This window comes from Phyllobates terribilis, unplaced genomic scaffold (genome assembly GCF_046119375.1).
Source record: "Phyllobates terribilis strain yellow unplaced genomic scaffold, ASM4611937v1 Scaffold_5__5_contigs__length_657084704, whole genome shotgun sequence".
Taxonomy (NCBI): Eukaryota; Metazoa; Chordata; class Amphibia; order Anura; family Dendrobatidae; genus Phyllobates; species Phyllobates terribilis.
This window is the reverse complement of record NW_027362765.1, coordinates 167,547,101-167,619,189: the sequence shown is the minus strand read 5'-3', so window position 1 is coordinate 167,619,189 and position 72,089 is coordinate 167,547,101. Positions and strand designations below refer to the sequence as shown.

Sequence of the window (72,089 nt, the reverse complement as noted above, 5' to 3'; positions counted from 1 at the left end):
GGTGTGGCTGATTCAAGATGCACAATAAGGAGGCACTTGAAGAAAAATGGGCTGCATGGTCGAGTCGCCAGAAGAAAGCCATTACTGCACAAATGCCACGAAGTATCTCGCCTACAATAAACCAAACAGCACAGAGACAAGCCTCAAAACTTCTGAAACAAGGTAATTTGGAGTGATGAGACCAAAATTGAACTTTTTGGCCACAACCATAAATGTTACATTTGGAGAGAGGTCAACAAGGCCTATGATGAAAGGAACACCATTCCTACAGTAAAGCATGGAGGTGAAACGCTGATGTTTTGGGGATTTGTGACCTACAAAGGCACAGGAAACTTGGTAAAAGTTGAAGGAAAAATGAATGCAACACATTATCAGCAAATACTGGAGGCAAATTTGCACTCATCAGCCCGGAAGCTGCGCATGGGACGTACTTGGACGTTCAAATATGACAACTATCCAAAACACAAGGCCAAGTCGACATGTCATTGGCTACAGCAGAACAAAGTGAAGGTTCTGGAGTGGCCATCTCAGTCTCCTGACCTCAATATCATTGAACCACTCTGGGGAGATCTCAAGTTCGCAGTTCATGCTAGACAGCCCAGGAATTTACAGGAACTGGAGGCTTTTTGCCAAGAAGAATGGGCAGCTTTACCATCTGAGAAAATAAAGAACCTCATCCACAACTACCACAAAAGACTTCAAGCTGTCATTGATGTTAGAGGGGGCAATACATGGTATTAAGAATTTGGGTATGTGAACTTTTGATCAGGGTCATTTGGATGTTTTTGGTTGTCATTAAGATTTAAAAAGAGAAAACACAGTAATTTGACAATAAATGGCTTCATCCAACCAATAACCGTGAGTGGAGAAAAAGTATTTTTGTTATCATTCATATTCTCTGAAACAAGGCCAAGAAAGGAAAAATTCTGCCGGGGTATGTAAACTTTTGAGCACAACTGTACACAGGAGCAGTTCACCAAACGTTCTTGTGCCCTCTATTAGCAGATGTCAGGCTCCTCTTGCGACGGCTTATCATTAGAGAGAACAAGAGGATCAACCATTGGAATTCCAACATGCCGGATCCTTCCCTTTCCTCACATAAAGTATGGAAAGAAAGTCGAAAGGCCCCCCATACACATCAGATTGTTGGCTGCACCTGTCGACTTTAGCCTTGCGTGCACGGAAGCCTTAGTGTAACCTGTAAAATAGATATTACAGTGTGCACAGAAATAATGAACCTCTGTGCAGCAACTGTGATCTCGTCATGTCTGTAATGAGACAGCTAGAACGGAGATGCTGTATGGAGTTTCATTATTTCTTGTCAAACAGTTACACAAGTTAACAGACCCAATTCATGAAGAACAGAATTTTGTATGCCAGTCTTAAAGGGGATATTCGGAACTTTATGAAAAACAAAAAATGTACATAAGCACTAACAACGGGGTTGTTGCTACCTACCTGCCTGTTGTGCTCGGCGCCGTTCTTCTCTGGCACAGAACGGTCACAGACCGCTTGTGCCGGGGTTTCAGCTGCCTCTGCTGACGCGAGTGGATGTGACGCCTGACTCATTCTGATTGACAGCCTTCTCCTCCAGTTAATCAGCGTGAGTCCAGCTGTCAATCAGAATGATGTTGACAGTCCAGCTCTGTCAACACACTGGAGCGGAAAAGAAGACTCCGCTCTGTCGATGTGACGTCAGCAGAGGCAGCTGAATCCCCGACAGGAACGGTCTGTGACCGGTCTGTGCCGGGGAACAACGGCACCATACACAACAGGCAGGTAAGTAGCAATTTCCTGCCTGTTAGTGCTTAGGTCCATTTTTTTGTTTTTCATAAAGTCCCGGATATCCCCTTTAATGAAGGGTGAGGGGGAGAAAGCTGTGCCACATTGTGATTTTTTTTTAATTAGGGTAATAAAGTTCGTTTTTTTTATTATTGCTTTTTGTAATATAAAAAAAATGACACATAGCTCTGATTGTTCAGTTTTGATAGAATTCAAATTTTCCTGCATGTCCACAAGTCTCAGCCAGTGACGGAGCAGCCGACAGAATCATAATTAACATCACAAAAGTGGCATAAATTACTGCAGAAATGTTCTCCAGTGACCCCGGACACTTCTGTAATAGTTTATATAAATTATGTAATTACTATTCAAAGAATACAAACCACCTGTAATCTCATTTATTCCGGGGCCTCGTTATCCCCCTCACTGCAGTAACTCCATTCTAGCCGCTTCTGTAATGAGCTGCCTAGATCGGAGTTGATTTTTTGAGGACCTCATTTTAGCAACTCCACTCTAGACGGCTCATTAGTGAGGTAAATAGAATGGAGTTGCTGGAGCGAGGTGGTCCTAAAAAAAAAAATCAACTCCGAACTAAGGCCTCTTTCACATGTCCAGATATTTCCGGTACTGGAAAAAACAGTACCAGAGATATTCGTGTCCGTGTGTATGATACTTGCGGCAACCGTGTGCCACATCAGAAGCACACATACCGGCGCCTGGGAATCAGCAGTACAGTTAGCGCTGTTCCCAAGCGCCGGGTGCTAAATGCTGTCCTCATCATTGTCCCCTGCCGGCGCTGCGATCAGCACCAGCAGAGTACCATGATGAGAGTAGTAGTATTCCGCTCCTGCTGTCTCCAACTGTAAAAATAAGAATAAAATAAAAAAATCCTTATAGTCACCTGTCCTAAGTGTCCCCCACTGTTATCCATGCGACCGATCACGCCGAGGGGCCGGGGAGAATGACTCCTGCAGCGAGCTAGCCCCGAAGCTGTGCTGAGTCCAGTGAGTGACAAGACACAGCTTGTTGAGCGCAGTTCTGGGGCCCGCTCGCTGCATGAGTCATTCTCCCTGGCTATTCGGTGTGAGCGATCAGGTGGATTACAGCGGGGGACACTTAAGACAGCCGAGTATAAGGATTTTTTCAATTTTATTCTTATTTTTTCAGTTGGAAACTGCGGGAGCAGACACTACTCTCATCACTGTCCCTGCTGGTGCTGATCGCAGCGCCGGCAGGGGACTATGATGAGGGCAGCGTTCAGCACTCGGCGCTTGGGAACAGCGCTAACTGTACTTCTGATTCCCAGGTGCCGGCATGTGTCACACGGATGACACACAGATGTCATCCATATGTCATCAGTGTGGGATGTTTTGCGGCCTGTGCAGCGTGTAAAAAACGGACATGTCAACGGTCCGTGGAAACACACTGACATGTGCGCAGACCCATGGATTTGAATGGGTCTGCGTGTGTCAGTGTCTCCGGTACGTGTGGAAACTGTCACCACACATACACGAGATACTGACGTGTGAAAGAGCCCTAAGATTGGGTGGAGATTTGGGAGGGTGGTGACAGTGACGGAGCGCAGTCGACCGAATCATCATAATTTACATCACAAAAGTGGCGTAAATTACAGCAGAAATGTTCTCCAGTGACCCCGGACATTCCTATATATGTATATATTTATTTATATTAGCAGCAGTGTTCTCCAGTGACCCCAGACATTCCTGTATATGTATATATTTATTTATATTACCAGAAGTGTTCTCCAGTGACCCCAGACATTCCTGTATATGTTGTTACGGATCCGGGTGGTGGAACCTCTGTGCTGCGGTGCAAGGAGGGACCAGAGGGGCGTAACTAGGCATCAACTCGGACTGACCGAGGTCGCACGGCGGCTCAATTGACTCCGTGAACCAGGGAAGGACCGAGCAGAGGGACCAGGTGCTACTCTGGGCCAGTCCTTGTATGAGAGCAGGTGACTCCCACGGGTCAGAAGGCAGGGACTGACCGGTACAGTAGATGAGCACGGCAGGCAGGCTGACGGGTGATCCGGGTAGACGGACTGGCAGACACCACAGGTAACTGGCAGGAGCCTCCAGGTAGGCTGGCTGGTAGGCACGGCAGGTAACTGGTATGTTCTCCGGGTAGGCAGGCAAGCCTGGCCCATAGACAGACTGGCGGGTTTGGACCGTAAGCAGACCGTCGGGCTGGAGAGTGTACTTGGCTGGCGGAGACAGGTAGTCAGGCTGGCAGACTGGACAGGTAGTCAGGCTGGCGGACTGGACAGGTAGTCAGGCTGGCGGACTGGACAGGTAGTCAGGCTGGCTGGCTGGACAGGTAGTCAGGCTGGCGGACTGGACTGGTAGTCAGGCTGGCGGACTGGACTCCTTAGGATGGCGCGCGGCCCCTTTAAGAGGGAAGGAGCGCACACCTTAAGCGCAGTGCCCGGGAAGCTGCGCGTGCCGGCAGCAGCGGGAGAGCCGGAAGACACCGGGCCAGGAGCGCGGCGGTAAGAGGGACAGCATCTCTGCCTGTCAAGTGGCAGAGACGCCGATGCTACAGTACCCCCCTTTTACGCCCCCTCTTCTTTAGGCCTGAATTTTTATTTTTTTTATTTTTATTTTTAAGAAGAAGCGGGGCGTGGATGTTATCCCTGGGTTCCCAAGTTCTCTCCTCTGGGCCAAACCCCTTCCAATCCACCAGAAAAAAAAGTTTTTTCCTTTTACCCTCTTGGTGGCCAGAATGTTCTCTACCTCATAGACGTCCTCAGTGGAGACCGGAGCTGGGGAGGTACCTGGATTGTCGGAAAAAGAATTAAGAACAACCGGTTTGAGGAGAGATACGTGGAAGGAGTTGGGAATCTGTAAGGTGGCCGTGAGTTTTAACTTGTAGGCCACTGGATTGATTTGCTTGAGGACTTCAAATGGACAGATGAACAGTGGACCCAACTTATAGGAGGGTATTTTGAGACGAACATGTTTGGAGGAGAGCCAAACCTTGTCTCCCGGACGGAATTGAGGTGGGTCCAGATGTCTCTTGTTGGCATGTCTTTTCATCCGCTCGGAGGATTGAAGAAGTGCGGATCTAGTGTCCTCCCAAATGGTGGAAAATTCGCTGACCAAAGACTCCGCGGCAGGATTGTCCACTGAAGCGGAGCTGGGAAACGAAATCCAGGGATGTTGACCGTAGACCACAAAGAACGGGGACTTGGAAGAAGATTTGCTCTCATGGTTGTTAAAGGAGAACTCAGCCCATGGTAGGAGCTCTACCCAATCGGTATGGTGAGCGTTGACGAAGTGCCGGAGGAAGCTGGTAAGGATCTGGTTGATACTTTCCACTTGGCCATTGGACTGAGGATGATAAGCAGAGGAGAAATCCAGGGAGACATCCAGCAGCTTACACGTAGCTCTCCAGAAGTGCGAAGTGAACTGGACCCCTCGATCAGACACAATGTGGAGGGGTAGGCCGTGGAGACGAAAGATGTGATGGATGAAGTCCTTAGCCAGCACAGATGCGGACGGGAGACCAGGCAGAGGGATAAAGTGGGCCATTTTAGAAAAGCTGTCAGTGACCACCCAAATGACAGTACAACCGGCAGAGACAGGGAGATCAGTAATAAAGTCCACAGCAATGTGTTGCCACGGGGCAGCAGGTACGGGAAGAGGCAGGAGACGGCTGGCTGGAAGATGTCTGGGAACCTTGTTGCGGGCACAAGATGAACAGGCCATGACGAAGTCTACAACATCCTTGCGCAGGGAAGGCCACTAGTAATGCCGGGTAATGAGCAGGAAGGTCTTCCTCTGGCCAGCATGGCCGGCTAGTTTAGATGAATGACCCCAGTGAAGAACCTTCTTACGATCCGGAACCGCTACAAACGTCTTACCGGGTGGGAGACGAGACAGGTCCAAGGGAGCCACATTCATCACTTTGGAGGGATCGATGATATGCATAGGCTCCTCCTCTTGATCGGAAGACAGGAAGGATCGGGACAAAGCGTCGGCTTTAACGTTCTTGTCCGCAGGGCGATAATGTAGGGTAAAGTTGAAACGGGCGAAGAACAAAGACCACCGGGCCTGACGCGGATTGAGTCTTTGGGCATCTTGTAGATATGCCAGGTTTTTGTGGTCAGTGTAGATGACCAACAGATGCAGAGCCCCCTCTAGCAGGTAACGCCACTCCTCCAGCGCCAATTTGATGGCTAGCAGTTCTCTGTCTCCTATGGAATAGTTGTGCTCGGACGAGGAGAAAAGCTTGGAGAAGAAGCCGCAGGTTACCATTCTCCCAGACAGAGTTTTCTGGGTGAGCACCGCTCTGGCTCCGGAAGAGGAAGCATCAACCTCCAGAAAGAACTGTTTGTTGCAATCCGGACGGTGCAGCACCGGGGCAGAAGAGAAGGCTTGTTTTAAGGAGAGGAAGGCCTCCTCTGCTTCGGACGTCCATTCCTTAGGATTTGCTCCCTTACGGGTGAGCGAGGAGATGGGTGCAGTCCAGGAAGAGAAATGTGGGATGAAGAGGCGGTAATAGTTAGTGAAGCCCAGGAATCGCTGAATCGCCTTCAACCTCTCCGGTCGGGGCCACTTTAAGACGGCAGAGACCTTCTCGGGGTCCATCCGTAAACCAGTCTTAGAGATAATATAGCCCAGGAATGGAAGAGAGGTCTGCTCGAAGAGGCATTTCTCGAATTTTGCGTATAAGTGATTCAGCCTGAGCCTAAGCAGGACCTGACGAACATCCCTCCGGTGTGTGGTTAGATCCGGAGAGAAGACCAAGATGTCGTCCAGGTACACCACCAAGCATGAATATAAGAGGTCACGGAAGATGTCATTAACTAGTTCTTGGAAGACGGCTGGAGCATTAGAGAGACCGAAGGGCATCACACGGTATTCATAGTGGCCGTCCCGGGTATTGAATGCCGTCTTTCACTCGTCTCCTTGGCGGATCCGGACCAAGTTATATGCCCCACGAAGATTGAGCTTGGTGAAGATCTTCGCGCCTTTAAGGCGGTCGAACAGCTCTGAGATGAGCGTCAGGGGGTATTTATTTTTGATAGTAATCTGGTTGAGTCCCCTATAATCGATACAGGGGCGAAGTAAACCATCTTTCTTTTTTACGAAGAAGAATCCAGCTCCAGCCGGGGAGGTAGATTTCTGGATGAATCCCCTAGCCAGATTTTCTTCGATGTACTCCGACATGGCCCGGGTTTCGGCCAGCGACAAGGGGTAGATACGCCCACGGCGTGGAGTTGCAGCGGGTACCAGGTCGATAGGGCAATCATATGGCCTATGAGGTGGCAGTGTCTCTGCTTCCTTCTTGTTGAAGACATCTGCATAGGACCAGTAAGGTGCCAGTAGACCAGGTAAATTAGCCAGAGTAGACGGAGGTCGAGCCGGGCGAACCGGAACCAGGCAGGTCTCATGGCAATCCTGCCCCCAACGGAGCACCTCACCGGATCGCCAATTCAGAACGGGTTCATATCTCTAGCCAGAGTAGACCTAGCAAAAGGGAGTGAGAGAGTCCGGATAGCACATGGAAGGAGATCCTCTCGGAGTGCAGCATTCCCACCTGAAGGGTTACAGGCTCTGTGACGAGCAAGATGGTCACCGGAAGGAGTCTTCCATCCACGGAAGCGACTGCCAATGGTTCAGCCAGAGGTTTGGTAGGAATCCGATACTTCTCTACAAGGGACTGAGAAATGAGATTCCCTTCAGCTCCGGAATCCAGGTGGGCGGTTTCAAAGAAGCGGTTCTCTCCACAGGAAATAGAAACGGATAAAGTCAAGACCTCTCCGAGCGGTCCTAGACACTGGAGATTCCCGGCTTCTGATTAAACACCTGAACAAGGAATGTATAAGCGGGGCCCAATTACAAAACTAGACAACCAACAGGAGATTAGACCCCTAAAATATAACTTTTATTCGAATATGCTAAAAAGGACTCAATAGTCACCACAACAACAAACACAAAAACAAGACAAAATGCCAGGGAGCAGGGATAAGTCACACATCAGTCAGGAAGGATTACGGGCTCTATCTGTCCCTATTTTGTCCCTAAAATCTCTCCCTTCCTGACAGCGGAGGTTGGCACCCTAATTTTTGCTCCGTGGCGCCCCCGCTCAACGTCGGTGTCCCTAATATCCTTGGTAAATATCTATCTTTATATTTAAAAAACCACAATCGTGAATAAAAGATAGAGAAAAGTGAACGTACAGATTAAGAAGCCGACAATTCATCATAGATATGCATTTAAGGAGACCCAAGTCTGTATATTGCGACAATAATAATAGCCCTGGGAATTTTTAGAAGGTAAGATTTGTCTCAAGATGGCTGGTTTATTACATTCATGCACAAACCAGCATATACTAAATAACCAAAGCTAATAAAGCTGGTTCTGTTATATATGAGACTAATCCCCAGAAGTAATGCCCACAGACCGGTATCACATGTGCATCCTGCTCTACGTCGTTCTAAGTTGTCAGAGCCAGAATGTGATAGAGACTGTAACACATACAAGCAAAACAAATGACCAATTCTAAATGCATTAAAACAATCTCAATATCATTTAGTAAGGAATAGCATTTATCATTGGTAATGCATTATGTCACATCTCATAGATATCAAAGAAATAACACATATCATTGGTCTGGAGAGAAGGAATGATTGCCTCTCCAGTTCCCCTGATGAACCCTGGAGAGTACCAGGGAGAAACGCATTGGGACGAGATATGAGGGATCATCAATGATAAGTGTTGCTCCCTATCTATTTATATGATATCAGACTGTTTTTGCATTTGGGACATGATATGAGGGACTATCTATGATAAGTGCTAAGTCCCTGTATTTTCTGAGATAGGATATTAGGAATCACCAATGATATGTGTTATTTCTTTGATATCTATGAGATGTGACATAATGCATTACCAATGATAAATGCTATTCCTTACTAAATGATATTGAGATTGTTTTAATGCATTTAGAATTGGTCATTTGTTTTGCTTGTATGTGTTACAGTCTCTATCACATTCTGGCTCTGAAAACATAGAACGACATAGAGCAGGATGCATGTGTGATACCGGTCTGTGGGCATTACTTCTGGGGATTAGTCTCATATATAACATAACCTGCTTTATTAGCTTTGGTTATTTAGTATATGCTGGTTTGTGCATGAATGTAATAAACCAGCCATCTTGAGACAAATCTTACCTTCTAAAAATTCCCAGGGCTATTATTATTGTCGCAATATACAGACTTGGGTCTCCTTAAATGCATATCTATGATGAATTGTCGGCTTCTTAATCTGTACGTTCACTTTTCTCTATCTTTTATTCACGATTGTGGTTTTTTAAATATAAAGATAGATATTTACCAGGGATATTAGGGACACCGACGTTGAGCGGGGGCGCCACGGAGCAAAAATTAGGGTGCCAACCTCCGCTGTCAGGAAGGGAGAGATTTTAGGGACAAAATAGGGACAGATAGAGCCCGTAATCCTTCCTGACTGATGTGTGACTTATCCCTGTTCCCTGGCATTTTGTCTTGTTTTTGTGTTTGTTGTTGTGGTGACTATTGAGTCCTTTTTAGCATATTCGAATAAAAGTTATATTTTAGGGGTCTAATCTCCTGTTGGTTGTCTAGATTCCCGGCTTCACCGGACAGGAACGGATCAGATGCTCCTTACTACCACAGTAGAAACTGCTCCCCTCGGCTCGGCGTGTTTCTTGGCGAGACTTGACCATCTTGGTCTGGTCGATCTGCATGGGTTCGGGTGAGCGCGCCCGGGAATTGCTGGTTGGGAGGCAGGTTTTAGGAAAACAGGAGCAAGACGAGGAAATCTTCTCTCCCGAGTAGTCTCCTTAGCTCGCTCCAGGAAACAGATGTCAATCCGGGTAGCTAGTGAAACCAGGTCATCCACGGTGGTAGGAATGTCCCGGCCGGCTAGCTCGTCTTTGATCCGTCCAGAAAGACCCTCCCAGAAGGTGGACACCAGGGCCTCGTTGTTCCAGACAAGCTCAGAAGCGAGGGTACGGAACTGTACGGCATGCTGGCCCACGGTGAGACTCCCTTGGCGGAGACGGAGCAATGAGGAGGCAGTAAAAGTCCTTCGTCCGGGCTCATCGAAGACCTTCCGGAAAGGCAGTGAGGAAAGCTGGAAGATCGGACACCAGGGGATCCACTCTCTCCCATAGAGGGTTTAGCCATGCCAATGATTCCCCGGTGAGGTGAGACATGATGAACGCCACCTTGGCCCGGTCGGAGGGAAACTGATGTGCCAGTAGTTCAAAGTGCAGCGTGCACTGGTTCAGAAAATCCCGACATAAGACGGGGTCGCCCCCAAAAGGAGGGGGCGCAGAGAGCCGGGGTCCAGAGCTGGATGCCGTGGCACTGGTAGACAGAGGCGCCGCCGGAGCGGGTGTCGGTCGGCTCGAGGTGGACACAGGTGGGACGAACAGCGTGTCCAGATGAGAGTTGACCTCAGGTAGGTCAGGATGGTTTCCTGTTGGGATCTCTGACGAGACACCTCCTGGTGCAGGTCAGCAAGCGAAGGAGCCTGGGGGCCACCGGGTTCCATTTCCTCTGCAAACTGTTACGCATCAGGGTGGTGGAACCTCTGTGCTGCGGTGCAAGGAGGGACCAGAGGGGCGTAACTAGGTATCAACTCGGACTGACCAAGGTCGCACGGCGGCTCAATCGACTCCGTGAACCAGGGAAGGACCGAGCAGAGGGACCAGGTGCTACTCTGGGCCAGTCCTTGTATGAGAGCAGGTGACTCCCACGGGTCAGAAGGCAGGGACTGACCGGTACAGTAGATGAGCACGGCAGGCAGACTGACGGGTGATCCGGGTAGACGGACTGGCAGACACCATGGGTAACTGGCAGTAGCCTCCATGTAGGCTGGCTGGTAGGCACGGCAGGTAACTGGTACGTTCTCCGGGTAGGCAGGCAAGCCTGGCCCATAGACAGACTGGCGGGTTTGGACCGTAGGCAGACCGTTGGGCTGGAGAGTGTACTTGGCTGTTGGGCTGGAGAGTGTACTTGGCTGGCGGACTGGACTGGTAGTCAGGCTGGCGGACTGGACTGGTAGTCAGGCTGGCGGACTGGACTGGTAGTCAGGCTGGCGGACTGGACTGGTAGTCAGGCTGGCAGCGGGACCTAAGGGCTGGAGCAGAGTTAGAACACAGAGCTACAACCTTGCACGGGCACCTCCATTTTGGAAGATGTGCCTTTTATATGAGAAGTCCTCCGGCCATTGGCCGGGGACTCCTTAGGAAGGCGCGCGTGGCCCCTTTAAGAGGGAGGGAGCGCGCGCGCACCCTAAACACAGTGCCCGGGAAGCTGCACGTGCCGGCAGCAGCAGGAGAGCCGGAAGAAGCCGGGCCAGGAGCGCGGCGGTAAGGGGGACGGCGTCTCTGCCTGTCAGGGGGCAGAGACGCCGATGCTACATATGTATATATTTATTTCTATTAGCAGCAGTGTTCTCCAGTGACCCCAGACATTCCTGTATATGTATATATTTATTTCTATTAGCAGCAGTGTTCCTCAGGGACCCCAGACATTCCTGTATATGTATATATTTATTTCTATTAGCAGCAGTGTTCCTCAGGGACCCCAGACATTCCTGTATATGTCCATCATACGTCACAGCACTACTTAAAGTCACTCCACCTTGCACATAACACACCTACCCCCTTATAGGCAACACTAAGGAGTATATTGGAGTTTAGACACAAATGAAATTTTAAAATTCTCATATACTTTATTAAGTCATAATTAAAAAACAATCACAACAGTTAAAATTTAAGCAGGAAAATCATCTATCAGCACACAGGGTTATACATGTGGGTCTCAGGTAACGGCTGTATTTAATATTGTAACCTAATCACAAATTAATGCAAATTATCCATTGATTTTATAGTTTTCCTCACCAATCTAAGGTGTCCGTTATCAAAAAATGACACTATCAGTGATATGAACAAAAGCACAATTATGTGCTCTTAAAGTGACCATACAAGCAGCAAAAATTCATAGTCAAGTTGATGTCCACATTAATTAAAGGAGGTAGGATTGAAAAGTGACGGTGCTAGCAGCGTAGATTGCACATAATTAAGTACCGACCTAGAAAGTATGAACCAATTTATAGAATTTTTATGATGACAGTGCTGACAGCACCCAAATGTGGTCAACTGCAAACCCAAATAATGTCCAGTATAAAATTATTGCATGGCACACAATTGGTAATGACTACATACTGGTTCACACCAAGTGTCAGCAGTATAATTAGGTTAATATCACAGTAGTCAGAAAAGGTCGGAAAAAAGGTGACAGTGCTAGCAGCAATAAAATAAATTAATACCAGCTCAAAAGATAGAAAATCAAACTATGAACTGTTAAAGTGTCAGTGCTAGCAGCAACAAAATATGGTTAAATTGATGCCCAAGTAACGCCCAATAGTGGGTTATTACATAACACATAGGCCCTAACTGAGTGCTGGTACACACAAATGTCAATCCTAAAACAGACCTAAGATTTAAATAGAGACAGTGGGAAAAAACTACTTACAGCCAAATAGCCTGAGACAGAGTAGCCCACGATCGCAGGTGCTTTTTTCTTTTCCCCCCTCTTTTTTTGATTTCTGTCTTGCCAGTTAATTAATTTAATTCTTTTTATCAATTTTTTCCACTATCTTTCTATTGTCCCCGGTTTGCGAGCTCTCCGCTACCTGATTTTGTATGCCTTGCTTGGTAGGTGCGCGTGCGCAGCCGACGGGACCTGCTGACTTCCGCTTTGGCGCACATGGGTGGGCCAAGCGGTCCACGCTTGCGTTCCAAGCGCCGGAAGCGGAAGTCTCTGGTTTGCGATGCAGGCTGCCGGACGGCGATCACGCGCCCATAATACTAAGCAACGCGGTGATACTAGGATCTGATTGGACAAGGGTACTATTTAGGGTGCAGGCTTACTGAGCATAGTTAACGCCCCTTGGAAGAAGCGTGGCGAAACGGCGCCGTCGGGGTGCAGCACCTGCGATCGTGGGCTACTCTGTCTCAGGCTATTTGGCTGTAAGTAGTTTTTTCCCACTGTCTCTATTTAAATCTTAGGTCTGTTTTAGGATTGACATTTGTGTGTACCAGCACTCAGTTAGGGCCTATGTGTTATGTAATAACCCACTATTGGGCGTTACTTGGGCATCAATTTAACTATATTTTGTTGCTGCTAGCACTGACACTTTAACAGTTCATAGTTTGATTTTCTATCTTTTGAGCTGGTATTAATTTATTTTATTGCTGCTAGCACTGTCACCTTTTTTCCGACCTTTTCTGACTACTGTGATATTAACCTAATTATACTGCTGACACTTGGTGTGAACCAGTATGTAGTCATTACCAATTGTGTGCCATGCAATAATTTTATACTGGACATTATTTGGGTTTGCAGTTGACCACATTTGGGTGCTGTCAGCACTGTCATCATAAAAATTCTATAAATTGGTTCATACTTTCTAGGTCGGTACTTAATTATGTGCAATCTACGCTGCTAGCACCGTCACTTTTCAATCCTACCTCCTTTAATTAATGTGGACATCAACTTGACTATGAATTTTTGCTGCTTGTATGGTCACTTTAAGAGCACATAATTGTGCTTTTGTTCATATCACTGATAGTGTCATTTTTTGATAACGGACACCTTAGATTGGTGAGGAAAACTATAAAATCAATGGATAATTTGCATTAATTTGTGATTAGGTTACAATATTAAATACAGCCGTTACCTGAGACCCACATGTATAACCCTGTGTGCTGATAGATGATTTTCCTGCTTAAATTTTAACTGTTGTGATTGTTTTTTAATTATGACTTAATAAAGTATATGAGAATTTTAAAATTTCATTTGTGTCTAAACTCCAATATACTCCTTAGTGTTGCCTATAAGGGGGTAGGTGTGTTATTCCTGTATATGTATATATTTATTTCTATTAGCAGCAGTGTTCTCCAGTGACCCCAGACATTCCTGTATATCTATATATCTATAATATAAGGCGGGATGCGTCTCTCTGTCTGAAGCCTCGATAGACTACGCATGCGTGACGAACCTGCATAGTCTGGACCCCCCACAGAGGCACGCATCCCCATTCTAAACGAGGATGTGGATTGTGGCGCCGGAGATCGCAGTATGCGTAAGCACTGAACGCATACCGCGATCTCCGGCACCATAACAACTTACCTATCCGGGAGGTCAGTTGCCACGGCGTCTCTTCAGGCAGAAGGCAGGGATCCACCGTCGGTACTGGCGCATGCGGTGTGTCTTCAACAAGATGGCGCTGGAAAGCGCGGACTGAGCAGGCGCTGATCTGGAGTCACAGTTCTCCCCCGCCCTCTCATGACATGACTTGACCGTTGGTACCGGCGCATGCGCATAGCGCGCTTCCGGCGCCGTTTTATTGAAGACACATTGCAAGTGTGTCTTCAACAGACACATTGAAGACACACTTGCCGTGTGTCTTCAATAAGATGGCGCCGGAAAGCGCGGTCTGCGCAGGCGCTGATCCGGCATCAGTGCTCTCCCCCGCCCTCTCCTGACATCACTAATAATTTACATATGTAACGTACCCCCACACTTCGCCGCCATTTTAAAGACAGAAGATTTCTGCGTCACACAGCGCCTCCAGTCTCTAGCTTAAAAAAAAACAACATTTTGTAGTGTATATAGATATATCTATCTATCTATCTATACTATATAGAATAGCTATCAGAGTACTCCAACACAGTCAGCGGAGCAATGCCGCACAAAATACGTCAGCGGAGCAATGCCGCACAAAATACGTCAGCGGAGCAATCCAGCCACTTTCTACTGAGAATATATATGGCAGCAGCACATGACAGGATGGGGGCACCACATGACAAGATGGGGGCGCAGGATGGGAGCACCACAGGACAGGATGGGAGCACTACATATCAGGATGGGGGCGCAGGATGGGAGCACTACATACCAGGATGGGGGCGCAGGATGGGAGCAGCACATGACAGGATGGGGGCGCAGGATGGGAGCAGCACATGACAGGATGGGGGCGCAGGATGGGAGCAGCACATGACAGGATGGGGGCGCAGGATGGGAGCAGCACATGCACATGACAAGATGGGGTAAGCACATACCAGGATGGGAGCAGCACATGACAGAATGGGGGCGCAGGATGGGAGTAGCACATGACAGAATGGGGGCGCAGGATGGGAGCAGCACATGACAGGAGCACCACATGACAGGATGGGGGCGCAGGATGGGAGCACCACATGACAGGATGGGGGCCATATACCAATATAAATGCTCGCCACCCGGGCGTAGAATGGGTGGTTCAATAGCTAGTTTATTTATATTAGCAGCAGTGTTCCCCAGTGACCCCAGACATTCCTGTATATATACTGTATATTACCAGCAGTGTTCTCCAGTGACCCCGGACATTTCTGTATATATATATATATATATATATATATATATATATATATATATATATATATATACAGAAATGTCCGGGGTCACTGGAGAACACTGCTGGTAATATATATATATATACAGAAATGTCCGGGGTCACTGGAGAACACTGCTGGTAATATATATATATATACAGAAATGTCCGGGGTCACTGGAGAACACTGCTGGTAATATATATATATATATATACAGAAATGTCCGGGGTCACTGGAGAACACTGCTGGTAATATATATATACAGGAATGTCCGGTGTCACTGGAGAACACTGCTGGTAATATATATATATATATATATATATATATATATATATATATATACAGAAATGTCCGGGGTCACTGGAGAACACTGCTGGTAATATATATATATATAAATGTCCGGGGTCACTGGAGAACACTGCTGGTAATATATATATATAGAAATGTCCGGGGTCACTGGAGAACACTGCTGGTAATATATATATACAGAAATGTCCGGAGTCACTGGAGAACACTGCTGGTAATATATATATACAGAAATGTCCGGGGTCACTGGAGAACACTGCTGGTAATATATATATACAGAAATGTCCGGGGTCACTGGAGAACACTGCTGGTAATATATATGACGCGCCCCTGGGCCTGTGTCGCGCTGCGTTGCGCACGCGGGAGCTTACCCGGAGCCGGATCTGTTTAGGGTTGTAGTCTCGTGGCGGTGACCCGGTCCGTGCCCAGGGAGTCAAACTGGACGGCAGTCTGTTAGCGGTAGAAAATGGTTGATGACTACGCCACCCGTTGAATGCAGCCAGGGGGCTGCTGCTGCAGGGCAGACCGCTGAGGCCGGTGGAAGGATGGTGCAGCGTGATAGTATAACCCCCAACGGGAGGGGTATGGCCTCAGGGCAGCCGACGTGGATGATGGGGGTAGCAGGAACCACTCAGAGACGGTATGGTAGCGTTCAGGGTCTTTACTGGTAACAACGATAGACCCTCCCGGAGTACTTGCTAGCGAACGGGGCCTGGTCAGTCCTTGAGCAGATGGGATCTCCCCTGGCCAGGAGTAGTTGTAGGCCTCCCAAGCTGACTGTACTCTTCTGGCTACCTTGCTAGAAGCTGATGTAAGTAGCCCACGTCCCTGAGTGTACCGTGTGGTGCTCACCCGTATGGCCGGTGACTCGGGGCCTTCTAATGGCTTCCGCTCCACGATGGCGGTGCTGGTCCCACGCGTGTGACCGGGCCTTCGGGCTTCTGGGCCAGGGGACCTGAAATCCCCTGCCTGACGGATTCTGCTGCTGGGTAGAAGTTAGTCCCCACAGCCTCGGACTCCGGGTCCGGTAAAGAATCTTCTTAGTCAGGGCGAGCTCTTTAGCTGCCAGCCCCTGACTCCTTGTGACTCTGCTGCTTCCTATGCTGCTCTTGTCTCTACTCTTCCTGGACTCCAGGCTCAGGCCCCTGGACAGGGCCTGCCTGTGGAGCAGAGCCCATAGAGCAGCTCTGCTCCCTGTCTTCTCCTCTCAGAACTCCCTACCCTGCCTCAGCCCCAGGTTTATATAGGGGAAGTCCTTCCCCTCCCAAGACTGGGCAGGAGGTGTGGCATGCACAGGATCCCTGACCAAAGGACCTCCCACCTGCTCTCAGACGTAATATCTCTATCACTGTGGCAACCAGACCCCTGGGGTGTCACATTCCCCCCTAGTGAAATTTAGTACTCCGGGACTAAACATATTTTTGTAACATAACAAAGTATAAACAATAACATTACAATAAGGAAACGCATAAAGCTGGTCACGGCGTGTCCGTAACCGGGTGCAGTCTTTGAAGAAAGCAAGGTGTCCATTTCACCAAAACAGGGAGACGTAACCAGGTAGGGGTCTGTCCTACCCCGAGTCCTTAACAGTCTTTTAGTCCATCCTGGGTTACGCTCCACTAACTGTACAAAGGATTCCCGGTAAATCCACCAAGGACTCCTATAAATAACTGGAAACACATAATATTTACAAGATATGGCCGCTCTCAGTCCTCGGCCAGTGGGGATAAGGATTGGCTGCTCACAGTCCTCAGCCTGGTTAAGGATAGGGGACACACGGGAACAGTTCACACTTGTCCCAACGGGGACCATATTTTAATTAGCAACACAAGTACCCCTACGGGTAACTATGTACAGTTCCACTTTACCGTACTTCAGTAACGGCATCCTCCTGCTCCTTCTTGTGTGTAGGCTTCAGACCCGTCCGGGTCCTCTTGGCTTTCCTCGTATTGGTAGTACTGCAGCTCCTCCTTGGTTAACGTGGAGGGCGTACAGTCCTTTTGCACCTGGGGAGTTCAGGCCTTGCGACCAGGCGTGGAGAGGGTCGCCGTTGATGACGCCCGGGGTCAGAGGGTGCAACTTTGGGCCTGGGCGCGGGCTGGTGGTGGTAGTGCCCAGGGCTGGAGGGCTTGGCCGCAGGGCTTGTTGCGGGGGCTGGAGCAGGTCGGTGTCTGCAGCGCCCGGAATCGGCGGCTCCACCAGGGGGCCCGGGAGCAGGCTGACGCTGGCAGCGTCCGGGACAGGGAGACTCCTCTTACCTGCTCCCGCGACCGCTCCTGCGTCACGCGTCTTCTCCCGGCGCTGGTCGGGCCGGCGACGACTGGGGCACTGCCGATGCTGGGCAGCTTAGTCTGCTGCCGGTCCGCCATCTTGCTGTCCGTTCCTGGTGTCCTCCTCCCCCCTAGTGGACCGTGGCCTACCTTCCGGAGATCCTCTTCCGTAGGCCGCGGCTCCGCAGTCAATCGTCGGGGTAGAGGACCTGGCGTCGCGCTCCTGTGACGTCGGCGTCTGCTGGGCTCCTTCCAGGACCTTACGCAACGTCCGGACGTGAGGCGGGGCTTCAGTTCTCGCGCGCTTTCGGAGTCCACGCCCCTCTTCTTCCCGCGCGGCGTCCTCAAGATGGCGTCCAATGGCGGGAAAACTCCACGGATGGCGGGAAGAAGGCTGAAGATGGCGGGAAACTTCACCGATGGCGGGAAGAAGGCTGAAGATGGCGCCGGATGGCGGGAATCTTCACCGATGGCGGGAATCTTCACCACTGGTAAGTTTGAACAGTCTTTGCTTTTCAGGCACGCAGTACCCGGTGGTTGCGGGCACGTGATCCTGCCGACTACGCCAAAGTTGACGCGCCCCTGGGCCTGTGTCGCGCTGCGTTGCGCACGCGGGAGCTTACCCGGAGCCGGATCTGTTTAGGGTTGTAGTCTCGTGGCGGTGACCCGGTCCGTGCCCAGGGAGTCAAACTGGACGGCAGTCTGTTAGCGGTAGAAAATGGTTGATGACTACGCCACCCGTTGAATGCAGCCAGGGGGCTGCTGCTGCAGGGCAGACCGCTGAGGCCGGTGGAAGGATGGTGCAGCGTGATAGTATAACCCCCAACGGGAGGGGTATGGCCTCAGGGCAGCCGACGTGGATGATGGGGGTAGCAGGAACCACTCAGAGACGGTATGGTAGCGTTCAGGGTCTTTACTGGTAACAACGATAGACCCTCCCGGAGTACTTGCTAGCGAACGGGGCCTGGTCAGTCCTTGAGCAGATGGGATCTCCCCTGGCCAGGCGTAGTTGTAGGCCTCCCAAGCTGACTGTACTCTTCTGGCTACCTTGCTAGAAGCTGATGTAAGTAGCCCACGTCCCTGAGTGTACCGTGTGGTGCTCACCCGTATGGCCGGTGACTCGGGGCCTTCTAATGGCTTCCGCTCCACGATGGCGGTGCTGGTCCCACGTGTGTGACCGGGCCTTCGGGCTTCTGGGCCAGGGGACCTGAAATCCCCTGCCTGACGGATTCTGCTGCTGGGTAGAAGTTAGTCCCCACAGCCTCGGACTCCGGGTCCGGTAAAGAATCTTCTTAGTCAGGGCGAGCTCTTTAGCTGCCAGCCCCTGACTCCTTGTGACTCTGCTGCTTCCTATGCTGCTCTTGTCTCTACTCTTCCTGGACTCCAGGCTCAGGCCCCTGGACAGGGCCTGCCTGTGGAGCAGAGCCCATAGAGCAGCTCTGCTCCCTGTCTTCTCCTCTCAGAACTCCCTACCCTGCCTCAGCCCCAGGTTTATATAGGGGAAGTCCTTCCCCTCCCAAGACTGGGCAGGAGGTGTGGCATGCACAGGATCCCTGACCAAAGGACCTCCCACCTGCTCTCAGACGTAATATCTCTATCACTGTGGCAACCAGACCCCTGGGGTGTCACATATATATATATACAGAAATGTCCGGGGTCACTGGAGAACACTGCTGGTAATATATATATACAGGAATGTCCGGGGTCACTGGAGAACACTGCTGGTAACATATATATACATACTGTAATGCAGCGACTTGCTGGCATTAAGGTAATGGTCCAGGATGTGTTTTACCTGACCATGTACCTTCCCCCTCAGGGGACTGGTCACATGACTGTGACATAGCACAGGTCCTGCACACACAGAATGTCTGTCTGATCACATGACTGTGACATCAGCAAGGTCCTGTCAGTATGTGTGTGTGTGTGCACGGGATGCATATATAAACCCTACTTGATGGGAGACAGGTGTGTTCGGTGTGAGGCGTGAGGCCTGTGCTCCGTGTGTGTGGGACACCGTTTGTGAGAGGCCTAGTGAGGCTGAGTGAAGCCTGGCAGCCTGAAAGGCAAAGACTGGATCCTGTGTGGATGCTAGTGGCCTTGGAAGGCAGAGGTTTGAGGAAGAGTCCTGAAAGGCAGAGCCTGGATCCTGTGTGGATGTCAGTGGCCTTTGAGGGAACGACGGCTGGAGACCCCTACCTGGGAAGCTGCAAAGCCACAGTGGTGGCGGATTAAATGGACTGCAGCAACTAAACCCGGCAAAGGTAATACACTTTGTTATATGGACACTTATATAGACATTGCTATAGTGTTACCTTGCTGAAGGCTGTAACTTGGGCCAATTGGGCCTGTCTGCTACTTGAGAGACTCCCGGATGTGAAGTGTGTAAACATGCCGGTGCTATACTAAGAAGGACTGTGATATGCGGTTTATGAATAGATAATAAACTGCTGTATTGAGAAAATACCGGAAGGACATTGCACGTGTGCCTAATTTACCCGGTGCAGCGAGTATCCCCCATTATGATGACTAGTGCTAATATATATATATAGCACCGGCATGTTTACACACTTCACATCCGGGAGTCTCTCAAGTAGCAGACAGGCCCAATTGGCCCAAGTTACAGCCTTCAGCAAGGTAACACTATAGCAATGTCTATATAAGTGTCCATATAACAAAGTGTATTACCTTTGCCGGGTTTAGTTGCTGCAGTCCATTTAATCCGCCACCACTGTGGCTTTGCAGCTTCCCAGGTAGGGGTCTCCAGCCGTCGTTCCCTCAAAGGCCACTGACATCCACACAGGATCCAGGCTCTGCCTTTCAGGACTCTTCCTCAAACCTCTGCCTTCCAAGGCCACTAGCATCCACACAGGATCCAGTCTTTGCCTTTCAGGCTGCCAGGCTTCACTCAGCCTCACTAGGCCTCTCACAAACGGTGTCCCACACACACGGAGCACAGGCCTCACGCCTCACACCGAACACACCTGTCTCCCATCAAGTAGGGTTTATATATGCATCCCGTGCACACACACACACATACTGACAGGACCTTGCTGATGTCACAGTCATGTGATCAGACAGACATTCTGTGTGTGCAGGACCTGTGCTATGTCACAGTCATGTGACCAGTCCCCTGAGGGGGAAGGTACATGGTCAGGTAAAACACATCCTGGACCATTACCGTAATGCCAGCAAGTCGCTGCATTACAATATGTATATATATGTTACCAGCAGTGTTCTCCAGTGACCCCGGACATTCCTGTATATATATATTACCAGCAGTGTTCTCCAGTGACCCCGGACATTTCTGTATATATATATATTACCAGCAGTGTTCTCCAGTGACCCCGGACATTTCTGTATATATATATTACCAGCAGTGTTCTCCAGTGACCCCGGACATTTCTGTATATATATATTACCAGCAGTGTTCTCCAGTGACTCCGGACATTTCTGTATATATATATTACCAGCAGTGTTCTCCAGTGACCCCGGACATTTCTATATATATATATTACCAGCAGTGTTCTCCAGTGACCCCGGACATTTATATATATATATATTACCAGCAGTGTTCTCCAGTGACCCCGGACATTTCTGTGTATATATATATATATATATATATATATATATTACCAGCAGTGTTCTCCAGTGACCCCGGACATTTCTGTATATATATATATATATATATATATATATATATATATATATATATATATATATATATATATACCAGCAGTGTTCTCCAGTGACACCGGAAATTCCTGTATATATATATATTACCAGCAGTGTTCTCCAGTGACCCCGGACATTTCTGTATATATATATATATATATATATATATATATATATATATATATTACCAGCAGTGTTCTCCAGTGACCCCGGACATTTCTGTATATATATATATATTACCAGCAGTGTTCTCCAGTGACCCCGGACATTTCTGTATATATATATATATATTACCAGCAGTGTTCTCCAGTGACCCCGGACATTCCTGTATATATATATATATTACCAGCAGTGTTCTCCAGTGACCCCGGACATTTCTGTATATATATATTACCAGCAGTGTTCTCCAGTGACCCCGGACATTTCTGTATATATATATATATATATATATATATATATATATATATATATATATATATTACCAGCAGTGTTCTCCAGTGACCCCGGACATTTATATATATATATATATATATATATATATATATATATATATATATATATATTACCAGCAGTGTTCTCCAGTGACTCCGGACATTTCTATATATATATATTACCAGCAGTGTTCTCCAGTGACCCCGGACATTTCTGTATATATATATATTACCAGCAGTGTTCTCCAGTGACCCCGGACATTTCTGTATATATATATTACCAGCAGTGTTCTCCAGTGACCCCGGACATTCCTGTATATATATATTACCAGCAGTGTTCTCCAGTGACCCCGGACATTCCTGTATATATATATATTACCAGCAGTGTTCTCCAGTGACCCCGGACATTTCTGTATATATATATATTACCAGCAGTGGTCTCCAGTGACCCCGGACATTCCTGTATATATATATATTACCAGCAGTGTTCTCCAGTGACCGCGGACATTCCTGTATATATATATTACCAGCAGTGTTCTCCAGTGACCCCGGACATTTCTGTATATATATATTACCAGCAGTGTTCTCCAGTGACCCCGGACATTTCTGTATATATATATATATTACCAGCAGTGTTCTCCAGTGACCCCGGACATTTCTGTATATATATATATTACCAGCAGTGTTCTCCAGTGACCCAGGACATTTCTGTATATATATATTACCAGCAGTGTTCTCCAGTGACTCCGGACATTTCTGTATATATATATTACCAGCAGTGTTCTCCAGTGACCCCGGACATTTCTATATATATATATATTACCAGCAGTGTTCTCCAGTGACCCCGGACATTTCTATATATATATATATTACCAGCAGTGTTCTCCAGTGACCCCGGACATTTCTATATATATATATTACCAGCAGTGTTCTCCAGTGACCCCGGACATTTCTGTATATATATATATATTACCAGCAGTGTTCTCCAGTGACCCCGGACATTTCTGTATATATATATTACCAGCAGTGTTCTCCAGTGACCCGGGACATTTCTGTATATATATATATTACCAGCAGTGTTCTCCAGTGACCCCGGACATTTCTGTATATATATATATATTACCAGCAGTGTTCTCCAGTGACCCCAGACATTTCTGTATATATATATATATTACCAGCAGTGTTCTCCAGTGACCCCGGACATTCCGGTATATATATATATATATATTACCAGCAGTGTTCTCCAGTGACCCCGGACATTTCTGTATATATATATTACCAGCAGTGTTCTCCAGTGACCCCGGACATTTCTGTATATATATATATTACCAGCAGTGTTCTCCAGTGACTCCGGACATTTCTGTATATATATATATTACCAGCAGTGTTCTCCAGTGACCCCGGACATTTCTGTATATATATATTACCAGCAGTGTTCTCCAGTGACCCCGGACATTTCTGTATATATATATATATTACCAGCAGTGTTCTCCAGTGACCCCGGACATTTCTGTATATATATATTACCAGCAATGTTCTCCAGTGACCCCGGACATTTCTGTATATATATATATATTACCAGCAGTGTTCTCCAGTGACCCCGGACATTCCTGTATATATATATATATTACCAGCAGTGTTCTCCAGTGACCCCGGACATTTCTGTATATATATATATTACCAGCAGTGTTCTCCAGTGACTCCGGACATTTCTGTATATATATATTACCAGCAGTGTTCTCCAGTGACCCCGGACATTTCTGTATATATATATATATTACCAGCAGTGTTCTCCAGTGACCCCGGACATTTCTGTATATATATATTACCAGCAGTGTTCTCCAGTGACCCCGGACATTTCTGTATATATATATATATATTACCAGCAGTGTTCTCCAGTGACCCCGGACATTCCTGTATATATATATATATTACCAGCAGTGTTCTCCAGTGACCCCGGACATTTATGTATGTATATATTACCAGCAGTGTTCTCCAGTGACCCCGGACATTCCTGTATATATATTACCAGCAGTGTTCTCCAGTGACCCCGGACATTTCTGTATATATATATATTACCAGCAGTGTTCTCCAGTGACCCCGGACATTTCTGTATATATATATATTACCAGCAGAGTTCTCCAGTGACCCCGGACATTTCTGTATATATATATATTACCAGCAGTGTTCTCCAGTGACCCTGGACATTTCTATATATATATATATTACCAGCAGTGTTCTCCAGTGACCCCGGACATTTCTATATATATATTACCAGCACTGTTCTCCAGTGACCCCGGACATTTCTGTATACATATATTACCAGCAGTGTTCGCCAGTGACCCCGGACATTCCTGTATATATATATATTACCAGCAGTGTACTCCAGTGACCCCGGACATTTCTGTATGTATATATTACCAGCAGTATTCTCCAGTGACCCCGGACATTCCTGTATATATATATATATTACCAGCAGTGTACTCCAGTGACCCCGGACATTTCTGTATATATATATTACCAGCAGTGTTCTCCAGTGACCCCGGACATTTCTGTATATATATATATATATATATATATATATATATATATTACCAGCAGTGTACTCCAGTGACCCGGGACATTTCTGTATATATATATTACCAGCAGTGTTCTCCAGTGACCCCGGACATTTCTGTATGTATATATTACCAGCAGTGTTCTCCAGTGACCCCGGACATTTCTGTATATATATATTACCAGCAGTATTCTCCAGTGACCCCGGACATTCCTGTATATATATATATATATCACCAGCAGTGTTCTCCAGTGACCCCGGACATTTCTGTATGTATATATTACCAGCAGTGTTCTCCAGTGACCCCGGACATTCCTGTATATATATATATATATATATCACCAGCAGTGTTCTCCAGTGACCCCGGACATTTCTGTATATATATATATCACCAGCAGTGTTCTCCAGTGACCCCGGACATTTCTGTATATATATATATCACCAGCAGTGTTCTCCAGTGACCCCGGACATTCCTGTATATAAATATATATATCACCAGCAGTGTTCTCCAGTGACCCCGGACATTTCTGTATGTATATATTACCAGCACTGTTCTCCAGTGATCCCGGACATTTCTGTATATATATATTACCAGCAGTGTTCTCCAGTGACCCCGGACATTTCTGTATGTATATATTACCAGCAGTGTTCTCCAGTGACCCCGGACATTTCTGTATATATATATTACCAGCAGTATTCTCCAGTGACCCCGGACATTTCTGTATATATATATTACCAGCAGTGTTCTCCAGTGACCCCGGACATTCCTGTATATATATATATATTACCAGCAGTGTTCTCCAGTGACTCCGGACATTTCTGTATATATATATATTACCAGCACTGTTCTCCAGTGACCCCGGACATTTCTGTATATATATATATATTACCAGCAGTGTTCTCCAGTGACCCCGGACATTTCTGTATATATATATATTACCAGCAGTGTTCTCCAGTGACCCCGGACATTTCTGTATATATATATATTACCAGCAGTGTTCTCCAGTGACTCCGGACATTTCTGTATATATATATATTACCAGCAGTGTTCTCCCAGTGACCCCGGACATTTCTGTATATATATATATTACCAGCAGTGTTCTCCAGTGACCCCGGACATTTCTGTATATATATATATTACCAGCAGTGTTCTCCAGTGACTCCGGACATTTCTGTATATATATATATTACCAGCAGTGTTCTCCAGTGACACCGGACATTTCTGTATATATATATATTACCAGCAGTGTTCTCCAGTGACCCCGGACATTTCTGTATATATATATATTACCAGCAGTGTTCTCCAGTGACCCCGGACATTTCTGTATATATATATATTACCAGCAGTGTTCTCCAGTGACCCCGGACATTTCTGTATATATATATATTACCAGCAGTGTTCTCCAGTGACCCCAGACATTTCTGTATATATATATATTACCAGCAGTGTTCTCCAGTGACCCCGGACATTTCTATATATATATATATATATATATATATATTACCAGCAGTGTTCTCCAGTGACCCCGGACATTCCTGTATATATATATATATTACCAGCAGTGTTCTCCAGTGACCCCGGACATTTCTATATATATATATTACCAGCAGTGTTCTCCAGTGACCCCGGACATTTCTATATATATATATATTACCAGCAGTGTTCTCCAGTGACCCCGGACATTTCTGTATATATATATATATATATATATTACCAGCAGTGTTCTCCAGTGACCCCGGACATTTCTGTATATATATATATATATATATTACCAGCAGTGTTCTCCAGTGACCCCGGACATTTCTGTATATATATATATTACCAGCAGTGTTCTCCAGTGACCCCGGACATTTCTGTATATATATATATTACCAGCAGTGGTCTCCAGTGACCCCGGACATTTCTATATATATATATATATATATATATATATATATATATATATATATATATATATTACCAGCAGTGTTCTCCAGTGACCCCGGACATTTCTGTATATATATATATATTACCAGCAGTGTTCTCCAGTGACCCCGGACATTTCTGTATATATATATATTACCAGCAGTGTTCTCCAGTGACCCCGGACATTTCTGTATATATATATTACCAGCAGTGTTCTCCAGTGACCCCGGACATTTCTATATATATATATATATATATATATATATATATATATATATATATATATATATATATACCAGCAGTGTTCTCCAGTGACCCCGGACATTTCTGTATATATATATATTACCAGCAGTGTTCTCCAGTGACCCCGGACATTTCTGTATATATATATATTACCAGCAGTGTTCTCCAGTGACCCCGGACACTTCTGTATATATATATATATATTACCAGCAGTGTTCTCCAGTGACCCCGGACATTTCTGTATATATATATATTACCAGCAGTGTTCTCCAGTGACCCCGGACATTTCTGTATATATATATATATATATATATATTACCAGCAGTGTTCTCCAGTGACTCCGGACATTTCTGTATATATATATATTACCAGCAGTGTTCTCCAGTGACCCCGGACATTTCTGTATATATATATTACCAGCAGTGTTCTCCAGTGACCCCGGACATTTCTGTATATATATATATTACCAGCAGTGTTCTCCAGTGACCCCGGACATTTCTGTATATATATATTACCAGCAGTGTTCTCCAGTGACCCCGGACATTTCTGTATATATATATATATTACCAGCAGTGTTCTCCAGTGACCCCGGACACTTCTGTAATAATTGATGTCACTTCCGTGTTGTACATTATGGTGACTGTCGGGGGCGCTCTCTTCGGCCTCTCCCCGCGGAGCTCCGCCCACTCTTCACAATGTCGGTGCTGCGGACAGGAATGTGGACAAATGGGAAGAGTCACATTCTGGCAAAACTGAACAATCAGCGATAAGGGGAATTATTTATATTACAAAAAGCGACAATAAAAATGCAAGTTTTATTAATCAGGAAAAGAGAAAAGAATTTCGCCCAAATACATAAAATATATAGCAGTGTAAAAAAAATCATGACTGACTTGTGATGTTTGCTCCTTTAAAAACATGAGCAATTCCATAAAAAAAGTATGAAAAACACTAACCTGACCTTCCCAATATGGCCGCGCTGGTTACCCGCAGGCAGGCGTCTGACGCGCTGACGTCACTCTGCGCAAGGACACGCCCCCTTGCGGTGACTCCATTTTGTGCTAGTGGAAGGAGCTGCTGGTTGTATTTCCGGGTTGTCGGAGACCGAAACCGGAGGGAGCGGCGGAGAGCGGGTAAGGGACAGGGGCGGCTCGGAGCAGGCCTCCGGGCTGGTGGCAGGGCTCGGGGCAGAGGGCCTGTGCCGCACCGTAGTGATCCGTTGTGGGGACGTGTCCGGGCTGTGGATGACAAGCAGAAAATCTCGGCTCCTGGATGTCACTTCTGACCATTACAGGAAGCACCGGCTGCTGAGGAACTACAAGTCCCATCATCACCTGGTAGCACAGTGTGCTGGGCCTTGTAGTGACACCCCTGGCTATCCTCTGCTTTATCCACCACATGATGATGCTGGAAGCTCAACAACTGCGGCAAAACTACAACTCCCAGCATGCCCTCACGGCCACAGAATGTCAGGGCATGCTGGGAGCTGTAGTGTTTCTGCGGCTGGAGAGTGTACTGTACTGTGTATGTTAAGTGTAAGCCTGACTTAAAGGGGCGGTCACGTGTTCTGTGTAAGTGTCTGCGGTGTCTTGTGCTCTATTCTCTGCTCTCATTGCTGTTTGCTCCAGTTGTGTCTAGTATGGACCATCCTCCACTTCTGATAGTTTTGCTGCAATGTGTCAGTGCGGCATCCGGGCTGAGGCAGCTGACAGGTCGCTCTGTTGTCACTGCTGGCGATCTTGGCAGAATATTGCTGCCTGCTGTGGCCACGGTCATAATGAGACCTGCCAGACTCTGAGGTAAAGGGGTATTACGGGTAAAGGGAAACGTTCCCCCAAATCGGAATGATGAAGGAAGTTTTGTGGATTTTCCGTGCGGCTGGAGGAATGATGACAGGATGCAGGTCACAAGGAGCTGTATTATAGCGGTGAAAAACGCTTTTCTCATAACAGTGGAGAGGTGACCTCTGACCTGTCACCCACCTCCCTGGCGCCTTTATTTGCATATTATTCAAGCTCTTTCCTGTCAACGTCTCTGGATGTGGTTGTGTCCTGAAGAAGTGTTATACCTCGATAATAAAACCGCAGTAATGCAGCTGCTTGTATTCTGGATCCTTCCTGCAAAGCGGAAAATCCATAACACTTCCTTCTTCATTCCGATTGGCTCTGGCGACCTGTGGCTCTGCAGCAGCGGTCTACTCAAACTGCTGTGCATCACACGGCTGTGTCAGGTCAGCAAGTCCCTTTATTGATATCAGATAAGACCCTATGGCGCTTGTTTGCTCCTGCACAGTCATTGTTACACAAGCTGGGGGCCCACTGCAGTCTGTGATTGGCTGCAGCTGTCAGGGGACCAGTGCATTCTCAGAAAAACATCCGATGATGCGCTCTTCAAGTCACCTGACCGCTGCAGGCAATCTCAGGCCACAGCTGTCCCGCTGCCGGTGGAACAGTAATGTCCCTTCTTCCTCTTTCGGAGCTGCCTGAGCTGGATCCAGGTTGATGTCGGTAGGTGAGTATCACTTACTTTTTTTTTTTTTTTTACAGCTCAAACCTCTGAGGTCTATTTTTGCCCATACAACCCTTTAAGGTGGGTTCACACTGTGTCATTGGTCAACGTTTATGCTGGGTAAAGCTCCTTATAGGATTGTCAGTTGCAGGCGGAGGCCATACACTACTGAAGAGTTGGTTTAATGGATTGTCATTTTCTGATGTATCGGTTACACTGAAGCCATTACAGTCTATGTGTGACAAACAGCACTGCTGCCATCTGTGTGACACAGCCGTCACCCACAGGCTACAGTGGCATCAGGGTAGCAGATACGTCATGTAAAGCCATTGAAGCCCACACATTTCCTGGACCCTGCAGGACGCCATACTGCAGTCTACTCTATTCCTTACCTCTTTCTGGTCACTGGCCTACAGCAGATGTCCCCATCTCCAGCCCTCGAGGTCCACCTCCAGGTCATGGTCTCGGGCTTCCCTTAGTAATGCACATGTGATAACTCCATCGTCTGCAATACTAAGGAAGTCCAGAAAACAGAGGGGCACGAGCCTACAGGATGCACCCTTACCGCAGTACAGCCCTATGGGATTGTTTAGTACATGTGTAACCTATGCTGAACGTAGGCTACAAATGTCATGTGGACAGGACAACAATGGGGTCTACTGGACTCATAGCCAATCCACGAATCTTCCTTTATCATTCCGACTTGGGGGAACGGTGCCGTCTCCTGATCCAGCAGGGGAACGTTTCCTTTTACCCGTACTACCTCTTTACCTCATAGGGTCCGGCAGGTCTCATTATGGCCGTGGCCACAGCATGTAGTGAGGGAAATGTGAACACCTTCCTTTTTTTTTTAGCTTCTTAATGTAGACCAGAATCTTCCCATTCATTGACAGGAAACTGGTCTTAAAATAAATAAATCTACAAATTTACTATTTGGAGTGCGCCTACAATCTGGTTCAAAATGAGGCAAAAAATAGTGCGCTTAGGCTGCGTCGTACCTATTATACAGGTCAGCTGTGATCATTGGAATAGGCTCAGAATTGGCTCAAGACAAAAATCTGGGTTCAGGGCAAGAAAACTCACAGGTGAATGACCAGAATAAAATCCATTGCTTCCTGTTTCTTGTACGATATGTGCTGATCACGCACGTGTCTTAGGCAGGGCTGTGGAGTTGGTAAGCCAAACCTCCAGCTCCTCAATTTCCATGACACCAACTCCGACTCCCTCATACATGGCTCATGTTTAAGTGATAAATTTACTGTAGCACAGATTCATCTCAGCTAAAAGTCTAGACCCTTAGATCAGGAATAGGACAGACATTTATAGGACATTTTAGAACTTTCCCAAATGCTTAAAAAATATTCCCCACAAAGTGCATTGAACTACTGTACCCAATTTATTATATATTTTAGGAGTCAGAGTTGGTCCATTTTATGCCGACTCCGACTCCACAGCCTTGGTCTTAGGGGCTGTATGGGGTCAGAACGTCATCGGCACCTCTCACCTCTGATATAGAAGTGAGCGCCGTCAGATATCATCGTTCATTACTGGCACGTGGTGTAAATAAGAGGTGTCTGACTGGCCAGGTAATACAATGGGGCGCTAATGTGGTGCCTCAGTAGCCCAGCTCGGCTAGTTCTTTGTAGGCTCAGGTTTAGGCCTCATTCAGATGTCTGTGTTCTATATCCTTTTTTTCATGGATAGGACATGTACCCATATAATCTATGGAGCTGTTTACGTGTCTGGTTTTTGTGGATGGTGTTTTGCAAAAAAAAATTTCAGAGACAAGTCCATTTTTTGTTCAGCACCAAGGATCACAATCGCCCATGCAGGTCTATGGGTCCAGGAACATCATTGACATCACACCAGCCAGTGACGGACCTCCTGTCAGTGGAGGAGAGGTGGCGACATGTCTGATTCCTCTCCATTCGTTCCTATGGGAGTGTTCATTCTATAGTAATGGAAACATTCTTTGAGATTTATTACAAGACAATGTGAATAAGTGATGAAAAGCCAGGACTCCTCTATCCAAATCGGTGGTCACTCAAGAGATGTGCGCTGGACTCACTCCTAAGGGGGGTTTGGTGCTTTTCTGACTGATTACTGGAGGATTCCTAGAAGGGTGGGTGGAGAGAAGGGTGATGTGTGTATTGACATGTCAGAGGATAAATACAGGTGGAATTTTCCTTTAAACCATAGAAATCCAGGGAGACCAAACATATAGTCACAGCTGAGGGTTGTCAGCGGGCTGAGGGTTGTCAGCGGGCTGAGGGTTGTCACCATAATTTCCATTGTATTATAGAGCCGCACATGTAGATGTGCCCCCAGTCCCGGTGACATGACACTTGTGACATCTGCAGCCGGGGCCTGCATTGTCGCTCTCAGGTCATAGGAGCACATGCCGCTAATGGTTTTCTTAGCACCGCCGCTGCCAGTCTCCTTTTACCCCTATAGGAAGTAAGATGTCACTAGTACACCTGGGAGCTGTTGCAGGCCATGGAGTTAGAATATTTTAGCATGATGACTCCTGCGTGTGCTACCTCACCCAGCCTTCTAGTAAGGTATGATAGGGGAGCAGGAGCCCCGGGGTGTGACTGCATAGCTCTGCCGCATACCTTACTGGAGGCAACATACAAAACCTCAAAAAAATGTGGATTGTCCAGAAAAAATGATTGGTGCTGCCCTAGGACACGCCTATATATTACATTAATAAAAGGGCTCCCTAAATATGAGTCTAGGGGTTGTATATGGGTTAGAATATAAGCTGGACCCTCCTGGTGTACATGGAGGAGGTCGGACTTTACCCTTATAGCTTACTCCGTTCTCGCTATTCACAACAGATACATGCTTAGCCGAGCAGTGTGTATGAAGCGGTCAGAGTTGAAAAGTTTATGACCAGCTTAAAGGGGTTGTACACTACTGGCCTTCTGAAAGGGAATCCGTAGAATCAACCCACCTAAGCCGTCTATATGGGCATAGGAAGCGGAATAAAATGATACCCTGATATCTGCCATCCAATATCTTATTCCAGAGAAATGAATGTTTTTCTTATATGTAAATGAGTTGTTGAGGACTATGGGCCGAACACTGATCTGCATGAGAGCTTATTATAAATGAATGGAGGTGTTACCAGTGTGAGACTTGTAGTTCAGGAGAGCAGACTGTCAGTCATTACATGTCTCACACTGGAAACACCCTCAATCATTTAAAATAAGCTCTGGAGGCAAATTCTCTGGGAGATCTATGTCCGGCCCATAGATCTTAACAGCTCATTTACATATAAGGAAAACATTGATTTTTTTTTTTCTGGAATAAGACATTGGATTGCAAGTATTATGTGATTTAGCTTCCTATGACCTACATGCCCATATAGACTTAGGAGGGATGATTCTACTAACAGATCCCCTTGAAAGAGTTGCTGACTTTTTTAATTTTTTCATAAATTGATAGTACAGATGAAAATAAACAAGTTTATAATCTATTTTAGCAGAAGAATCTGTTTATCGCCTCTGATTTTTCACACTCGATTCACATTAAAATCTGTATTCATTGAAGACGCTTTCCCATTACTGAGATAGGAGATGGCAGCTGCCACTTCTGAGATTCTATGTAGACAGGAGCAGCTAACAGCAGGCACAGACTTTCTGCTGCAAGTTCTACTGAAGCCACAGTTACAGTTCTCCATAGAATCTTATGAGCACTAACTGTCCTCTTCTATCTCTGCAATGGGAAAGTCTGAATTTATTGAAGACTGATTTTACCTGAAAATTGAGAGTGAATGATCAGTCCAAGAGGAGACAGAAGCAATTTCTCTGATAAGAGATATTGCAAAGTTGCTTATTTTCATTTCTTAGTAATTTTGTGAAAAAAAAAAATATATACAGATGGTTACTCTTTAAAGGGAGTTGGTCACCGAATTTTTGCTACCCCTTCTAAGACCAGCATGATATAGAGGGAGCTGTTGCCCAAAGAGGCATTCTGCCAAATTCTCTCTAGGGTGGATGGCCATCTTAAGGGTGGTGTATGGCATTAGATGAACATGGGTGGCTTTTCCTTTTATCCAGAGACTATGCCACTCTTGTCCAAGGTTGTTTCTGGTTTTGCAGCTTGGCACGATTGAAGTGTGTAAGTTGCAATACCAGATACAGCCTATGGACAAAAGAGGTGCTGCGTCTGGAAGAGAACAGCTATGTTTTTCTTATACCTTTAAAGACACTTAAAGGGGCTAAGCTAATTTTTATGCTATTTGGAAAGCTAGATTGCAACACCCAACATTAGTCACCGAAGTTCCTAAAGTCACCTAACACTGATCACCTCGCCGACTCCTCCATAAAGGCATAACAGGCAATAGTACAGACTGCAGCATGTCTTCTGGGTATATTTGCAGGTCTGGACCCTGGTAAAGTTGGGTGCTAACATATTTGTGTTTCTAATGGTGAAAGTTGTCAGTAGCATTCCTAGAAATGGAGACGGCTACAAAATGACAGGTGAAGGTGCCTCAAGGACTTTACAGGGTACTTTAGGGGCTCGGCTACTATGTACTACAGAGCCAGACGATCTGCGGCTTTATGGAGAAGGTGTGATACAGATTTGTGGAATTTCTTCTCAGCACTTCCTGAAGGTGGAGGTGCAGGAAATGGTGGAGAGATGGAGGTCAGGTTATGTAGTGAGGTATCTGTGCTGTGACAGCAATGACCAACACTGCTGCGTTACCTCTATTTAGGCCTAGTGTCTGATACTGCTAGGATGGGATGTCTAATGCAAAGGTGTCCTGCCACAATTAGGGCTAGCTGGAGGAGGACATAGAGGTGTCACCTATAAAGGTGCGTGAATCTGCTGGAAATGAAGGTTTCTAGAAGCCATTTTGCTTGTACTTGAGCATTACCTCTATACCTGCTTAAAGAGGTTGTCCACTACAGAACAGCCTCTAATTAATAGTCCCACAGCCCACCCATAAAATGAAAACCCTGCATGCTGACCTCCTGGACTGGCTCTGTGCTCCCTAATTGTCAAGTGACTTCTGCTCTGATGAAATACTGAAGACTGCAGTCAATCAGCCACTGATGGTGGTCACGTGGCGTAATGTCGTGACCGCTGGGGACACCTGTGATTGGATGAACGGTGGTGGTTTGGGAGGTGAGTAGTGGTTTTATTTTATGATGGGTTGTGGAGCTATCAAAAGAGTTGTCCAAGCTTGGGACAAAAATCTGCAGTCTCTATGTGACTGCAGACTGCCAAGTCATGACTGTAATAATATTTATTTCTATATTGCCAACATATTCTGCAGCACTTTACAATTCAGAGGGTACATGTACAGACAATATCAGACATTACAGAGTAACACATTCAACAGATACCAAGAGGAGTGAGGGTCCTGCTCACAAGCTTACAGTCTGTGAGGAATTGGGGGACCAACAAAAGGTAAATGGTAAAAAGTGCCTGTATTGTACGGTCTGGCCATCAATATAATGGGGTAATCACATAACGCTGTATGAACCGGTCACCAGCCAGTATCTGTATAAGTAACCGTACAGAATGTTATTAGGTGCTTTCCAGAGAAGTGGTGCAGCTCGCAAGACATCTTTAAGAAGGGGTTGTCTAGTACCGTCACAGTTAGAGGTAAAGTGCCCGTCTGCTTTAGTGTACTCCTTTTAATAGCATCAAAAGGGTTGTCCAAAATTAGAATCCTTCCAGTAATCATCTGTGATCTCTGGGAAAACCGTATACAAGTTTGATTTCCCTACAGCTCCACCACAGGGGAAATAAAGTATTATGCTCTTCATGGTACTCAGTGCAATGCAAAAATGGACTGGATGGTCCTCCAAAGTAAGTGCTCTCTACGTCAAAATATGAGGCTCCTGAGCAGATCCTCACCATCCCCATGATGCCTTGTTAGCTCCTTTAAGTACCGGGGTTTAATCCTGACAGCTCCCTGTATCCTGATGGGTTTACCCCCTGAACAGTGACGGCTATATTGTATAGCGGTGTCCTTGCACAATAGAGCTGATGGCCGATTTCTACCATAACAAATATTCTTCTGGTAAAATGGAACCCTGTTTTAACTATCTGAAAGTTGTTGCCTGACCACAAAAGATCTTTCTTTGAATAAACGATTACAAATGATCCAGTGTCATTGATTAAAGTACGGATTGTGACATCCCATATAAATTGTAAGGTGGGTGGTTCTTATTCATAGTACATAGCAGGCTGTCACCAGAAGGGTATGATAAATTTTAGGCTTTGTTGACACCCTGTGTGTCTGAGATGTATGTTGGAAGTGCGTCCTAATCTATTCCTCCACCATCATAGGAAAGCTCAGCCTGCCGAGCTTGTTATACGCCGAGTGTTTGGGGGTCCAGATATTTTTACAGCAGCACAATCTGTTCTGCTCTTTTGCTTCTGGAAGACTCTGCTCACAGCTGCATTTATGTACTGTAGGAACTCCAGTAACAGAAGAAAACTGAATGCTTGACGCTCTTCGTTTCCTTCAAAAAACGGATACAAAACGGAAACAAATGGGGCCCTTCTGCTTTAGTTTGCATCTATTTTCCACATCAATTGCATTTTTCTTTGAAGTCAAAACACTTGAAAGTAGCAAAATTGTGATACTGGGTCAGGATGGTGGACGCTTTACTTCAGTGAAACAGTCTGGGGGGGAGGGGTCAGCAGGGAGAAATCTCATTGGCTCAGAGCACTGACACAAGGTGTGATCTGCTCCCCTTCAGGTTTGCAAAGAGAGTAAAATATACATTTTGAGAAAGCATGTAGAGAAGTACCCCAAACTACAAGATGGATACATTTTCTGTCCCCATACACACTAGAGAAAAGTGGACAGAATCCTTGTGAGTATTTAACCAGTTGAGGACTGGGTCATTTTCCCCTGTCACTTACCAAGCACATTTTCGTCGTTTATTAAACACTAACTGCTCTAAAACTTTTTCTCTTTCGGATACATGGGGCTTAATTTTTCTCATCTTTACATATACTTTTTTTTCTGGTGAAAATGTAAAGAAAAATAGAAAATGTGTATATGTATATGTATATGTATATGTATATATATATATATATATATATATTTTTTTTTTAAAAAAATTTGTATTCCAACCACTAAGGAACGCCCCCCCCCCCCTCCAAAAAAAGCAAACATTTTAGCTTGTGCTGCCCTGTCCACAGGAATTATTTTTAGATATGGGGCATATTTTACGTGGGTGAGGCTATAAACAAAACAGCATTTCGGACTGCTGAGATTTTTTTTTTTTACCTTTTTCCTTGCCTTTTTTTAAATTTTTTTTTAAATTTAATTCACACAGTGTGCTGACTGTTGAGGGGAATTTGAACATATTAATACATTATTTTCATTGCTGATTTCCCATGTAACTCTGCCTGGTATAATACTCAGTTACAGGGCTAGTCCAGCCTCCTGGCTGCAGAGCTGACTGGTTCTCCTAGGACGCAGCAGCTCCTGCTCTCTCCCTACATCCAGCGATCACATGATCAAGAAGTCCAGAGGAGGGTGCACTGTCTGTGCTTCCTTATCTTGTGTACACTGCTTGTTCAGGGTTGTGCAGACAGTGTTCAGGGCAAACAAGATAACAAATGATGCCTGGATTTACAAGATAACAAATGATGCCTGGATTTGTCTGACAGCCGACTCCACAGATGCACAATTTCTGTTAAGCAGCTTACTCTGCATTGACATTTTAGAACGTCGGTGGAGAGTAAAGTGTGGACTGCCCAGATGTTTAAAGTCTAGGGGCAGTGCAGAAGTAGTTAAAGGGTAAATAAACCTTTTTTTAAACAAAAATTGGGTACAGAATGTAAATTTATTACAATTTTCAGTTCATTTTATTAGTAGATTTGGCTTTTTATCTGGTCAAAAGTTTCCCTAATGTGCCCTCTAAACCAATTTTTCCCCTGTGTATGTGACTGGTTTCAGATGTTCTTATATAATATCTGTACTTTATGTTCTTTCGAAGTGGTGGCATCTTACTTTTTAGTGAGCTAGTGTTGTCACTTGGTCTTCCGCTTTGTGACTCTCCTGCAGCCTCTTGTTGATGTGCCCAAGTTTTTACTGAAGGATCTTGCCCAAAATTGTGAGGTTTTTCCCATATCCATAGGATAGGAGTCGGAGATAACTTTCTCATTGCTTCGCGTCTGACCACTTGAACCTCCGGCAATCTTGAATGGGTCTCTGAATCCCAAAACTGTCCTCTGGAGAGTTATGAGTGGAGCAGAGGTCTACAAGCGCAGTCTCTGCTCCATTCAATTTATGGGACTGCTGGAAATAGCATATTGCTGTACTTGGCTTTCTACAGCCCTGCCATAGTTAATGAATAGAGCGGAAGATGAGCCAGCGTACCTCTACTATAGTCAAGAAGATGCTATGCAGAGCCCGATTCCCATGATCTGTAGGGATCAGTAAGTTATTCCCTACATTGTAGACAGGAGGTAGCTTATTTTGGGAATAACCCTTCAAGAGCTGTGCACTTACTTGCTACAGTGTATTTTTCTTCAAGACTCGGGTGTAAAATTCCAGTATTGAAGAATTCTCCATTTGAAAGGGGTTGATTGTCATTTTACATGGGTAGAATTTGTAAGATCTTTGCAATCAAACTTTTGTTAAAAAGTCTCTCAATCCTCAAGAAGGAAGGTATTTTTAATTTTAACATATATACTTCTCTGCTCATTTCCTAAGTTCCCAGTCACTGCTGCTGTTCATCAGCTGTAGTTGGTTTCCTAGGAAAGGAGTCCAGCACTTAAAATGTAATCTCTTTGCAATACTGCTTGTAAGTCCTGCTCCAAAACTGTCCAGATTGCTAGATCTGGTCAGCTTCAGTGCTCCTCGGATGCTGTAGAAACATAGCTACCTCTGCTTGTAGCATGGGAGAGGGCACAGTTCAACACAGTGGTACAACTATGCCTTAAGCCCCCGTCTCACATAGCGATATCGCTAGCGATATCGCTGCTGAGTCACGGTTTTGGTGACTCACCAGCGACCTCACCAGCGATGTCGCTGTGTGTGACACTTTGCAACGATCAGGCCCCTGCTGTGAGGTCGCTGATCGTTGCAAAGTGTCCTGGACCATTTTTTGGTCGTTGGCCTCCCGCTGGCCAGCACACATCGCTGTGTGTGACCAGCGGGACCAACGATCTGGCTGGTAACTATGGTAAACATCGGGTTACTAGGGGCACGCGCGCACTTAGTAACCCGCTGTTTACCATGGATACCACTCTGCTACGGTGCGCGGAGGCTCCCGCGCACCGTAGCAGAGTGGTATCCATGGTAAACAGCGGGTTACTAGGGGCACACGCGCACTTAGTAACCCGATGTTTACCATAGTTACCAGCCTGCTCCTGCTTGCAGCAGGCTGGTAACGGGAGCAGGACATCGTGGAACGATTCTTTCCACGATATCGCTGCTCCCCTGATCGCTGGTGATCCTGCCTGTTTGACTGCTCACCAGCGATGTATTAGCGATGCAGCAACGATCCCTGACAGGTCGTATCGTTGTCGGGATCGCTGCTGCATCGCTTAGTGTGACGGGGCCCATAGGCCTGAGCTCTCAATCAGCAGGTACACACTGCCCTCAGCAAGCAGGAAACTGGGAGGCTGGGGAGCGGCGTGCTCCTGATGCTAGAACGTACAACACCTTTAAATTCCAGCTTTATTGAAGGATAACTTTATGCCTTTATACAGCCATGGTGTGTTTTGTTTTTATTTTCTTTTAAAAAGTGGACAACTTTTTTTTTAAATTTTATTATTGGCTTTATTAGATGTCTCTCACTTTTAGGACTCATACCCATCAGTGTTAAAAATATCGGTCCGATGTTATCCCTGGAAAGTCTGACGAGTGTAATTCTGTCATTTAAAGATGGTTTTCAAAGTAAATATTCTTCAATACATATATAGATAGAAATATGTGAGTTAGATCTATAATCATTGCTTTGCATGTGTAGCTTACTGTACATGTGTTTAATTTAAATAAATTCAAGAAAAAAATGGCATCCCCCGAAATTTTAATAACCAGCTGAGGGAAAGCAGGCAGCTAGGGGCTGATGTTTATAGCCTGGGAAGGGGGTAATACCTATGGATCTTCCCAGGCTATTAATATCAGCTCACAGCTGTATATTTAGCCTTTACTGATTATTAAAATAGTGGACCCCTCCCCCCAAAAAAAAAAAAAAAAAATGATGAGGGTTTATCCCTATAATTAATAACCAGCAAAGGCTAGGCAGACAGCTGCAGGCTGATATTAATAGGCTAGGAAGGGGCCATGGATATTGACCCCTCCCAGACTAAAAACATCAGCTCACAGCTGCCCCAGAAATGGTGCATGCGTAAGCCCCCGCTCTTCCCACTTTCCCTGGTTCATTGACAAGTGGGGTTATAGTATTTGGGTTGATGTCAGCAGCTTTGTATTGGCAGCTGACATCAAGTCCAGGGGTTAGTAATGGAGAGGCGTCTATATGACGCCTCCATTACTAACCCCAGTCAAATTGTAAATAATTCACAGCCAGAATAAAGTCCTTTAATAGAAATAAAGACACTGACAACTCTATTTGAAATAAACCCGCCCAACCCCCCCCCCTCTTTTACCGATTTTATTATGGAAAAAGAAAAAATAATAAACCACCATATTCCTCACCTGTCTGACAAGAAGATAATCCATTTGTCCTGCGACGAGTCTAGCTCTGCTACATCTAGATGCCTTGCTGAATGATAGCATGATGCAACCGTTCATCCTGGCATTCTCAGAGACACTGAGCTGCGCATGATAATAAAGCATCAGTGCCTCACGATGCCGTGAATAAGGTGAGCGGACTTCATAGCCAGTAAACTCCGTTCACCTCATTGACATCAGTGAGCGGCATGAGAACTTTTCCATGGGGAAAATGGCTATTTGGGTGTGTTTCTCTGTCTGTGTCTCGGTTTCCTGCAGACTTGTATTTTTAAGATCGGAGAACCCCTTCAAATTCTTCTCCTTTCCCCCATTGCTGGACTTTATGACCTCCACCATTGCATATCAAAACGTCATTGTGTCCTGTCACCACAATGATTATGGTGTCCCGCCAGATCCAAGGTGGCATGTGTTTGGGATCACTGGAGATGAGCATCGGTTTAGCAGAGCACAGTTTGATAGGTAACAGAGTTATTGAATCTTATGCATATGCAACACTGCACCGCTACAGTTGCCTTTCCATTCACATAATACAGACTAATATCCCCTTCTTCTTCCACAGATGCTTGGTCTGAATATTAATGGGACTCTACTTCTTCTTCCATACAGGATTCGTGTGGTCCCCACCCCATATAGGGGCTGGTTGCAGGAGTCAACAGTGAATCGGTAATATTGCTGAGAAAGATGCCCATCCCTCCTCCACCCCCACCCCCACCGGGACCTCCGCCGCCTCCTACCTTCTCCCAGGTAAATGCATACAACAAAGCAGGCCTGACTTGAATCTTCAGGACTACGTTCCAGTGATTCTAGAGCAGTTTATTCTAGTCTGTGCTACTTCCAACATAAACCTGTGTAGATCTGTTGTAAATTGGCTGTTATTTTATTTATTTATAAGTGGGGTAGAGAACAAAAGTCTGTGTTTTTCCTAAGGGTATGTACAGATGCATCAAAAATGCTGCGGATTTTCCATCCAGATTTGCAACCAGTATATCAGCGAAGTCAATGACATTTTACTAAACATCATCTACACTCTTCAAAGAGATTTCTGTGCTGAAATTGACCTACTGGCAGCTTTTAACTCATAACAATGTCACTTATTTCTGCAGATTTTTCTGTGGTTTGGATTTAATCTTTTGCACAGCAAATTGGCATATAATCCATGCAGATGTGCAGTTTATTGCAATGGTCTTGTTTTGTGAACTTACCCTATGGGTGGGTTCACACAGTGCAGTTGCTGTGCTTTTTTCTTTTTCCTTTTTTGTGCCAGTGTAAAACGATCTTGAGGCCCTTGGGTGTTAAAAATCTGACTCGTCTCATGTCTGGATGGACCTTGCATTTTGTTTTCTGTCTGAAAATAGGCTGTGATGTGATGGTGGTGTCACAGGGTTATTCCCCATCTCCTACCAGTCCAGGTATCGCAGACCAGGCGAGAGCTCTCTGTATGTGGCCCACTGCATATTGTCATGGTTTGATATTATATTGGCAGAATATGATATGATATGAGAATGCTTGTCACAATCTTCTGTCCCTGAATTTTGTCTACAGGCCAACACTAAGCCCCCTAAGCTTTCCAATGATGAGCAGAGAGGCCGAGGGGCTCTACTCAGCGACATCTGCAAAGGAGCGAATCTAAAGAGGACCACTGGCGTGAATGACCGGAGTGCTCCCGTATTAGAAAGTATGTATTGTGTGACCTGTATGTAATGTGTGGAGCAGGAAATCTTCATGCAATCTCTAGGCGCTCCCTTTCTATATAAATATTGACCGATGTGAGACATCTGGGTTTGATGTTATACAATTTATTGAACTCTGTACTTTTCTCCTGCAACTTACATTACAGAAATAAAGAAAGCCGCTTGTCATTTTATAAGGGAAGGGGATATGTGTAAGGGAATCTGTCATCGGATTGCACCCACCTCACCCTTCCCCAAACTGCATGTATGGTCAGATAGCGCTTGTAAAGAGAAGGAACTCCATACTTTTCTTTACAATTTTTTTTTAATCCATAATCAAAAAAATCCACATTTTTATCAGCATGCAAATGAAGTCGCAAGTGCTTTTGGCGTCACAGAGCACTTTCCGAGTCTGTCTCCCTAGCAGAAGTCCGCATCTTGTGTAACCCACTGCTGCTTGACTGGCAGCTCACTGGCTGTGTAGTCTCATGTACTGGTAAAGGAAATCTCCCAGCAGTGAGAGGCGCTGAGGAGGCAGAGGCTCATAAAGTGCTCCATCATGCCCTGAGCATGTATGCCCTCATTTGCATGCTGATAAAAATATGGATTATTTCTTTTATGGCTTCTTCCAGCCCCGATCCAGTTCACCAGTGTGTGTGTATCATGGGAAGATACCTGTCAGTCAAAAAGATTTGGGCAGGTAGAAGCTGGCTGGGGACTTGCTTTGGACTAGTCAGCTGAGACACAATTCCCGGACGGCTTTTCAAAGCAGGTTTACCCTGAAACAGTGCAGCATTTCAGAACCAAGTATACACAGCTGCAATTCCGCAGCCAGTGTCTGATTCATGCTGCCCATTTTTCGAGCAGCCTGAATCTGATGGGAAGTCCCCTTTGAAGACATTGACAGGGACTAAATAATTGATAGGATATGTAATCTTATCATAGGATATAATATCCTATGTATAAAGGATATCAATAGGTCCAGCACCTGGCACCACTACTGATCAATTGAATTCTGCTCCGGCAGTATCGGGTATAAGTGATGTATGGGGCGGAACAAAGCAGCGGCCATTAAACAATGCATGGACCCGCTGTGTTCTGCCCATACATTGTAATATAAATTCAGCAACTGCCAGAGCAGAATTCAGTGGTGGTGCCAGTTGTCGGGGCCCCCCTCCATTCTCAATTGTTTAGTACCTGACGACAATTCCTTTAAAGCACATATGTCAAACTCTTGCCTGTAGGATGAGTATATTTGGACTTTCACCCTACATCGCACTTTCAACTATATAGGTATCCAAGATGCCGATACAGTTGAAAGCAATGATGGAGAAGGGAGCATCAGCTGACGCTCCCTCTTCCATCATTCCCTCATTCCTCCTCTGCATCTGATGTCTCAGCACAGCAGGCACGATGACATCATTACAACACGCCCGCTGTACTGAGATGTGTAGAGGATCTGAAGACACATGACAAGACCAGAGCAGGGGGGGAACTGGCAGAGGTGAGTATTTTTTTTAATGTGTGGCCTATTATACTGTATGGAGGACTATGTGGGGCCCATTATACTGTATGGAGCACTTTTGTGGCCACTATACTGTATGAAAGGAAATGTAAGGGTTCGTTATACTGTAGGGATGGAGGACTACTTGGGGCCCATTATATTGTATGGAGCACTTTTTGTGGCCATTGTACCATATGGAGAGCTGTGTGGGGATCACAGTTGGAGAATCATACTGTGATGGGGGTCACCATTCTTTGTTCAGGGGTGATTGAGGCAATGGGGGGTACAGTAGGGTCACCATACCAGGGCTGTGGAGTCGGTATAAAAATGAACCAACTCCGACTCCTAAAATGTATAATAAATTGGGTACAGTAGTTCAATGCAGTTTGTGGGGAATATTTTTTTCATAAGAATTTGGGAAAGTTATGAAATGTCCTATAAATGTCTGTCCTATTCCTGATCTAAGGGTCTAGACTTTTAGCGGAGATGAATCTGTGCTACAGTAAATTTATCACTTAAACATGAGCCATGTATGAGGGGGTCGGAGGTTTGGCTTACCGACTCCACAGCCCTGGGGTTATCATACTGTTTGGGGGCACTTTTGTTTGCATTATACTTTATCTGTATTATTCAAGGTTTTATGCTTTAGGTATTGCATATTTAAATTAGGCCATTGTGCTATATGCTTTTTACTGCTCTTACATAACATATTTCAATATTTTATTCTGAGATATACTAATTAAAATGTACTTTGGGACAACCCCTTTGTTTGTTTCCATATGAAAAGGTTCATCCTTATATTTGATAAGGAAAAACTTCCTCAATTGTAGACCTTTTTTTTTAAATAAATATCAAGGTTGGCGTGCAACTTTTTTTCTGAGCTTTTAATTTTGGCCCTCTGTGTATTTCAGTTTGACATCCCTATTTTAAAGAGACTGTCCTATGTGACTGCCTCGTTCCATGTAATGTCAGGACTGAAGGGCTGTATTCAACTCAGTTTCCCAGTGGAAATGGTTGTGAATGATTTCAGTCCGCCACTCTCCCAGTGGCAGTGTTGACAAGCAGTGATTCACGACACTCCCAACACTGTGGCGACACTGGTAACTTGCTGTCCGCATAGAGTAAGATAAACTGGAAGCTGCTGCTGCGAAACCTTGGCCAAGTGGGAACCATAATCACTATCTAGTCCTTGGACCTGTCCAAGACTGGTGTTAAAGGCCTGTGTGTAATGTAAATGCTGTAATATTTTGCAGAATCTAATGGCGGCGGTGGTGGTGGTTTTAGGCCAACTGGCGGAGGAGCGATGCAACCAAGAGGAGGCCTCTTTCAAGGGGGCGTTCCTCAACTTAGGCCAGTAGGAACCAAAGACAGTAACTCAGGTACAGGATGATATTTTGGGGTGTTTTTACTGCTCATGCCTTATGAACAGTTTTTTTGCTGGTCCACGGGGAAGTCTTGACTGTCTTCAGTATTTACCTCTGTACTTTTTGCTATTCTTCCAATGTCTTGTCCTTATACACTCTGCTCTGTAGCATTTTTTTTGTACAAATCTATCTTGATTTTGTCTTTTTTCTTACCACCTTCAGAAAGCTCATCTGGTCGGTCTCCTCTTCAGGGATCAACAAGATCAGCTGCACCCCGTCCCCCAGTTTCAGGAGGAAGACCCCAGGATGACACTGACAGCAGCAGCAACCGTTCTTCCCCTCCAGAAGTTGGACGAGCCCATAGGCCATCCTTGCCAGATCTTACACGTCCCCCTAGTACCACTAGCCCAGGAATGAGGCACAGTTCCTCTGCCCCTCCACCACCTCCTCCTGGGCGACGACATGCTAGTTCAGCACCTTCACCTGCTCAGAATGCCAAACCCTACAGTAGGGATAAACCTTTACCGCCAACCCCAGGGCATCGGGCCCCTGCGGCTCCTCCAGTAAAACCCCCTCCCTCTCCTGTCAACATGCGAACCCCTAATTCTCAGGGACAGCCTCCTCCACCGCCACCTTACAGACAGCCCCCTCCTTCTGTGAATGGACAACCCAGCCCTATAAATGAGCCGCCCCCAGACCTACCACTACGGCTCAACTCTCTCCCTCGCAGACAACCTGCGAACGTGCGAGGACTGGCTCCTCCTCCACCAACTTCAGTAAGTCTCTCTCCGGGTGGTAACAGACCGCCACCTCCTGTAAGAGACCCTCCTTCTAGGGGATCAGGTGAGGCTATGCATGCATTATTAAAGTAGTAATTATATTTGAATGTCTAAGGGGTAACGTTTCTCCTTGTGGAGAGTGACATACCAGCTCTGGCACGTCAAGGTAAGGAGGCTTATTCGCCGTGCAATGCTCCTCTGGGCGTGCCAGAGCTGCTATGTCACTCTCCACAAGGAGAAACGTTACCCCTTAGACCTCAGTCCAGAGCCTCTCATCTAGCCAAATCAGTTCTCATGCTTTGCACTAACGAGGGCCAAAAGCCCGAAACACCGTGTCTGCAAATTGAGATTCTGATTTGGCTTTTATCCTAAGTCATATTGCAAGACTCGTTAAAGGGTTGATTGAGACTTGTAGGATTGCTGCTTCCAATAGGTGGCGCTATAGCGTACAAGTCCTCTTCCTCTATGAAGAGACAATTTGCATATATTTGAATGGAAATTTTGTTTGTCCATAAAATCCCCAAATATTGCTTTTTTTGCATTGTTAACATGTCCTCATCTTGCAGCTCCTGTAGTACGTAATGGTGGTCGTGATGCACCTCCTCCTCCCCCTCCTTATCGAATGCATGGCACAAGTGATACAACACAGAACCGGGCTAAGCCACCCCCGCCTCCCTCTCGAATTCCTGCTGGACCTCCTCCGCCACCACCTCCTGTCAGGAATGGACACCGGGACTCTATCTCTGTTGGGAGGTCATTTGCAGGTAACCCTGCTGTGATTACTTTTTGCATCACATTTCCTCCCACCTGCTGTAATAGTGCATAACATGTACTCTACACACAGACTAAGATCTCAATTTAGGGATAGATACCAGTCTACTGTGATATCAAATGGTAATCCTCCCTGATTGATATGCCCCAGTCTTGGACCTTCACTGTAAATTTACTCTGGTTTTCCATGAGTATCCATATATGGTCTGCTATTCTAGAAGTGTGTTAAAGGGATGTTCCCATAATCAAAACTTATTTATCCATGGAATAGATCCCACCAATGATGATGGTTGAGTATGCACACTGCCACTACATTTTAAGTCTATAGCTGTAGCAGAGATAGCCAAGTACAGGAATTCATCAATTTGTCTGGTGGGGTCCAGCGGATCCTGGCAGGTAAAAGTGATGCATTACTGAATGAGCACTGCAGCTCTTCGCTTTTTTTTTATTTTTTTCCTGCACACGCACAGCAGGGGGATGAGGGCGAGATGACCAGGGAAAACTTAGGAGGCACAGCCCCAAACCTACACCAAGACACCTCCATTCTTAAAATTGTGGGAGTCAGACCTCTACTGATCATATAGTTATGACCTATCCTAGTGATAGGAATACACCTTTAGAAGTTGTTTTAAATATATCCTTTGGTTGTCTGGCATGAATTTTTTTTGTAATAATGCTAAAAAAAAAACCCCTGTACATGCTTGTGTTTACAGCACAACACTAAAGCCCCTCTCATAAAAGGGTTGTCCACCCCTGGTGACATCGTCGGCAAGGGCTGCAGTTTGCAGAATCTTAATGGTGTGTAATGCACGTACCTCCAGGATTTGGCTCCTTTTGGCAGTTCCAGCAGTCATCAAGTGATCTTAAGTATGCGATTTGCATACTTGTGGTCACATGTCAACTATAGTCTTAGCCTCTTCTCTCAATAGAACATTGCAAGACAGGGCTGAGGCTCTAGTCAGCACATGGCTATAAGTTTGCAGATCACATGAGGTCAGTATTCTGAAGAATGATGGAGGCATTGCAGAATCTTATGTTGAACCTGGAAAACTCAGGCGTCTTAGTACTCCTTAAACATGAGTGCTGCTTCTATAATATGACTTTATTATTTCTTCTCTTAGAACAGAGTGATGTACAAAACCAAATGACAGTTCATGGGGCACCACGTGTGCAGAATATCTTTTGACATTGTCAGATGAGAAAGTTAAAGGGACTCTTTCAGTACAGAATGACTGTTCAAACCAAGTACAGGTGGTCGGTGCACCCTTGGCGAGGCCAATCATTTTAATGCTACTTCCCGCCTGCTTATTTTACCTCTATCTCCACCCCCCTCTTCTTTGATTGACAGCTCTGTCTTTATAGAGTCACAGAAAGGCAGAGAGAGATGGAAAACAAGCAGTTGGGATGTTGCACTTTTATGTTGGTCTCCCCAAGAGTGCACCGATTGCCTGTACTTGGTTTGAGCAGTTATGTGCTGACAGTCCCTTTTAATGGCGGGTTGCTCAGCCTCCCAGTTGCATGTAAGAAAAGGAAATGAGTGCTTGTTCCACTAGAGCAGACCAATTTTTTCCATAACTCTTAGACCAATAGTCAGTTTTCAGAGGAACTGCACACCAAAAGCAGAATCGCAGTATCCTGTAACGTCACACCTCTACTTGTGTATTTCCTGATATTGGGTTTCTTCCACCATTCCCCTCCCCTATTTGGGCTATACCATGTACCACTTCCTTTGCTTCTGGATGGACATCTAGACAGCCTGGATCTCAGTGTATTCATTGGTACAATTGGAAGCATTTCTCTTCTGCCCACAATGAACTACTTTTGTCACTTATCCTCCCTAAAGCCTAACGAAGGGTTCATCATCACCCAAAACTGTATCTGTGCTTGATTTGAATGAGCAACTTTGGAGATGGCTCCAAACTGAGGTGCATCTTCTACTTAAAAGCCCTCGGTTGAATGTACTTCAGCTGAACCTCTTTCATATTATATCTGTTGTGTAATTTACTTGCATGTTTATATATAAACTGTATTACAGATGACTTTGAGTCAAAATATTCCTTCCATTCGGTGGATGAGTTTCCTGCTCCAGAGGACTACAGACCCTTCCAAAAAGTCTACCCAAGTAAAACAAACAGAGGTATGCCATGAGCAAGAACAAAAGTCTGTGTCTTTATGAACATTTGTTTTAACACTTTCCCATCCGGACAATTTTGTGCCTTCAGTTTTTCCCCTTCTTCCAAGAACCATAACTTTTATTTTTATAGCCCTTTCCTCTACCAAAGGAGATGGATCTTTGGGGCTGATATTTATAGACTAGATGGTGGCCCGATTCTAACGCATCGGGTATTCTAGAATATGTATGCGGCTGACCGGGTGCAATCAGCAGAGCGGCGTTTAAATTTGGCGCCAATCTCGCTGATTGGTCGCGGCCGCCGGCCGCGACCAATCAGCGAACCGTATTACTGAGGACCGGGCAGCGGCGCCATCCCTCCCTTCACACTTGCCGTCGGGAGATCAGCGCTGATCTCCCGACGGTAGCCGCATGGGGGCCAGCGGCGCCGCAGGTCGGGGTACTTATGCTGCTAGCAGCTGGGAGATGAGCGGCTAGTGCCGCTCATCTCCCGGCTGCATCGCCGCTGACCTCTGTGCAGAGCGGTGTTTAAACTTGGCGCCAATCTCGCTGATTGGTCGCGGCCGCGACCAATCAGCGAATCGTATTTCTGAGGACCCTTCAGCGGCGTTGCCTGTCCGGGTACTTCCGCTGCGAAGAGCCGGGAGATGGTCGGCTGCTCGCAGATGAAGTATCCCGACCGGCGGCGCCGCTCACTGGTCCTCCCTTCACACTTGCCGTCGGGAGATCAGCGGGCCAAGCCGCTGATCTCCCGACCGTAGCCGCATGGGGGTCAGCGGCGCCGCAGGTCGGGGTAGTTATGCTGCTAGCAGCCTGGAGATGAGCGGCTGGCGCCGCTCATCTCCCAGCTGCATCGCCGCTGACTTCTGTCCGGCAGATGAGCCGCTAACGGCAGCCATCTTTTTCTGAAATCCCGCGTCGCTGATTGGCCGCAGCCGGGACCAATCAGCGACGCGGGATTTCCTGGACAGGCGGGCGGACAGAGACGGGATAAGAAGATTATATATATATATATATATATATATATATATATATATATATATATATATATATATATATATATATATATATATATATATATATATATATATATATATATTAGACAAGCACTGTACTTGGCCATCTTCAGCAATCCTGATCACTTTCAGTAGGATGGGAGGGCACATTTGCTCACTCCACTATTTAACGTTCTTGCTGCTGTCAATCAAGACATTGGGACAGCTATTATACTTAACGGGGGTCCCAGTGGAGATGTTTCAGAAATTAGAAATTCATCAACTAACCACATCATAAATGAGAAATATCTAAGAACCCCTTTTAAGGGCAAGTGTATTTTTGTAGATTTCCTCTGACAGGTATATTGTTGTCTTTTTAGCAACCCGTGGAGCTCCTCCGCTGCCGCCCATTCCGAGGTGAGATGACTTTGCAAGTCTCTGCTGCCTGGACTCTTCACCCCAGCCCTCCTCCTCTTCGCCCATCTCTTAATGAGTTGGGTCGCTCCCGCATGACAACATTTGTGAACAAAAAGGAGCTGGGAGCCCCCCTGCTGCCTGTCTATGCATTCCATATCCTTGCCACCGACATCGCCCTCTCCACACCTTGCACGAGAGGGGGCATCGTGCGGTTCCAACTCCTGGGTCAAGAAACTTCTGATCCTTCTTCCATTCTCTACTTGTCAGACTTAAAAGGTGGTTACTTTTGCTAATGTCAGGGGAAACTGAATAGTTTAATACATTTGTAGGAAGAGGTTTTTCGGAGTAAGTAAAACTCCCCAACGTAGACACTATATAAGGGAGAAGAGTCGTTCTATACTCTAGGATCACATAACCTCCCCCGGATGACTAGTGCTGATCAGATGCCCAGCGCTCCCAGGCCTTGTACTCCACAAAATGCACTTTGTAACTGTTACCCAAAGAGAACTGGCCCAACTCGGGATGTTGACCTTGAGTGGTTGAAACTGGGAGCATGATTATCGCATATTGCATTCTTCAGCATCACTTACAGTGCAACATGGCTGGAGAAGACACACACGTGGTGACCGAGGGATGCATCAGAATTAGAGACTCATTCGTTTTAGTGGAGGTTTTTTGTGTTTTAATACGGTGATGGGAACAAGTTTTTTTTGTTTTGTTTTTTTTTTTTGGTGGTTATGCACTTCGCTGTTTATGCAGATGATGAGAAAAGGGTCATTCGTAAGTGGTGTTTTTCATTTTTAGGTCACTGGAATCTCCCCCCTCCACCTTTCTTTTTCATCTTCTCATTAATTTTATACCTATACCCTCAATCTCCTACCTGTCTTTTTTTTTTGCTTTTTTCAGTTCTGAAATAACCATGACTGTAGTATTAACCCCTTTCCGAATGTTTCAGGAATGCAATATGATTACCAGTTTCCTCCCTGGTTATGTGTAGACAAGCTATGACAATACTAAGGTTTCTAATGGACCACACTGTGGGTATTGGACATTTTTAGCGTGTAGTTAGAAAAGCACATACAGCACCAATGCAGAGATACTCTGCATTGTCACAGTGCACCGTATACTGTCATTTTCTGTTGCAGCATGTTTATCATCTGTGTATAGAGATACTGGCGACACTAAGCTGCAGCACGTTTATGACTGCCAACACCCCCAATGCTGCTTGGGTTTGTGGGGATTCATTTTGCCTTATATCAGGGGTTCACATTTGGTGTCAGTGATTGCTGCTTTTAGGCTGGACTCAAGGAATATCTGTACATTTGCTCTACGGTTTACTCCAACTGCGCTTATATTAGGAGGACTTCCCCCACTCTTTGCACATCTGCCATAATAAGAGTTTCTCCTTTTAAAGCTGCATTCACACATCTGTGTGCCACGTCTTGGGACTGTCTGATTTATTTTTTTTATCGGACAGTACTTGGACTGCATAAAGAAGAATGGCTGTTCTTCACACATCCATTAAAATCATGGACCTGAGAATCTGTGTGACTCCAAGCATATCCTATTCTCATCCGTTTTGTGGATCATACCGGGAGATTAGTCTTTAGGGATCCTTATAAGACAGATTTTGTACCTCAGTTTTACACCCGGTTTTAACTAAGCCATTAAGAGTCAATAGATAGAAAACAGTTCAGTGAAAAAAAAACCTGACACCCGAGAACAAAATCGGTCCGTTTGTCTTGGATGAGTGAATGCAGCCTAAGGCTTCCTTCACACATGAGGTTTTTTTCTTGTATTTTTACAAAGTATTTCCTGAGTTACATTTTTTTTTTTTTAGATCTCTCTCTTCATAGAGAAACATATTGAAAAATAACTATAAAGAAAGTCACACCTACAGCATCCTGTGTTTTTTGTTTTTTTTAAAGGAACACCAAGGACCCAAAAAGAGTGCACGAAAAGTGTGAAAAATACCCCACCGTGCACTTCTTGTAGATCATGTAAAAATCCCTGATTGACTTCTAGTTTTATGATGAAGAAAAACCCGCACAAATGTCAAGAAAAATAACATACACAAATGCTGTGTGTGAATGCACCTTTTATAGAGAATTTTGAGTAAAGGAAATCACTGTTTGGTGAAATCTGCTGCTTCGTGCTGAAGTCATAGAGACAGTAACAAGCACTTGGATAGATATTAAGACGTGCAGATTTCTTGAGTTTTGTTAAAATAAGAAAAGTAAGGTGTTTACATGTGTGGCCAGATGAGAAGTCCAGTTTATAACTATTGACTCAAATATCAATATTGGTGACGAAGTGCCTGGTCTGCCCTGGATATCCAATCATAGGAAGGACAGCAACACTTCTACATCACTACCAATCAACAGAGAGGGATGGAGAAGGGACGTCCAAGGGAGATTAGATTGAAGTGGCTAAAGAGTTTTTCTGCCAGGTTTTAACACATGATTATGTGGGACTTGCTCCTGGTGTCCCCACTGATCGGCAAAGTGAAAGTGGGAGGTCTCTAGGGTTTTTCCTCATTAATGACACATTGGTAGCCTAACGGCTCGCCATCATTGTGGAAGCTGGGAGAATATACCTTGGAGATGAGCAAAAAGAATTGCTGTATCCTAATCCAGCGTCCACTCTGTTTCTATGCGGCAGCTGGACCAGCACAGTCTTTTTTTTTGGCTGGTTCTTGAATACCATCACTCTCGGCGGCACCAGTGATGTCATCTAATCACAAGAGTTGCCAAGGAGTACCGAAGTGGACGCTGGACCAGGGTACTAAGATCCTTTTGTGCCTTTCTAATGTACCACCACCTTCTCTCCAGCTAAAAGTGAAAACGTTTCCATGAGCCAAGTCATGAGTGGCAATCTGTGCATGAATTGTGACCCCCCTTGCTTATACACTACTCCCCCTTTTTAGGCTGCTAATAGGAGACAAAGCGGTGGTTTGCAGAGCATCAGTGGTATGCACACTCCACTACTGTGAAGCCTAGAGTGGTGTGCTTACATCTCCCAAGATGCACTACTCTGGCCCACAATGCTTTGCTTCTTACTGGCAAAAAAAGGGGTAAACATTGAGCAGATTTGGTACTTAGTCTTTTCTAATGTATATTTTACTCTAAAATAATCTGAACTTATAGATACTGAAGTCTATTTTGTATGTTGTAAAATAGGATTACGAGAAAATGGTTGAAAAATACTAAAATATAAATATATCTATATAAAATAATGTATTACCTCTTTTTGGATGTTTGAACTGCTTGTCTGTGTATAGAAATAATGATCAGTACCTGCTAAGGTCATAAAGGAAATATGCAGATGTGTAAGGGAAGCGGTCAGCGTCCTAAGGATATGGACTACTCCAAAATTCAATTCAAAAAAGCACTTCAAATACTTTGAATAAGCTTCCTATTCATTTCAATGGGAAACAGGGCTATCGTGCACATTATGCTGTTTTGTGGGGGAGGGTTTGAAGAGGGGGGGGGGGGAAGCAATATAAATTTTTGAGGCGCTTCTACTTGAGAAAAGAGGATTTTTGGATTTACCATTAAGGCTGCGTGCCCACTATGCGTTTTTCAAGCGTTTTTGCGGCGGAATTTCCGCAGCGAAAACACTTGGTAATACGTGCCCCATGGTCCCCAATGATCCGCATGTGCTGTGGATTATCATTGTGGAAAAAATACGCAGCATGCCCATTAATTTTGCGGACACACAGCGTAATTGCCGCCATTGACTTGCATTGAATCGCATAATATCCGCATGAGCACATGTGCACATGCGGATATTAAGCGACTCAATGTGCGGATGGTACCCGGGGCTGGAGAAGAGGAGACTCTCATCCAGACATGGGTACCATAGAAACTGTAAAAAAAGAATTTAAAATAAAAAATTAAGATTATACTTATCTTCCGATGGCCCCCAGTGTTTTCTCCGCTACGTCCGGTCTCTTGTACGGCTCGCGATTGTTTAAAAGGACCTGCGGTGACGTCATTTAGTCATGTGACTGGTCACGCGACCGCTGACGTCGGCTGTCGCATGACTTGTCACATGACTAAATGACGTCATCGCAGGTCCTTTCACACCACGGCGAGCCGTACAAGAGACCGGGCGTAGCGTAGAAAACACCGGGGGCCATCAGAAGGTAAGTATAATCTTTATTTTTTACCATTTTTATTCTTTTTTTTTTACTATCAACTTGGTCACACTATATAAATCCATGCCGGTTGCATGTATTTATATAATGTGACCAAGTTCTCAAGCACTTTTCCAAGTGATGCTAAAATCGCCTTGGAAAAGCGCTTGATAACCCGCATGCAAAAATGCTTGACAAATGCTTCTACCTGGCAGGAAAAACGCATGTAAAATCCGCATGCGTTTTTCCTGCCAGGGAGATGCGGAAAAAATCTGCAGCATTTCTGCATTGTGGGCACTTGGCTTACAAGAAAGGGATTAAGGCTATCATTGAGGGACCCAAGAAACCATGGTTGTACACTGCTGCCTCCAGGAGGTTGACACTAACAATTACAACCTAAGAAGAAGTCGGCTACACCAGCCTATTGGTAACCAAGCTATTCAGGTAGTGAAAAAAACAGTAGAAGTACAAACAAGCACACCTAACGAGGCTGCTGTGTCTCCAATCAAGGCTACGAGGAAGGGATTTTACGGTAAGTCCAAAGTTCCTTCATTGGGAAACACAAGAAATCATGGGGCATCCCAAAGAAGCCCCTATAGTGAAAGTGTGAACTGTGTAGAACTTTGAGAAAAAGTGGACAGAAGACCAAGTAGCAGCCATACAAGGCTGCACGGTTGATTCCTGATGGCGAACAGCCTGGGATGCTTCCCACTGTTCGAATAGTACGAGTCTTGATCAACTTTATTCTTGGCTTTATAAGCTTCCAGGAAGGAGAGCGAATACAGCGGGCAAAAGTCACCTTAGAGGTAGAGAGGCCTCGGCTAGGTCCTTCTATGATGACTAACAGGGAATCTGAACATCTAAAGGAAGCTGTCAGCTTCAGGTAGTGACGCACCGCTTTGATCAGATGCAAACCATGTAAGGATATCTCTAGAAGGTCAGGAAGAACAATCCCTTTATTAAAGTGGAAGAAAGAAACCACTTTGGGACAGAATAAAGCCACCAGCCACAACACCTCCTTGTCCAGTTGGAGGATGAGAAATGGAGAGTGGTAGGACATAGCCACAAGTTCTGATACTTGCCTGATCGAAGAGATAGCAATCAGGAAAGCTGGTAGTAGGGAAATGCTGTGGATTGGTTCAAAGGGAGAATACTGTAATGCATTAAGCACCAGGTTAAAGGTCCCAGGTATTCAAGGGAGGGCCGGTAAGGGGGAAATGAGTGGGCCACATCTTGAAGAAAAGTCCTGACTTGAGATTTTGAAGCCAGGTCTTTCTGGAGAAGAAAGGACATGGCTGAGACCTTGTCATTGAGGGAGCTGAGGTCTAAGGCAAACTCAAGACCCAACTGCAAGAAGTGAAGTTAGAGAAACAAACATAGGGGTTAGATATGATGGTAGATATGAGATGAGGATGGCTTTGTGCCTTGATCGTTATCTACACAACCTGATCTGGAAAACTTAAAAGATTTTAGAACTGAGCCTTCAGTAGCTATGCTGGTAAATTGAGCAACTGATGATTTGGATTGAAGAAAGGAACTTGGGATTGTAGGTTTGGTTGATCAAGAAATCTCCACAGAGCATCTGCAAGGAGGTGACCATTTCTGCATACCATGATAGTTTGGGGTCATGAGGATTCCTTCTGACTTGATCTCCTTGAGCAACTTGGGAAGAAAAGGTAGAATCAGGAACAGATAAAGGAGGGAACGTTGAAACCAAGGAAACACCAGAGCATCGCAAGCGATTACTAGAGGGCTCCGAGCTCTGGACACGAGCAGGGAAACCTTGTGATTGTGTATGGATGCCATCAGGTCAACATCTGGAGTGCCCCACTGCAGGCAAATTTGATTAACTACTGTCTGTTGCAGAGACCACTTACCAACAGTTAATCTTTCCAAGCTTAGAAAGTCCACGGTTGAGCTGTCTACTCCTGGAATGTGGATCGCGGATATTGCCAGGATTCTTTTCCCCTTCTCCCATGACAGCACCACCTGAGAGAGGGTATCCGCCCACCAAGGACCGGAACCTACTGAATAAAAAGGCGGCACCTCTCTTCCGCATCAGTTTTTGGTTCCTGTCCTTGATGGGAGCCTCTCTAGGTGGTACCTCGCCTACCTGATCGTGGGGTCTGGACCGTGGATCCCGGGATCGATGCGACCTGGAGGCCGTGAAGAAGCAGCAGTTGGTCCTCTGTTCCCAGCCCCATCTTGCTGCTACCTGGGTCTGCGTGCGGGGGGGGGCTGCCTTCTGGGGTCCTCTCCCACGTGCGCCGGGTCCTGCGGCCGGGTCTGCGCTCACATGGTGGCATGGCTGAGCGCGCCGGCCGGCAGGTCTTCCGGGTCTGCGCACGTGTAGGGTTGCGTCATGGCCTATGACGTAGCGTGCCGGAAGTCTGGGCTGTGCACACGCGGGGTCGTGGGGCGCCCTATTACGTAGCGCGCCGGAAGCTGGGTCTGTGCTTGCGCGGGGTGCGATGCTCGAGTCATTCCCGCTGCAAGCGCGCCAGGTACCGCTGGGCTGCGCAGGGGGGGGGTCCTGCGGCGGAGCGCGCCAGCTGGTAGGAAAAAAAAGAGCACGCTGCCGGAAGGGGAGGAGCCTAAAGGAGGTGGAGCCCTAATGCTTCTTAAGGATGGGAAGTGATCAAGATGGCGGTGTCTGCATCCCTGTCATAATGAGTGAGGAGCCGCAGTCACCTGGGCAGCAGCTGTCACCGCCGCAGGAGGAACAGCAGCAGCCACAGCCGCCAAAGCAGCTTAAGCAACCGGAACGTCGAGAATCTTCCCATCAAAGCCACAGCAGTGGGGGGCGTGCGAGTATCGGCAGAACCGGTCCGAAAAGACCTCGTCAGTCCACCTCCGCCAGATGGGAGCCCTCATGTGAACGGCAACCACCGCCTCCGGTACCCTAGTCTGAACGGCAGTGTGGTGAGTGATCTTCGTGAAAGTCTCGCCTTAAGTAATGTGCTCTTCTCTGTTTTCCTCTTTCTCTCCTTTCAATTCTTGGGGGTGTTAGAACTATACTTCTTAGGCTCCTAAGAGTAAAAACAAGGAGTGTGCATTATGTAAAATCAGCCTTCCCACCTCCTACGCCAAAAACCTTTGCTCGGACTGTATCCAGAGAACCATAGCAGAGGAGTCCCCCAGGTTTTCTATGGCATTAAAAAATCTAAACCAAATGGAGGTCAGGGATTCTTTAAAAGGCCTAACCTCACGCAGGAAGAAGCAGCAGAAACAGGTTTCCTCGGACTCAGAGGAATCAGTAGAGTCCCGTTTTACAAAAGAATTTCCTTTCTCCTCTGATCTCTCCTCATCGTCATCGGAGTCTTCAGATGATGATGGTGGGGTAGGCCTTGTTTTTCGGTAGATAATACTGAGAGACTGGTTAAGGCCATTAGAGTGACTATGGGTATTACTGATACCAAAGCTCCCAGAACAGTTCAGGATGTCATGTTCGGGGGCTTAGACCAGAAGAGGAGACGCACATTCCCGGTTAATGAAAGAATCAAATCTCTTATAGATAGGGAATGGAATGGAAAAAAACGGAGAGGAAGGGTCAGCTGCCTTCTTCCTCTAAGCGGAGATACCCCTTTGAAGAAGAGGATGCAGCTAGATGGGACAAAACCCCTAAGATTGATGTGGCCATCGCAAAGTCCTCAAAAAAATCCACACTGCCCTTTGAGGATTTGGGGGCCTTAATAGACCAGCTTGATAAAAAGGCAGAGTCTTTCCTTAAACAGGCCTGGGAGTCGTCAGCAGGGGCTCTTAAACTGGCAGTGGCAGCCACCTGCACCGCCAGGTCTATGATGATCTGGCTTCAACAGTTGGAAGACCAGATTAAGGGGAATGTCTCGAGGGAGAAGATTCTGTCGGACCTTCCTCTTGTGCAGGGGGCGGCTGCATTCCTGGCAGATGCATCGGCAGATTCAGTTAGGCTGGCTGCCCGGTCTGCAAATCTCTCTAATGCAGCCCGTAGGGCATTATGGCTCAAGAGCTGGCCAGGGGATGTGCAGTCAAAGACTAAACTGTGCTCAATCCCTTGTGAGGGGGACTTCCAGTTCGGCAAGGGCCTAGATGATATCCTGGATAAGGCCGCAGACAACAAACATGGGTTTCCCACTGTGTCTGTTCCCCGATTTTAAAAGCTTCATGTTCGGGGGTCCATCCTCCGAGAATAAGAAAGCCCCTAAGTGACAGTCCTCCCCAGGTGGGAGGAAGGTTGTCCCACTTCCTGCCCGCCTGGGAAAAAATTTCGTCCAGTACTTGGACTTTAGGGATAATCAGGAGGGGCCTCAAATTGGAGTTCAAGAACATGCCCAGGAACACCGTCAGGATTTCAGCCCCAAGAGGCCTAACGGAGCAGATAGCCCTGCAGCAGGAAGTTCTCTCTCTGGTTGTGAAGGGGGTTCTAGTGGAAACACCTGCACCCGAGCAAGGAAGAGGGTTTTACTCAACTCTCTTCCTAATAAAGAAGCCGGATGGCTCCTTCAGAACCATTGCCAACTTGAAGAAACTGAACGACCATTTGATCTACAGGCCGTTCAAGATGGAATCAATAAAGTCTGCCATAAAGATGTTGTTTCCGGACTGTTATATGTGCGTCCTCGATCTGAAGGACTCTTATTACCACGTTCCAATCTTGGCAGCACATAAACAGTTTCTGAGGGTAGCTGTACAGTTCGGCAAGCACGTAAGGCATTTTCAGTTTGCAGCTCTTTCCTTTGGCATCTCCATTGCTCCAAGAGTTTTCACAAAAATTATCCTGGAAATCACAGCACATTTAAGGGAAAAAGATATCCTGGTCATCCCTTATCTGGACAATTTCTTAGTGGTGGGCAGATCAAAACAACTCTGTGCTCTGGCGGACGTCATGGCCAGTCTAAAAGGCCTGGGTTGGCTGTTAAATTTAGAGAAGTCAAGACTGGAACCAAGGAGGGTTTAATCTTTCCTGGGTCTCATTTTGGACTCAGAAAACCAAACCTGTCTTCTAATATCCTAATATCTTGGGTTATCAGCAATCCAACCATGACCTTGAGGAGTGCAATGTCTCTACTGGGTACAATGACATCTTGCATCCCGGCGGTTCAGTGGGCCCAGTTCCATTCCAGACGTCTTCAACAGGAGATCCTGACAGCAGACAGGCGGCTCAGAGGTTGCCTGAATGGAAGAATATCTCTTCCGGATGTAGTAATCAACTCGCTGGACTGGTGGAGATCTCCGGTCAATCTATCTTTGGGGGTTCCTTGGTCCTTCCAGGTGTCGGATACAATTACGACAGACGCAAGTGCAGAAGGCTGGGGTGCTCACCTAAGAGATCATTCTGTACAAGGCCTCTGGTCGGACAGCGAGAAGGGTCTCTCCTCCAACATGAGGGAGCTGTTGGCAGCCAGAAACGCTCTAGTAAAGTTCAATTCTTTTCTCCGGGGTCATCACATCCGGATAATGTCAGACAACCGAACGACTATCGCCTACATCAATCATCAGGGGGGTACCAGGTCTCTCCCTCTGATGTTAGTAGCGGATCAGATCTTTCGTTTTGCCGAGAGTCAGCTGTTCACGCTCTCGGCGCTGCATATAAGAGGAGAGGAGAACATAAAGGCAGATTACCTGAGTCGTCACATCTTAAAACAGGGAGAGTGGGAGTTGAATCCAGCCGTATTTCAGCAGATTGTGGGCCGATGGGGACAGCCTCAAATAGATCTGTTTGCAAACAGACACAATCGACAGACCGAAATCCTTTGCTCCCTGAATCCAAAAGAGAGGCCGTTTGCGGTGGACGCGCTGCAGATTCCTTGGCATTTTACTCTGGCCTATGCCTTTCCCCCTTTAATGCTGATCCATACCATCCTAAGAAAGATCCGAGAAGAGCAGGCGAGGGTTATATTGATCGCCCCGTTCTGGCCCAAGAGACCATGGTTCACTTGGATGAAGAGAATCTCCCAAGCGGATCCATGGGTTCTTCCGGACATCCCAGATCTCCTCAGACAGGGCCCAGTCTGCCATCCCCAAAGATCGGGTCTGCATTTGACAGCCTGGATTTTGAAAGGTCACTACTGACGCAAGAGGGGTTTTCTCCGGATCTGCTTACTACTCTACTGGCGAGTAGGAAGCCGGTAACGACTAGGATCTATGGTAGAACCTGGGCTAAGTTTCTGTCTACCTCAGGTCAGTCTGCCAAAGGGAGGATTCCTATTGGGGCCATACTAGAATTCTTCCAGAAGGGGTTAAGCATGGGACTAGCCACCAGTACTCTTAAGGTACAAGTATCAGCTCTGGGGGCACTATATAATTACGACTTGGCGGCGAATAGGTGGATCATCAGATTCATTAAAGCTTGTGGTAGATCCAGGCCTATTCCTATTTGGTTCTAGAGCCACTAACCAAACCTCCCTTCGAGCCCTTAGAGAAAGTTTCAGAAAAAATTCTAACTTTAAAGACAGCCATACTGGTAGCTCTAACATCAGCTTGTAGAATTAGTGACTTACACGCACTATCTGTTAACCATCCATTCACTCAAGTGTGTATGGATAGAGTAATCTTAAGACCAGACCTGGCCTATCTTCCGAAGGTAGCCTCCAAATTCCATAGGACGCAAGTAATCACTCTCCCTTCCATCTATCCTAACCCTAGGGATTCTGAGGAACATAAGCTTCACACCTTAGATGTTAAGAGGGTATTAGTCCAGTATTTGGAGGTGACGAAGGCCCGGAGGAAAAGTGATGCCTTATTTATCTCCTTTCAGGGGGCTAGGAAAGGGCTTAAGGTTACAAGAGGGACCATAGCTAGATGGGTCAGGGATACCATTACCTTAGCATACTCTTCTAGCAATCTGCCGATTCCAGAGAACCTGAAGGCCCACCCCACCAGAGCGATAGCTGCTTCCTGGGCTGAGAAGGCGGATGTGCCCATCGACATCATATGTAAGGCGGCAACTTGGTCATCCCCGCTACATTCTACAAACATTACCGTCTTGACCTTTCCTCTTCTACTGATCTATCCTTTGGAAGTAAGGTGTTGCAAGCGGTGATCCCTCCCTCTGGTGTCTGATCTCTAGAAATCTCTCAGGTGGTGCTGTTATGGGAGAAGGGGAAAAGATCCTAGTTACTCACTGGTAACGGAATTTTACAGAGCCCAGGACAGCACCCTATTAATTCCCTCCCCTTTATCACTATGGTGTGCACTTTTTAAGGTGTTTTATTACAAATGTTGAGGTGGCAGTTATGTATTAACCTATTTTTTGGAGGCCCTCTCATGCTCTGAAACAAAACTTGATGCGGAAGAGAGGTACTGCCTTTTTATTCAGTAGGTTCCTGTCCTTGGTGGGCGGATACCCTCTCTCAGGTGGTGCTGTCATGGGCTCTGTAAAATCCCGTTACCGGTGAGTAACTAGGATCTTTTTATGTCCAGTTGAGAATCTGAGACCTCTGCCATTGCTAGACAACTCAAGAGTTTTTCCTTGATTGTTGATGTAAGCCACAGCGGTGGTGGTGTTGGACTGGATCTAGATTGGGAGACCCGGCACCTGATCCTGCCAATGTAACAGTGCAAGACAAATTGATCTGAGTTGCAAAACATTGATGGGGAAAAGGGATTTTGAGACTCCATCGACTCTGCACTGTCAACTTCCGGAAGGCGGCTCCCTAACCGTGAAGGCTGGCATCCGTTGTGACAATCTGCCAGTGACTAGGAAAGAACAAATGACTGTGAAGAATGAGGTGAGAGTCCCACCACCATATCAGAGACTGTCTGACTGGGAGGGCATGTGTGGTGTGTATGGATTAGAGAAGGATCACCTCGATAGTTGCCGCTATCTTGCCTAGGATGCTCATACAGAAGCGGAGAGGAAGAGGAGATGGGCGGCTAAGTGTTTGGATGCTGGTTTGCAGAGTCGATATTTTGTCCTCTGGAAGGCAAACTTTGACTATGGTGTAGACCACCATTCCCAGGAAGATGATATTCTGAGCCGGGATCAGAGATAACTTAGACAATCCATAAGAAGCGAGAGCATGATCTGCACACTCTGTAGGTTCTCTGAGTGGGAGGGACACTGACGAGGATGTCGTCCAAGAAGCGTATGACCACGATCCCCTTATATGCAGAAGAGGCATGATGACAGCTGAAACCTTTTGTGATCCCTTGCTCTGGACTGGCTATGGCTCCCCAGATGTTCACAAACTGAATGTAAGACCAATTGACCACAAAATGGAGAAACTTCGAATGTGCTGAGAAAATGGGAATGTGTAGATGGGCATCCTGAATGTTCACTGAAGAAAAGAAATTCTCTGGGTTCCATGGAGACGAGTGGAGGGGCCCCATCTTGAGTCGACAAAGCCGGACACGCTTGTTCAGCAACTTGGTCTGGGATGGACTGAACTGTCCTTTTTGGCAAAAAGATTAATAAAAACACCTTAACCCATTCCTGAGTAGGAACCAGACAAAGACTCTGAATGGAGAAGAATGGAAATCTAACTTTTATCTGGAGGAGTTGTTCTCTAACCAGTAGTCGTTTATTGTGGGGAGACACGCCCTGGAACATTTGAAGAGGGTCACCCAGTGGGATCCCGGATGGGTGTGCCCTTGTCATATATAGGGAAACTTGTTGCATCTGGGCCGTTAAGATTGGGAAGGCTAGTTGTGTAGATGCCAGGAAGGAGTCTTCTTGAAGGACAGGAGGTCTCTCTTGGTGGATAGATGGGTATTGATGAAAGGAGCCAATCTGAGGCTTTCACCTGGACGAATATAGAGGTCTCATCTGTGCGAGTAGGATACTCTTTCCGCCTGTAGGACCTTTTTTGATGCGTCTTCCGTGTTCATTGTCCTGACCTAGAGGCTATGGCGGATAACTACCATATTGCTGGAAGCCTGTGCAGAGCAGCTAGTTGCTTCAAGAGAAGCAGAACAGAGATTTTTACCTCCATGGGTTATCTAGTCTGCGAGGTCTGCCAGCCCAGATGAGGGAGACCCAGATATGCATTAATGCTGATGTTTTGCCCAGGCCATGACTGCTTTGGCTACCCAGGTAGCCGCAAGGGCTGGACACAGGTCCGATCCTGCACCTTAAAGTGTGTATTTGACCCTGAATTCCACTCATCGATCTATAGGGACCCTTAGAGACACCATCAGAGAGTGGTAGGATCGTGGATCTTGACAGTCTTGGCCCTGGAGGATGCACCAGGGAGACGAGTACTGTGTGCAATGAGATCTGTTTGCGTCTCATGAAAAGGCTTTTCAGGATGAGCCCACTCCATGGACTAGTCACTCACGTTAGTGATAAAATAGTGATAAGAAAAGCATTTGGTGTTAAATCTGGCCTTCCTGAAGGACATGCGAGTCTGGTGGGAGGAGTGCTATACCTTCACGCAGAGGGCTTGGTTTACAGTGCAGACAAGACTGTCAGCCATATCTCTCAGCTTTTATAGCCTAACAAGAATCCAGATTGGAGTCACAGTGGTGATTCAATACCTGAGGTGACCGAGCCTTCAGGGAGGAAGAGCGTAAGGCTATGTGCCCATGATGCGGAAATGCTCCTGATTTTTTCCTGAGCGTTTCTGCATCTCCCTGGCAGAAAAAACACATGCGGATTGTACATGCGGATTGTACATGCGTTTTTCCTGCCAGGGACATGCGGATGTGAAACGTTCTTCACATGCATTTCCGCATGCGGGTTGACAAGCGCTTTCCAAGCAATTTTAGCATCACTTGGAAAGTGCTTGACAACTTTGTCACACTATCTAAACTGCATGGATTTATATAGTGTGACCGAAAGAATGGTAAAAAATAAATATATACTTACCTTCTGATTGCCCCCCCGTGTCTTTATTCGATGCGTTTCCGCTTGCCGGCAGCTCGTGGTAGACTAAAGGACCTGCCGACGTCCGCGGTCGCGTGACCCGTCACATAACTAAATTACGTCATGGCAGGTCCTTGAGTCCACCGCGATCTGCCTGCAAGCCAAGACAAAGACATCGGGGGCCATCAGAAGGTAAGTACAATGTTTTATTTTTTATTTTATTCTTTTTTTTTTTTTTTTTTTTTACAGGTTCTATGGTACCCGGGTCCGGAGGAGAGTCTCCTCTCCTCTAGACCCGGGTACCATCCGCACATTGAAACGCATGGATTCCGCATGTACAGATGCAGTGATGCGGATTCCATGCGTTCCAATGCAAGTCAATGGCGGAGAAAACACAGCACTTCCACAAAATAATTGGTAGTGCTGCGTATTTTTCCGCAATGATAATCCGCAGCGGAAATTTCCACAGCATGTGCACAGCACATGCGGATTATCATTGGGGAACATGGCAGACCTTCTACCAAGCGTTTCTGCTGCGGAATTGCTTAAAAAACGCTTAGTGGGCACACAGCCTAAGTGCGATCTGAGTTGTGGAGATAGACAGAGACCGGGATGAAGAACTTACTGTAGGCATCTACGACCACTGACGTGTTCTGTCATGATGATGTGGAGTGGCTAGTTGGCCTGACTCACTCTGAGCAGTGTACATAATACCCAATATGGTGGTAGACATGGGTAGCAGCTCCATGATTGTGACCAAGATCAATGATTCTTTGGTGAAATCTGCAATAGACTGAGAAAGGTTAATGGCCCGGCTGCGACGGGGTGCAACAAGTGCAAGTTGCAATGGGATGGACCAATGGAAATTGTGTTGCAGGATGAGAGGGCAATATCTATGACTAGTGTGTAGGACAGAATGGTGTGTGTGCATGCATACCTATGGGTCGGCTGTGTTCCCCAACATACATTGTTATGAAATAAGAAAAGAGGAAATGAATGAAGGGACACACACAAAGTAGTTACTATTTGCCCGGAGGCTGAGAGCCTGCTGGGGACATGGTGCAAGTTCCAGGGGCATAAAGCCGAACAGGCCCTGATGCTGAGGAGCACTGGTTGGATCATCCAGGGTATGGGAGTCATGGAATTCCTATGAGACTCCACAAGATACGGCTGGTATATATGGGGGATGCTGCAGATGAAGAGAATTGTGGTGCCCTGGAAGGAGGAAATGGCAGAATCGATCATGTGAGCATCTGATTGGCTGAGGAGGGAGGGGATGTGTCCTGTGTGCTCAATTAGGCCGCAATGAAGCCAGGGACTAAATTGGAGTCCTGGCCCCCAGGAGGAAGACAGAAGCCAAAGAAGAAGACGACTGAGGACGAACGTCGCAATAACTGGCTGGTAGCGGGCGCAATGCAATGGGATTTAGGGAGAAGATCCACTTGCCCATTCTGAAGATCTTTCCAAGGCTTGATCCATCCATAATTGCTTCCGTGAGGTGACAATCTTTGGCTCGATCTTTGATCCATGCACGCCCCTGGCTCTGGGGGGGGGGGGCGAGGCGGGCAGAAGCAAAAGGGCAAGAACTGTGCACAGCAGTTTGATAATGCCGACTGCATTAGGAGAAGAAAAGGTCCTGCCATTAAAAAAGAGACGATATACCCGGACCCCTAGTAGTAGAACAATGATTTCCATCCTTTGGGTTGGAAAGATAGAGCGGTGGATCCCCATCTGTTACCTTATCTGAGGAGACAAGAAATTAGAAAAGAAAAAAGTACTGTATTTTACAGACTAAAATGCACCCCAAATGTTGGGGCGGAAAATAGGAAAAAAAAACGTTTAATAAAATGGTGGTGTGTTTTATAGTCCCAGTTTACTGTAGCTTACTGGGGGGGTCAGCAGTGGTGGAGCGGGGTCACAAGAGGCTGGGTCGCTGCTTCAGGAGGCCGGCAGCAGGAGTGGGGTGATGCTGCGGGCCCCAGGCTTGGAGTAGGGGGTGTTCCGGCGCTGCGAGCCCTGGGCTTTCCTAAGATGTCAACGCTGTGCGGTGTCCCCATTCCCATTGATTTCCCTTTGGTGGGCTTCGGGAAAATGGCTGCCAGAGGCGGCACATGCGCAGACTTAGATCCCAGGAGACTAGACAAGCTGCTTGGGAGTTATGGTTGAACCACCCAAGGCAATTGCAATGTCGGGCATAGGTAGGTTGGTGAAGGGAGAAAACACGAGAAGTTCTGGAGAGATTCCGTTTCACATAGAAGGACATGGTGTTAAGAGGCAGCAGACCGATGCTTGCCTCCTATTCACTGATCAGCTGCAGCCTTCACTATTCTGTTAGTAGACGTCTGTTGTGATGGAATATTTAAAGAGGACCGTTTACCAGGTCGAAAGTGACTGGGATTTGACCTCATTTTATTCTCTCTGCCCCTCTGAGTCTTCCATTTCTTTTTTAATCCACTATACGGTCCCAGTGATATGGGCCTTTTTATTTAATGCAGATTTTTATGGTCTTTACAAAGGGGCATTATTCAAAGAGTTATCATTCAGAACTGCCTAAGACTCACCCCCTTGTGAAGACTATAAAAATTAGGACTAAATCAACCAACCGAAGGTAGGATTTCAAGCACCACTCCAGCGTCTTTTTTTTTAAATTTCAGCTCTGAAGTGGTGGCACTAAGTTCCCTGAGCTTAGTATTATACCAGCCAATCTCTTCAGCTGTTCCCAGTACCGCTATGGTCCCGAACCGGCATCTTGTGAACACAACTTGTGACTGGCCGGAGGTCAGAAGTAAGTCACAAGTTCTCAATGTAAGTGAGAGCCCTTTTCTAGCTCCCATAGACTTACATTGGATAAATAGTATAAAAATAAAAAAAAGAGGCTAATAAAAACGCTGCCAAGTATGACAGACGGGCAGGTAATATCCTTATAAGTATTTATTATAAGAGTAAGGGCTACGCATTTCAACATTGGACAGATGTCTTCCTCAGGTCATACATGTATCTTATATGCCTGGCCTGAAAAAGACATCTGTCCGATGTTGGAACGCGTAGCCCTTAGTTTTATAATAAATTCATATAAAGATATTACCTGCCTGTCTGTCATACTCGACAGCGCTTTTATCACCCACTTTTTTTTATACTCTTTCTCTGGTACATGGTGGTTCCTGTACCGGACCATCACTTGGGGCAAGCTGCAGCTGATTCCTTCCATCTCTAGATTTGAAACAGGGTTGTGATTGGTATTTGCATATCCCTCCAAGGTGAACGTAGTAGCATATGCCCTTTTTGTCAACCCTCACCATCTTCACTACATTAAGCCCTTTCCGAAGTGCCATACATGTACGGCACGTCGGGTCTCTTCCTTCATCGCCGAAGCCCGCACCTTTCCGGGAACATGACAGATCTGATCAACTATCATGTGCCCCTAACAGCCGCGGATGGAATCACTATAAACCTGCTGTTGTCAATCTCTTACAGCGGCATTTAAAGGGAATGTGTCACCCACCTGGGCAATATCAGACCACTACTATGGCCATACAGGGTATAGAAAAGTAAATCTATACTTATCTGCTTGGCCCATAGCAGAGGTCTGATTGCAGAGAAATCTGGTTTTATAAAGTCTGTTTTCCAGAGGCTTGGCGTCCGGGGGATGCCAATCAAACCCCTCCTATCTGCTTACTATTCCCCTAAATCGCTGCTTCTGTGCTAAATTACCATATCCCCCCCCCTCCGCTGCATGTCACAGGGCCCTGTGACGTGCACTGCTCTGCCTCGCCTCCGGCGCATGCTTAAAGCGCCGCTCCTATGTTCCCTCCAGCCCCGTTTGGCTGTGTGCTACCAGCGGAGCGGAAGTCTCAGTGACTCATCGTCGCTTGCGCAATACAAGGCTGCGGCGCAGTACGCAGCCAAACGGGTTAACAATTAATTGGTAAACGGCAGAATGAGAAAAAAAATCAAAATGCCAGAATTACTTTTTTTTTTTTTTTTTTTGGCCGCTGCAGCGTTGCAATAATGGGTGATTAAAACATTTTCTCTACCCCAAAATGGTATCAATAAAAACGTCAGCTCTGCACGCAAAAAATAAGCCCTCACTCTGCCCCAGATACTGAAAAATGGAGATGCTGCAGGTCTCAGAAAATGGTGACTTTTTTTTTTTTTTTTTAAACAAACTTTGGATTTTTTTTTCACTCCTTAAATAAAAATGAACTTATACATGTTTGGGATCTACGAACTCGTAATGACCTGGAGAATCATAATGTGAGGTCACTTTTAGAATTTAGTGAACATGGTAAAAAAAACCTTTTTGAAATTTCACCGTACTTGGAATTTTTTTCCCATTTTCAAGTACACGATATGGAAAAACCAATGGTGTCGTTCAAAAGTACAACTTGTCCCGCAAAAAATAAGTCCTCACGTGCCCATATTAACCCCAAAATAAAAATTACAGCTCTGGGAAGAACGGGAGCAAAAAATGAAAGCGCAAAAACTAAAAATGGCCCGGGGGCTGAAGGGGTAAAGGATTTCTACACTGTGGAGTGCGCTCCTTCTTTTTTTTTTTTTTTTTTTTTTTTATTCTCATTTTAGGATCACAGATTTATTGAGTAGTGACTTCCGGTTCACCTAGCAAAAACTAGAGCGACCTGGTAGGTCACAACCTGCAGAAGAGAACATGAGCGCACCAATAACAGGTGAAGACTGCGACTGGCAAGTATGAGATTAGGGGCAAGAAACTTAGATTACTAGCACCACTCCAGCGCTGCAATAAAAAAAATGCTGGAGTGGTGCTTTAAAATATATATATATATATATATATATATATATATATATATATATATATATATATATATATATATATATATATATATATATATATATATATATATATATATATATATATTGCTCAAAAAAATAAAGGCAACACTCAAATAACTCATCCTAGATCTGAGTGAATGAAATATTCTCATTGAATACTTTGTTCTGTACAAAGTTGAATGTGCTGACAACAAAAATCATCAATGGAAATCAAATTTATTAACCAACGGAGGCCTGGATTTGGAGTCACCCCCAAAATTAAAGTGGAAAAACACACTACAGGCTGATCCAACTTTGATGTAATATCCTTAAAACAAGTCAAAATGAGGCTCAGTATTGTGCCTGTATGACCTCCCTACAATGCCTGGGCATGCTCCTGATGAGGTTGCGGATGGTCTCCTGTGGGATCTCCTCCCAGACCTGGACTAAAGCATACACCAACTCCTGGACAGTCTGTGGTGCAACGTGACGTTGGTGGATGGAGCGAGACATGATGTCCAAGATGTGCTCAATCGGATTCAGGTTTGGGGAACGGGCGGGCCAGTCCATAGCTTCAATGACGTCATCTTGCAGGAACTACTGACACACTCCAGCCACATGAGGTCTGGCATTGTCCTGCATTAGGAGGAACCCAGGGCACTGCACCAGCATATGGTCTCTCAAGGGGTCTGAGGATCTCATCTCTGTACCTAATGGCAGTCAGGCTACCTCTGGCGAGCACATGGAAGGCTGTGCGGCCCTCCAAAGAAATGCCACCCTACACCATTACTGACCCACTGCCAAACCGGTCATGTTGAAGGATGTTGCAGGCAGATCGCTTTCCACGGCGTCTCCAGACTTTGTCACATGTGCTCAGTGTGAACCTGCTTCCATCTGTGAAGAGCACAGGGCGCCAGTGGCGACTTTGCCAATCTTAGTGTTCTGTGGCAAATGCCAAGCGTCCTGCACGGTGTTGGGCTGTGAGCACAACCCTCATCTGTGGACGTTGGGCCCTCATACCACCCTCATGGAGTCAGTTTCTAACCGTTTGTGCAGACACATGCACATTTGTGGCCTGCTGGAGGTCATTTTGCAGGGCTCTGGCAGTGCTCCTCCTGTTCCTCCTTGCACAAAGGAGGAGGTAGCAGTCCTGCTGCTGGGTTGCTGCCCTCCTACGGCCCCCACCACGTCTCCTGATGTACTGGCCTGTCTCCTGGTAGCGCCTCCAGCCTCTGGACACTACGCTGACAGACACAGCAAACCTTCTTGCCACAGCTCTCATTGATGCGCCATCCTGGATGAGCTGCACTACCTGAGCAACTTCTGTGGGTTGTACAGTCCGTTTCATGCTACCACAAGTGTGAAAGCACAACCAACATTCAAAAGTGACCAAAACATCAGCCAGAAAGCATTGGTACTGAGATGTGGTCTGTGGTCCCCACCTGCAGAACCACTCCTTTATTGAGGGTGTCTTGATAATTGCCAATAATTTCCATCTATTGTCTATTCCATTTGCACAACAGCATGTGAAATTGATTGTCAATCAGTGTTGCTTCCTAAGTGGACAGTTTGATTTCAGAGAAGTTTGATTTACTTGGAGTTATATTCTGTTGTTTGTGTTCCCTTTATTTTTTTGAGCAGTGTGCATGTATGTATGTATATATATGTGTATATATATATATATATATATATATATATATATATATATATATATAATACATATTTTTATTTATTTATTTTTTAAACCAGAAGTTTACCTAGACTATATAAAAAGACACATATGCATGTTTTTCTCAATATCTGACATGAAATCAGAATAAACCTTTCCCGTTTTCAGTCAATTAGGATTACCGTAATTTTTAATATTTTCCAAATGCCAGAATAATGAGAGAGAGAATGTTTTAAGGCATTTTTATTACTTACTGCAAAGTCAAAAGTTTACATAAATTTCATTAGTATTTTGTACCGTTGCCCTTAAACTGAATAATTTGGGTCAAACGTTTGGGATATTTCAACTGTATGTCTGGGAGCATCAATAATAAAATAGGGGCAAAAACTACATTTGCCAATTCCTCTTTAAAGGCTGAAGGCGATTAGAAGGTTATGGAAAAGAGAACTTGCATCATAGGCAACGAGGTGGAGGTAAACACAAAACAAAAACAATAATGATAGGTACCTGGTGGGATAGGGGTATTGGCTCAGTTATGTGGCACTGTAAAGGGAAAACATGAGAAACAAGACACTTGTACAATTTATTCCTGTAGGAAGGAAGGTGGTGCATTTCCATTTCATATATACGGATGAACTACAAGTACATTGTAGCCAAGTGCCCACTGCCAGCTTCCAAGGGCTGGGGCACATAACCCAAAATTACTAGTAATTTTAAAACAAAAACTAATCGGCTTAAACATCCATTTTTCATATCCAAACGTTTTGTCCCATTGCTGGAATGTATTGTAATACACAGACACAAAACATTAAATTAAAAGAAAAAACATAATTTGTATACTCCAGAAATAAACATCCGCCCTCTGCTGCAACAATTTAATGTTCTTATTTATTTTTAGGGCACCATTGATTCCATGGTGCTGTACATGAGAAGGGTTTACATACAAATATAAATACAATATAAAAAGCAAAAAATCAGACAGGGGAACAGACTATATGTGGGGATCACCAATACACTGGGTCACAGATGCTGATAAGATTAACATGATTCTATGAAAAACTTCATCTATACTGGCAGCTCAACCAAAGAAAGGATCATAGTGAGGCAGCTGGGCAAATAGCCATACATAAATAATTTGTATTAGAATAGATAGAATAGCAATACCAAATGAAGAAAGCTAGCACTACTGCGTGTGATATAAAATGCCCATATATATGGGAAACAGCAAAGCCTAAAGTGGAAATACACGTAGCAAATGCTATAAACAATACATAATGGCAGCTGAACCCAAAGGAAAAAGAATTGTCAAAGCCCTCAGCAAGGCGAAACACGCGTTGGGAGTTTGTGGGGTTTCACCCTCAGTGCATACGGTATGTTACTCCCATCTGTCTTGTCTGCTTGCACCGTGGTCTGCAGCTTCTCATGCACCTGGGCACTTTATCTTACTTAATATCTTATCTTACTTAATATATTGCTAGCTATATTTATTATGCACTGTTACTTTATTTTCTGACATACAGATCATGTGTATTTGTTAATTTGCCCATTTCCCATATTACAATTCTTTTTCCTTTGGGTTCAGCTGCCATTATGTATTGTTTATAGCATTTGCTACGTGTATTTCCACTTTAGGCTTTGCTGTTTCCCATATATATGGGCATTTTATATCACACGCAGTAGTGCTAGCTTTCTTCATTTGGTATTGCTATTCTATCTATTCTAATACAAATTATTTATGTATGGCTATTTGCCCAGCTGCCTCACTATGATCCTTTCTTTGGTTGAGCTGCCAGTATAGATGAAGTTTTTCATAGAATCATGTTAATCTTATCAGCATCTGTGACCCAGTGTATTGGTGATCCCCACATATAGTCTGTTCCCGTCTGATTTTTTGCTTTTTATATTGTATTTTGGTGTATGTTAGGTTGGTACTTAATAAATCATGTATGCATTTGGAAATTTTGCTGTTATCTTTTGTATGTTAGGTTTATCTGTATGATTTCACAGTAGCCTTTAGATTTTTCTCTTTATTTGATGTTTATACAAATATAAATTACAATAAACAAAATAACATTGACAGACAGGTACAGAGGACCCTGCCCTCACGTGCTTACATCATGACATCTTATTGGCAGCAGACGTCAGTAGAACAAACTCATTGGCTTAGGGAAAGCAGGAGAACAAGAAACCCTTTGAACAGCCAAAAACAGCTTTACTAGGTTATGGCATTGTCCAATCTGCAAGGGTCACGTTTAAATCCAAGTGGGCTAAA

At 45.8% G+C, this 72,089-nt stretch overlaps 1 protein-coding gene across 1 annotated transcript; it reads left to right on the top strand.

The window, feature by feature from the left end:
* The first annotated feature begins 27,632 nt into the window (after window positions 1-27,632).
* WIPF2 (WAS/WASL interacting protein family member 2) lies at window positions 27,633-52,686 on the top strand. Its single transcript, XM_073683375.1, has 8 exons — window positions 27,633-27,751; window positions 40,414-40,551; window positions 41,350-41,482; window positions 44,235-44,360; window positions 44,568-45,188; window positions 45,691-45,888; window positions 47,931-48,032; window positions 49,402-52,686. Exons 2-8 carry the CDS (start codon window positions 40,489-40,491, stop codon window positions 49,440-49,442), a joined length of 1,284 nt encoding a protein of 427 aa, XP_073539476.1. The 5' UTR covers window positions 27,633-27,751; window positions 40,414-40,488; the 3' UTR covers window positions 49,443-52,686.
* Window positions 52,687-72,089: the final 19,403 nt, after the last annotated feature.

Excerpts from the sequence above, each read along its gene's own strand:
- WIPF2 (XM_073683375.1), top strand. The coding sequence starts at position 40,489 with ATGCCCATCCCTCCTCCACCCCCACCCCCACCGGGACCTCCGCCGCCT. Across the intron at positions 45,889-47,930 it reads TGTTGGGAGGTCATTTGCAG|ATGACTTTGAGTCAAAATAT; the intron begins GTAACCCTGCTG and ends ACTGTATTACAG. Across the intron at positions 48,033-49,401 it reads CCCAAGTAAAACAAACAGAG|CAACCCGTGGAGCTCCTCCG; the intron begins GTATGCCATGAG and ends TTGTCTTTTTAG.